At 40.5% G+C, this 70,240-nt stretch overlaps 1 protein-coding gene across 1 annotated transcript; it reads left to right on the top strand.

Annotated features, from left to right (window-relative positions):
- The first annotated feature begins 9,525 nt into the window (after positions 1-9,525).
- Positions 9,526-48,401, top strand: abhd12 (abhydrolase domain containing 12, lysophospholipase). Its single transcript, XM_036593714.1, is given in 14 exon segments — positions 9,526-9,857; positions 33,320-33,441; positions 35,863-35,968; positions 38,637-38,682; positions 38,684-38,757; positions 39,092-39,122; positions 39,682-39,727; positions 39,856-39,985; positions 40,215-40,252; positions 41,247-41,326; positions 41,586-41,668; positions 42,313-42,391; positions 43,604-43,731; positions 45,496-48,401. Coding segments are annotated over 14 exon segments (1,140 nt in total). The 5' UTR covers positions 9,526-9,714; the 3' UTR covers positions 45,530-48,401.
- Positions 48,402-70,240: the final 21,839 nt, after the last annotated feature.

The raw sequence follows: 70,240 nt of genomic DNA, 5'->3' as shown, positions 1-70,240 counted from the left end.
CATACTCTGCAGAAAAGTGATCTGAGCAGACCTAGTTTGTACATCTTCATCACTTCTAATTCTGTGATTGTGTTGAGCTGCTAGTGAGCAATGAGGGGTAAAAGGGGAGGGTTGAGAACCCCCTGCTGTGAAAAAATTCAGTCTCTCCACAAAGAAGACCATGCTGAGAATACACGGCAGTACAACTGCAGCTTTTGAGATATAAAACAGTACTGTGTAGCTCACACAATGGAAAAAAAAACATTTAAACACAGTAAAACATAAACATTAAATATTCTTTATCAGTGCTACTGAAGAAAAAGTGCATCGTTCAACTGAGCAGACAATAGAGCCCCATACACCTCAGAATTCATCCTGCTGCTTTTGTCAGTGGTTACATCATCAATAAATAGAGGGGAACTACTTCCATAAGCAGCCATATATGCCCTTACTATAACACTACCACCACCATGCTTTACAGATGAGGATCTTGAGCAGTTCCTTCATTTTACCTTACTCTTCTCACCATCCTGGTACAAGTTGATCTTTGTTTCACCTGCCCATGCGATTTTCCAGAACTGTACAGGGTTTTTTTTAGATGTTTTTTGCAAACTCTAATCTGTTTTTCCTGTTTTGGAGGCTTACCAATGGTTTACATATTGTGGTAAACCCTCTGCATTTACTTTTCTCTTGATTGTTGACACAGATACACTTGTTGACCTGGCCAACTCCCATGAAGGGCTTTTTCATCACTGCAGTAACCCACCATAGTTGTTTTTGGTGTTTCTGAGCTTACCAGACCATAAGGATGGGAGGGATATGGCTTAAAACAGTTTCAATTCCTATACCGTTCAACCGATTTGGATGTAAACAACCTCAAATTAAAGCTGAAGGTCTGCACTTTGAGCTCATACTCATTATTTCATTTCAGCTGGGGTGGACAGCTGTGATAACTAACTTTGTTGACGTCTAAATATTTATGGACATCCTCATAGTCAGACCCCCCCAAAGACCTCTGCCAGAATTCTGGTTATCCACACGTTCGAGTGACGGCATATCAGCCCAGGGCAGGGTTGTTGATGCCCACACGTTTAAGAAGGGTGATGAAGCACTTTGGGTCACTCTTTTTACTCTATGATTTTGTTGGTAAATAAAGTGTTCCTTTTTTGTAATAATGAAGGCCTTTAAAACTGGGAATAATATCATGTTAGCGCCTCAGACAGTCCCTGAAAGATTTAGGCAAAATATTAGAGTAGTGTCCTATTTTATATGAAGTCTCCCTGCACAAACAAAACAGATGTGCTGCTTTTGTTTTTTCTTTTTCTACCAGGGACAAAAAAGGAGGCATTTTCTCTAGTTGGATTTGATCTTTGATGTAGTTCAATGACAGGCAGATTGAAATGGATAAGCGCACCAGATTTGAAGGGTTTAAATACCGAGTTTCCATTCACGACGGGCCCCCCTGAGTGAACGCGCCTTTGTTTGGAAGGAAGAGGGCACTTCAGTTTTTTGGTTTGTTTCCATTGAGTGTGTTTTAGGCTCTTCACCAGCGAGTGGTAATGTATTAGACATTGAACTGTAACCTGTTCCGTTCAATGGAGTTTTTATGTAGCCTGCAGAAGTGGCACACTTAACTCCTGTGTCCCGCGGAAAAATGTGCGATTCAATTTGCCAGGCGAACGCCGCTGTTTTCCCGCTTTAAAGGAGGAATGCGGCTTTGTTTGGGGGGCCAACCAGAGCCGCAGACCTTGCTGCTGGGTTTTTCGGCTGCAAATAAGAAAAGGGAAGATATTTCCCTTTCGAGGGGGGCTTCCTTGAGCACACTTAGGATGCGAGGAATATTCAAGGCAAGGATGTCTACAGGCTCGGTTTGTGTTGGGGCCTACTTACATTAGCTTGTTACAGACAGTGACTGTAAAATTGTTTGAAGAGACAACAGTGCTCTCTAGTGGCTGTGAATACAACAGCAGGGCCTGTTATCAACTACTGGATGGCAAGAGCCCATTGTAAAGTGGTGACTGAGGAGGAATTCTGCCAGATTTGCAAAAATTCAGCACGATTTTCAATCGAGTGGATGTAATTAGAGTCATTCAGTGGTTTGATGTGAAATGGTTTATTGTGGAGAAACTTACCAGCTCAGGTTTCTTCACAGTGGTGGTGATAGGAACCAGTGGTCACCCTAACTACAACACATATATAGCCATTTTGTTTACTATCCCAAACCACCAGTGAACCTACACACGTCTTCTGATATTTTTACGTATTGTTGTTGATGGTAACAGTGATAAATCTGGACAAATACGTTTTCTTTGGGGGACTATTTTGCGTCACAACGCCCTGCATGTATCCCTCCACCATAAATGGCTTTAGGCCCAAATCTTTCCCAGAAGACTTTAATAAAACAACATCTCAGGCATCAGACAGACTCATAGCACATCAGATTTAGAGTCATAACCATTTCATGTAATAACTTTCTGTGAGGGAGCTTTTAGAGGTGGACGTCTGGGTTCCTATCATCACCGCTGCGAACAATTCTGACTCTCTAGAACGGAGCATTTCACCCCAAACCACTCTGAATGACTCTGTTTCCATCTTAACCATTTAATGTAGATAATTTGAAAAATCAGTGGAGTTCCGCTTAAACCAGCACTTTCAGTAAGGGAAGCCAGTTAGCATAGTGCTAACTGCAGGCCTAAATAATTATTTGCCTGTGTAGTTGTTTTGTGATCTCAAATAGACTTATTTATATTCACACCAAACCACTCTGAACGATTTTTTGTACATCGTAACAGTTTAATTATGCAGATATTTTGAAAAATTGGTGGCATTCCCCTTAAAATATGACTTTCATTTTGCATCACAACGCCCTGCATGTACCCCTCCACCATAAATGGCTTTAGGCCCAAATCTTTCCCACAAAACAACATCTTAGGAATCAGGCAGTGAATTCATAACCATTCCATGTAGTAACTTTCTGTGAGGGAGCTTTTAGAGGCGAACGTCTGGTTCCTATCACCACCACTGTGAATGATTTTCTAGCTCCAGAATGGAGCATATCAGACCACTCTGAATGACTTTACATCTTAATGATTTGCAGAAATTTTGAGTGGAATTCCTGTTTAAGCAGATTGGAGACTTGTGCTGTCCATGCCAGTCGACCAGTCAAATACCCCTTTAATAATCTTCAGCTTAAACTACAATTACATTATCAGACTTGCTGGTCACTTGCTGCTGAGCGCAGGTGAATGTATGTAATATCTGTGCTTTTCTTAGCCTGTGAGTCATACTGTGGCTGGCTGAGGGTACTTTATTCTGTCTGATCTTCAGTCTCTCTGTGCTAATGAAATGCTTTAATGTAAAAACAGTGCAGTAATTAGCGACAGGCTGAAGCACCCTCGCTGAGTGTCTGGCCGGTGGGTGGACGAACACAGCCGCTCGGATTCAATTTAAACAATCAGCGCAGGCGGCTCTGTTATTTTAACAGAGGACACGCTGGAGCACCACTCAACCTCCGCACGGGACAGGGGCGGCGCTGTGTGTGTGTGTGTGTGTGTGTGTGTGTGTGTGTGTGTGAGCTGGGGGTGGAGATGAGATCATCACATCAGCAGAAACTGGGCCTTGTTGCTATGGTGACAGCAAGAGGCCATCACTCTGGAAACGGCCCTTTGGTGACTCCGCCCACACACCACTCCGTCCACCAATAGCATCATGGCCTGCAGAAGTGGACGCTTGACACGTTTCAGCTGCTTCAAGCACCGTCTCTCGCCCCTTTATTAGCTAATCCTGAAATCATTTCATTTCATTATTATTTGTTTGTTTAACACAAACCCCTTTAATAGCGCGCCGAGACGAAGGCCAAACGGCTTAGCGCTTAGCGCTGACTTTCCACGCAGCCGAAATCATATCATGGAAAGCTAGGCTTGTATGCTCAGGCCACACAATGCAGCATTCAAAACCCTGCTTTCCCTGATTTCCTGGAAACTAGTTTGGGAAAAGCATTCAAAGTATGGCTGCAAAGTAAACAAAAAAGTATTCAGTAAATAAATTGCACAGAAATACTCTCTAATGCTCTAGAATATGCATATGATCCACTCTGACAGACTGTAATACACTACAGGAAGTGTAGGGGGCGATATGACTTCTATTGTTTCATTTAAAAAGCGCTCTATAATGTTCATATGATCCACACAGTCATTCTGACAGACTGTAATACACTAGAGGAAGTGTAGGGGGCGATACAGCTGCATAATTTGAAAAGTCAGTTAACTTTTTGCCTTGAGGTAAAAGTTAATGATGAACAGACTGATAGAAATGGTGCAAAATCCATTCCATTAACTTACATTACCAATTAAGCGTGTTTATTCCTTCTTTTGTAAATTTACTATATTGGAGACGACGATATGTTGTGTTTTGGATGCTGGTATGCTGGTTGACCAGCATGACCATACGGAGTGACCAGCTAAACTAGCACTAGACCAGCATAAACCAGCTAGCTGTTAGTCTAAGTTGTTTTCAGCAGGGTTGAACAGGCATGTGCCATCCTGGTTTGCCATCTTTCGTCGAAGCGGTTCAGAAAGCTTCCACATCTCGATTCTATTCGCGCGCAGTGCAGCGCAGCGCAGCGCAGGCCTCCCGAGAGGCTGAACTCTGCTGCCTCTTTTAGCAGCCCCTGCTAGCACGCACATGCTAATCTTTGCGTGCTGGTTTCCTGCTTTTGGGGTTTTGTTTTCACTGATGTCTCTAGGAGCCAAAGAACCGAGCAATGAGACGCTGTCAGCCGCACATTCCCACAAACTGACCGCTGTAATTACTGGAATTAGGGAGCTATTTCATCATTAGCATCACTCTGAATGAAGAGAGAGATGGAGAGCGGGAGAGAGAGCGATGACTGATCGGATCCGAAGATCCCCCCTCCCTCCCTCAACCCCCTCTCCCTCACAGCACTTCTCCTGTTTAAATCGGCTCTTAATGCTCTAATACGGTTCCAGTCAGCTATTGTGAGCGCTGATGGTTGGGGACGAGTTAAAAAAAAGGAGGAAAAAAAAAGAAAAAAAAAAAGTCACCGCCAACATAAATGCACTTTTGTTAGCATCGGCGTGCAAATGCCAGCGCGCGCCTTTTATTTCCTAATGTCTTATTTGCACGGCGTTGATTACAGGGTGTGTATTCGAATAAATGAATGTGGAAAACAAAGAGCGGGCAATCAGCACTTCACGGAGCGCTGAAATGTTCGGGACAGCTTAATGAGGGAGCTCAAAACACACATGCGCATATACACACACAGGCCTTTTGAGATGACACTCACACGTGTGACACGTTAGGCAGGGCTTGCACTTTGTGCCTAGACGTGAAGCATAATCTTAATATGTAAATTAGTGCCGAATGTTTCCGGGACAAAAGAGGGATCAGTGCGAGAGGGAAACATTTCAGTGTGGCACAATGCTAGCTGTCAGCGCGGCAGAGGAGGAGATGGATTTGGTATTGAACAGGGGATGATGCGCAAACTCTCGTGTGACACGTGGAGCGTCCTCGAGGCTTTGATTAAGTGCTGTATCAGAGAAAACTCTGGAGGAGACTTTGCAACAGGGGTGGGGGTGGTGGGATGGTGGGATGGTGGGATGGTGGGGTGGGAGGGGGATGAAAAAGAAAAAACACCACAAACCACATTACGGCTAATGACTGTGATGTTACATCCTCGAATTCAATAAAGCGACCACCTAAATACCATAATTACTCTTTATGCAGTCTGTGGCCTAGTCGTCCATGTTGGTCATCTAGACGTTGTCGTTCATCTGCGCAGCGTAATTACACGGTTGATATTTTCGCCGCTTGCAAAAGAGAGAAATCGTCGCCAGCTTGTCACAATATAATGATGTTGATATTCATCTTCGCTCAGACCTGACGAGAAGGCTCGCTGTACGCTATATGTCAATTAGCAGAGCTAATTTCGAGGCCTTATGCTTTTTTGGTCTTAAAGTATCCAGGCAGTCCCGCCTGAGTGAATTCAGCCACTTTCATTCCACCAAACTTCTGCATGATTCAGTCCTCAAGATGTAAACAGAGTCATTCAGAGTGGTTTGGTGTGAAACGCTCTGTTCTAGAGAAACTTACCGAGTCAGAATTGTTCACAGTGGTGGTGATAGGAACCAGACGTCCACCTCTAAAAGCTCCCTCACAGAAAGTTACTACATGAAATGGTTATGAATTCACTGCCTGATGTCTGAGACGTTTGACCTAAAACGTTTTTTAAATCATGGTGGAGGGATCCATGCAGGGTGTTGTGAGGCAAAATAGTCCCCGAAGAAATTTTTACCATCATCAACATTCTATATAAAAGCTCAGAAGACACGTAGATAGTAAATAAAATGTCTATATTTGTGTTGTAGTCATGGTGACCCCTGATTTCTATCACCACCACTGTAAAGAGGCACATTTTTTACTGTTAAAGTCTTAGGTTGTCTAACATAAACATTTTGGTTAACTTTAGATGCTAGTGGGTTAGGCGGTATATATTGAGACCATCAACTTATTTAAGTGATAATAGCTAGTAAACAGCAAATAGTTTCAAAGTGCAACTTATGTGACCTCCATAGAAAACCTTTGTGCTCTGGAGCAGCCACACACGAGTCTAAGGTCACCATGCCCAATGCTAAGTGTGGGCTAGAAGGGTCTAAAGCCCCCCAGTATTGGGCTGTGGAGCAGTGGAACTGTGTTATCTGGAGTGATGGAGCTCCATCCAGTACCTTTGGGATGAGTTGGAGTGATCCAGAACTGACCATCCATCGTCAGTACCTGACCTCACTAATGCTCAATCAAATCCTCACAGCAATGTTTAACGCCTAGAGTATAGATATAAGATATAATACATTATGTGGGTGTTTTTCTATTATATAACAGTTGCGAAAGTTGCAGCATGAAAATAATATCATTATTCATTTGATTGTATTTAAATGATGGTTCTGTTGCTACACGTTAAGGTGTTGGCTGTTTGAGTACAACAGAAAATTGTGATATGCTGCCCTCTAGTGTCTTAAGAAAAAACAAGGCAATACAATACAACCCACCATACAATACACACACACACACACACACACACGCACACTTTGTAAGCCACCTATCCGCAGGTCATAGGGCAGAAGGCAGGAAACACCCTGGACTAGTCACCCAGTCCATCGCAGAGCAGACATACAGACTTATACACATACATACACACACACTCACACCGAGGGGCAATTAGTATCTTTATTTGGCTGGCACCCAGAGGAAACTTAAGCAAACATGGGGAGAACAAGCGAACACCTGTACAATAGTAAATACAAAATAACCAGAGCTTTTTACACTACTGAAATAGTAAAATGTTATATGGTCTTGCCCTGCGATGGACTGGCGACCTGTCCAGGGTGTATCCTGTCTTCTGCCCAATGACAGCTGGGATAGGCTCCAGCACCCAACCGCGACCCAGAAGGATAAGCGGTTTAGAAGATGTATGTATGTATGTATGTTATATGGTCTTTAACAAACATGCAGAAATAGAAAAAAAACACCTCTGGGTTTAAAATATAAATACTACTGTAACCCCTCTTTTCAGTGACTGATATGTGGAAATATGAAAATGAAATTAACCAAAGAAAGCATAAAAATGTGTTATTGTACCTTCAGCACAGAATAAGGACTTGTATGGAAGTGTCATCTCAGATTAAAGAGGCGTAGCTCAGGGTTTCAAAAACCAGTTGTTAAAAGTGTTAAGAAGAAAATCAGGGACAAACAGATGATCATGATGTTTCCTCCTCAGTGGTGACTCCTCTGTTTTTTCCCTTTGACACACTAAACCTCCTTATCGGGCTACTAGGCCATAGTTCAGGATGACTCAGATTTAAAGAAAAAAGACTGTGTTTGTGTGTGACATTACACTTGATCTGCAGTAAAAGTAGGAAAATGTGAAAAAAGAAAAGAAAAGAAAACAAAAATAATAAAATAATATGCTGAAAATAAATGTAGAATATATAATGTAATATATATGTATACAGTATATGTATATGTATATAGTATATATGTATACAGACACACAACACCACCACATCTGTGTCACTGCAGTGCTAAGAATGACCGACCACCCAAATAATACCTGCTCTGTGGGGGTCCTGACCATTGAAGAACAGGGTAACATGCAGAGAACAGGGTAAGTATGCAGAGAAACAGATGGACTACAGTCTGTAACTGTAGAACTACAAAGTGCTCCTATATAGTCATTGTAGCTGATAAAGGGGAATATATGATAATTTATTCATATATTTATTATTTATCCCTACCCCCCTCTTTATTTCTCATTGGGTGGGAGGCAGGACCTCTGTTTATTTCTATTTTACTTATATGCATATAATCATAAAATATAACATAACATAATATGTCAATGTCAGTGACCCAACAGTTCATCTTGGTTAAACCCAATAAAACAAAAATTGGATTAATATTGCATAATAATATTATTAGGATGATTAATAATTGTGCTCTTAATATGTACTATTATTAGAGCAGCAGCAGAATCACGTGGGTCGGTGACACGGAGTTGTTGTTGTCACGTGAGCAGAAACTACGGAACACGTCGCTGGACAAAAGGGAGATCTTACTGTGGGCGATTTAGGAGATTAAAAATGACCGAATTCGGTTTCTTCAGGTCGTTTATCTGCAGAGTTTTCATCCTAATGCTGGGAGTCTCGCCTTCACACTGAGGACAGAGCTGCGCTTGGTAAGATAATTAAAGAGACGCGGTGGAAAAACTGAAATCTGTGATAGTTTTCCTCCTGTTCGCCAGCTTATTTGTTTTTCCCGTTCCACCTTAAATGGTGCAGCAGTTAACGTTACGTACAAATGTAACTTCTGCACCATTTAAGGTGGAACGGGAAAATTCGAACAAGAAGTTGGTGAACTGACTTAAGCTTAATCTTTTCCGTTCTGATAGTTCAACTCGCATAGATGAAGTCAGACTAACTTTGACATTAATAAAGCTCATATGGTAGCTAGGTGATCGATTATGTTGGATAAAAGTCTATCAAAATTTAAAAAAATGAGGACAGATGTTGGTTCAAATTCAGTTATAATGTCACTACGAAGCCGTTCCACCTTAAACGGAGCAGCGATTGCACTATAGAGCCTTAAGGTAGAACGGGAAGTTCGAATAAGAAGCCAGTTTCAGCCTCTTAACAGCTTTACATTGTTGACATTTCTAGTATTATTTTGTTTAAATGTAGTTTCGTTTGCTCCAGTTCTGAGGAACAACACAAAACCGTTCTCAAAACTAATAATATTCATCAGCGAGGCCGCTGATTGGCTAGTCGGGGAGAAAGGACGTCTCTGATTGGCTACTCAGTGAAAGCCCGTCGCTGATGGACTCGTTCTGTTATGCTCGTACCTGAGACCTGTAAGCTTAAAGCTGGTGAGCCCCGACGGTGATTGGCTAAACCAGAGAACCTGGGGAGAAATCTCGTCGCTGATTGGCCCCTGCGCCGCCTGTCGTCCCTGATTGGCTGTTGGGGAACCTGGCTAAAGGTTGTTCCGATCAGCTGCTCTCTGCGGATATCTCACTTCAGCAAACAATGTAGGAGAAACAGCGCAGTGACCGGCACACGGCGCGCAGCAGTCTGATAGAAAGCTTCCAGGCAGGCAGGGCTGTTGTTTTTGCTCACAAAATCCGATCATATTTCAGCTCGTCTGTCCGGTTTTTGAACATTTTCAGTGATGAGAAAGCGGAATCAGCCGCCCGGCGCAGAGCAGCAGCAGCAGCAGCAGCACGGAACGGCCACCGGCGCGCTGCTGGACGGCAAGCAGAGCTCCGGGGGAGACGGACAGTGGGGCAAGACCATGGGCAGGAGGCTCAAGAGGTCAGAATAAACACAGCAGCCTCTACTGGCTGCCAAATGCTTCTTAAACTGTATTATTGTGGAGGTGCTAGTGGACCTGGTTTCACTAATACTGTTATTGTAGTGGCACTAATGGCATTACAGTTTCACTAGTGCCTTAGGCTTCACTAATAGTGCTATTACAGTGGCACTAGTGCATAAGGTTTCATTATGTTTTCATATTGTAGTGCTTAAGATATTAATGGTGTTATTATTGTGATGCTAGTGCCTAAGGTTATGTTAATTGTTTTATTATAGTGGCACTAGTACCTGGTTTAATTAATAGTGCTATTACAATGTCACTATTGCCTTAAGTTTCATTAATTGTGTTATTATGGTGTCACTAGTGCCGTACGTTTCATTAATCATGATGTAATATGTTTATTATGTAATATGTTGTAATATGTAATATTATTAGTGCGTTAATTGTGTTGTTATAGTGTCACTGGTGCCTAAAGTTTCTTTAGTCATGTTATAATAGTGTTACTAGTGCCTGAAGTTTCGTTAATCATGTTATTATAGCTTTACTAGTGCATTATTCATGTTATTAATAGTGGCATTAATGCATAGGGTTTCATTAATTGTGTTATTATAGTGTCACTAGTGCCGTAGGTTTCATTAGTCGTGTTATTACAGTATCACTAGTACCTTAGGTGTCATTAATCATGTTATTTTAGTGTCACTAGCGCATAGGGTTTCAATAATCATGTTTTTACATTGCTTAAGGTATCATTAATAGTGTATAGTGATGTTAGTGCCTAAGGTTTCATTAATTGTTTTATTATAGTGGCACTAGTACCTGGTTTCGTGAGTCATGTTTTTATAGTGTCACTACTGCCTTAAGTTTCATTAATCGTGTTATTATTGTGTCACTAATGCATACATTTAATAACAATGTTATTATAGTGGCATTAGTACGTAGTTTCATTAATCTTGTTTTTATAGTTTACCCGGTTTCATTAATACTGTTATTATAGTGACGCCTGGTTTCATGAATACCATCATAATAGTGTCACTAATGCAAGTTTTCATAAAGGATGTTATCATAGAGCCACTAAATGTGTTGTTATAAGCTTTAATTAATTGAGTTAACTAGTTTTATTAATAGCTTTATTATATTAGCAGTATAGTATAGCATCGTATAGTGACACTAGAGTTTTCATATGTTGTTTTATTATAGTGTCATTAGTGCCTAAAGTGTCATTAATCGTGTTATTGTAGCATCAGTAGTCCCTAAAGAGTCATTAACCTTGTTATTACAGTGTCACTAGTGCCTAAAGGTTCATTAATCGTGTTATTACAGTGTCACTAATGCCTAAAGTTTCATTAATCATGCTATTATAGTGTTACTAATGCCTAAGTTTTCATATGTTGTGTTATTATAGTGTCACTAGTGCCTAAAGTTTCATTAACCATGTTATTATAGTGTCACTAGTACCAAAGGTTTCATTTGTGTTATTATAGTGTCACAAGTGCCAAAGGTTTTATTAATTGTGTTATTACAGTTTCACTAGTGCCTAAAGTATCATTAATCGTGTTATTACAGTGTCACTTGTGCCTAAAGCGTAATTAACTGTGTTATTATAGTATCACTAGTGCATACATTTTCATTAGAAATGTTATTATAGAGCCATTCGTGACTGAACATTTCATTAATTGTGTTCTTGTAGTGGCAATAGTACCTGGCTTCATTAATTTTGTTATTAAAGTGATGCTCATGCCTGGTTTCATTAATCTTGTTATTGTAGCGATACGAGTGCCTGGTTTTATTTAATGTGCTGTTATAGATTATTATTATAGTTTGTTTATAGTTTGTATTAGTCGTGTTACAGTGCATCTAGTATCTAAAGTTATCTTAATCATGTCGTTATTGCAGTTATCAGTATTGAGTAAGACGGTTCAGAAATACTGCTGAGTTACTGTGGGCAGCTGAAAAAAACCTAATGATTGCACCACAGCTGTGGGCTGCATTGTTTTGTGACTCAGTTTGTCTTTGCATAAAAGTTTCCTCTCTCTTCAGAGTGTGTAGGCTGTATCAGAATCACTGGGCCTTTTATGGATGCTGGGTTACGTGTAGCGGTCCATTGCAGGGGGATGGAGGAGGCAGTTTTTAGGTGCCGTCATAGTTTCGGACAGGATGAGCCAGTTTTAGCTGGGCTGAGTGATTTGCTGAAAGCTTGCACTTGCCTAATGAAGACTGTTCACTCTGAGTGGTGATATCCCTTGTCTGGCTACCTGACTACAGGTCATGATCGTGAAGAGCGGGGATCCTGTTTGTCCTGCTAGCTGAAATTCCAGTCGGACGTGAAGCCCCAGCACAGTGTGCTGGAAAAGGAATTCCAATGCAGCCTTTTCACCACAGCAGTGCGCTGAGCTTTCAGAGCAAGTGCTTTCTCTGCTCCAGCACGTCTGGTTTATCTCATCAATTAACTATCAAGCTCTTTATGAGATGAATTAGATGTGTTAAAGAGACTAAACCATGTGATTGTGTGGTTTTGTGGCCGTCTAGGACTTTCCTCCCATCGCCTAATATCTCTGTAGTAAGCAAAGGTGCCCAAAACTGTTGGGACATTTTCAATTCCTCTTTGGGGCTCAGATTCCAAAAGCATTCACTCTCAAAAAAGATTCTTCAAGGGTTCTTTAGTAAAGACAACGGTTCTATATAGCACCATGAGGAGCATTTGCATGCTTAAATGGTTCTTTGCATGGTTCAGATTGATTGAGAATGTTCTGTACATGGTTCTATGTAGAATCCTTTTGAAAAGGGTTCTGTATAGCACCAAAAAGTATACGCTTGACATTGTAGCAATACTGGAACCCTTTTTGGTGCTATGTAGAACCATTTTTAAAAGGTTTTTTATAGAACCATATACAGCATGGTCTCCATCAATATGAAGAACCATTTCACCATGCAAAGAACCATTTAAGCATGCCAATGGTTCTGTATAGAACCTCTTTTCCCTTTTGAAAAGGGTTCTTTATAGCACTAAAAAGTATACAAACTTGACATTGTAGCAATAGCAGAACCCTTTTTGGTACTATATAGAACCATTTTTTAAAAGGTTCTTTACAGAACCATATACAACACAGTCTCCATCAGTATGAAGAACCATTTCACCATGCAAAGAACCACTGATCCATTCAGATGAGTCTTAGAACCATTGTCTTTACTAAAGAACCCTTGAGGAAGCATCTTTTTAAGAGTGTAGTAGTGTTAACCTTATTGTAACTGCTAGAGAGAGCGTTCCGTGTGATGCTCGCTCTACCATCTAAAAACTGTCTTTATTTTTAGATGCTTTTGGGAAACCCAGTCCTGATTGGCTGTCTGAACTTCCGTATGTTCACAGTTCCGTGCCGTGCATTTTATTATTCCGACATACTTTTCCAAGCAGTTTCGTGCTCTGCACACCATGACGGCGTGAGCCTTTCACAGATATTAATTATAATAGCTATTTCTAAGTATATCTAAGTATATTAATGACTTGACTAATTAAAATAACACATTTCTTTAGTTTTTCACTGTATTCATGTTTATTTGTTATGTGTTCTGATGTTATATAGCATTTTAACTGGTACACAGTCTACTGAGATAAAACGCTTTAAACAGTGTTCTTTTGCACAGTACTCTGTGTGGGTGTGTGGGTGTGTGTGTGTGTCTGGATGTGTGTGTGTGTGTCTGCTGCTCAGATGCCAGATGAAAATCACTCTCTGTACTTGTCTTTGGTAGATGATGTTTCTTCCTGTTTTTTGGAATGAAATCACCAGTGGAACCATTTCTGGACTCTCATTGCGTTTTTGACTAATCTGATGAGTCAGGAGCAGAAAACCAGCGTTCTCCATCTGGGGCAGTGTTTACCTACCAGACATGAACTCCACCCATAAAGCAGCATCGGTACATAACGATGCAGTTTCAGGTCGGAGCAGAACTGACGAATACTTTTATTATGATGCACCTGAAACTAAACGCTGTTAAAGCGCAGTTCTGTAGGAGGGACTGACTGTGTGGGTGAGCCGTGATGGAACGTTAGCGCTGCTTTGTGCTCACTGTTCTGTTTTTACTTCAGAGAGAGGGGGAGAGAGAGAGAGAGAGAGAATAGAGAGAATGTGTGTTTGCCTTCTCGAACAGAAAGCAGAGACTCGTTCTTCTTCCTCTTACAGAAACTTGAGTGAGAAAGAGTGATGCTTTCTCTGGTGAGAGAGAGAGAGAGAGAGAGAGAGAGATGGGGGGAGGCTGAGTGATTTTCTCCTTTAACTGAAACACGAGAGAGAAAGAGTGATGTTTTCTCCGGGAGCGGACAGAGAGATCGTTTTTCCCCTTCAGTGGTGAGGGAGACACTTTCAGCTAGAGCGGCTGAGTGAGAGAACTTTCCTGAGAGAGAGAGAGAGAGAGAGAGAGAGAGAGAGAGAGATTTTCATCTATAGCAGTTGAGTGAGAGAGCTTTACTGAGAGAGAGAGAGAGAGAGAGAAAGAGAGGGAGAGATTTTCATCTATAGCAGTTGAGTGAGAGAGCTTTACTGAAAGAGAGAGAGAGAGAGAGAGACTTTCAGCTAGAGCAGCTGAGCGAGAGAGCTTTCCAGAGAGAGAGAGAAAGAGAGAGATATTCATCTATAGCACCTGAGTGAGAGAGCTTTACTGAAAGAGAGAGAGAGAGACACTTTCAGCCAGAGCAGCTGAGCGAGAGAGCTTTCCTGATAGAGAGAGAGAGATATTCATCTATAGCAGCTGAATGAGAGAGCTTTACTGAAAGAGAGAGAGAGACTTCCAGCTAGAGCAGCTGAGCGAGAGAGCTTTACTGAAAGAGAGAGAGAGAGATTTTCATCTATAGCAGCTGAGCAGGAGAGCATTTCTGAGAGAGAGAGGAGAGAGAGAGACTTTCTGTTTGAGCTGCAGTGGATGAGAGAGAGAGTTTTTCTTTGGCTGCCGGAGCTCAGCGTGCAGACGTTGCCGACTCAGCAGAAACGCTACATCCCCTTCTGCTGTGCTGAGGGACGCTGAGCTCGTATCACTGTTCCTGCTCACGTTAAAGCGATAGTTCAGCCAAAAAACTCATTTTCTCCCTGACCCGCCACCTCCCTCCACCCCCCCCCACCTCTGACTCACTGTTATCTATACACATGAACTAAAGTCCAGATTAAATTCACACTACAGTTGATTAGACGTGCTACATGCCTTTGCCTGACGTAGAGACAGGCAGGCAGTTTACACAGGGATAACCTCCATTGCTTGTTAGCTACATTAGCCTCGTAGCTCCAGTAGAGAGAAAACTGTGGCTGAACTGTCGCTTTAATGTCCAGTTCAGATCTGGTGGAGGCCGCACTAGAAATGCAGCTGAACCAGCTCTGCCAGCATTACCAGTGCAGTATGAGTGATGTGTGCGGTCAGGAATGTTAGGAGCTCAGGAGCTGAATTTTCTAAAACTATAGCAGGAAAGAAAGTCTGCTATATGAAGAAGAACACCTAAAAGCTTTTAAGGGTCCATATTCAACATTTGTCTTGTAGATTTCTGATTTATTATCATATAAGATTAATGCTTTTTATTTACAAACATAACTAATGTTTGCTTGACCATTTCCAACCTCTGTTTCAAAAAGGCTGTCGTTGTTGTGCCTTTAAACTTGATATATGTAAATGACCTCTCATCTAATTGGCGGACATCCTTTACAAGTCAAAAACAAACTCAAGCCACTGGAACAAAATGTCTGCAGTAACAACACTCCTTATCACTTCAATGTGAATAGGCAGGGCTAATCTGCTGTGGCTGAACGAATGGCTATATGCAGATGTGCTCATGTTTATGACATCACAACCATCAGGCAGTTTTAAAGCTTACTTTCCGTGTATGTGGACAGGAAAGTGATCAGAACGTTCTAACACTTCAACGGTGTTTACATTCAACATCAAACGCTTTTATTTAAAACGACAAGGAAAATGAGGATCTTTGATATGGGCCCCTTAAAGCTTCTGGAGCTGTAAAAATTTAATTTGTCTGAAGTTAAATGCTTAAGTGATACATTTAAAGCTGTAAATTTGGGTATGAAATTTTGCGACTGCCAGAAACTATACAGTCATATATGGAAACTAAACTGCAAAAACAACCGGCTTAAAATTCTTTGTTTTTATGATGTCACAAAAACCATCGCATTTATATATCCACCCATTTAGCCTACAGCAATTTAGCCCCGCCCATTCCTTCTGTAGTTTCAGCCCAGGCTGCTTTTTGAATGTGGCACATTACAAGGCAGCCAATGAGAACAGAGTTCATTTACATACATCAGTCTTAAAGGGCCCATATCCTATATTTTTTTGCATTTCATTCTTCCCTCTGATGTCCATTTCTAACATTTTATGTGGTTTAATGTGCCAAGAACAGTCATGATTAATGGTCACATGACTATTTTCCATCCTCTCTTTGTCTTCAGAATTAAGCAGGGTTTTTTTTTGTTGCTGTGCCTTCAAGATTAATATATGTAAATGAGCTGTATTCTGATTGGCTTGTCATGTATTGGGCCTCATTCAAAAAGCAGCCTGAAACACTCCTTATAACTTTGCTGTAGGCTGATTAAGTTGGGGTTTGTAAACCTTTTGGTTTTCATGACATCACCTTTTCATGTAACAACTTTCTGTGAGGGAGCTTTTAGAGGTGGACGTCTGGTTCCTATCACCACCACTGTGATCAACTCTGACTCTTAAGTTTCTCTAGGACAGAGCATTTCACACTAAACCACTCTGAATGACTCTGTTTACATCTTAACCATTTAATTATGCGGAAATTTTGGTGGTAAAGGCCTAAGACGGTTTGTGCCCCTAATAAGGAAGGTGAAGTAAAACCTAAGAAGTGATGAGGAAGAGAGGACGGAAGGATGTTACAGTGTCATGTGACATTGTTGCCAAGACTGACCTGCTGACTGCAGCGTTTCTTGACTGGGACTTTAAAACTCGGGTTACTGACCGATTGATTTGACCCCGTAGTGTTCATTCAAAGATAAAGCTAATATTACACAGTAGGTATTGATTAGAGGATCTATATATCAACGTCCGTTAAGGCTGCAGGAGTGTGGGTCGTATTCGGCTGTGAGCTGCAGAGGAAGTGTTCAGTTTACAGTAAAAAGAACGTATAGATGTATAATGTTGATGAAATTGAGAGATTGCACAGCTCTTCATTTGGTTTGGTCTCTCCATTGATCTCGATCTTTAATGTGTGGAGTCAAGTCAAGGGGAATTCCACCTATTTTTCAAAATTGTGGAGGTGATAGGAACCAGGGGTCGCCATGACTACAACACAAATATAGACACTTTATTTACTATCCAAAACCACCAGTGAACCTACACGAGTCTTCTGAGCTTTTACATAGACAGTTGATGATGGTAAAATAATGGAAAATCTGAAAAAGTTCATTTTCTGTGGGAACTATTTTGCCTCACAGCACCCTGCATGTATCCTTCCACCATGAGTGAGTTTTTAACATACATTTTAGACCAAAATGTTCTCAAAACTGTCGTAAAACAGTGTCTCAGAAATCAGGCAGTCTTTCACAACCATTCCATGCAATATCTTTCTGTGAGGGAGCTTTTAGAGGTGGACGTCTGGTTCCTATCATCACCACTGTGAACAATTCTGACTCGGTAAGTTTCTCAAGAACAGAGCATTTCACACCAAACCACTCTGAACGACTGTTTTACATCTTAACCATTTAATTATGCCATAATTTTGGTGGAATGCTCCTTCAAATAGACACTGAACAGAGCTTGTGAATGTAAGATGCTGGTCAAGCCTAATCTTTCTCAATAAATATACAAATTTACTTACTGAGAAAAAACGTTTCTCTTGATCTAACATATTACCTAGTTTTTAACAAGAAATCTATACGTCGATCTGCCCTAACAGTGTGACCTTAATGAGTATTTAATATTTAATAATTAATATAAATGTAATAACACAATAGAAATGTATGTATGTGGATAATAATCGGTTGTGTGCTACAGTTACGTATTTGGTTGAATAAGATTTTTGCCAGTTTTCTGTAATGCTTATAACAACTCAGAATGTATTTGTGGGCGGAGCAAGCATAGATCAATTCAGGCTGGTTCCATGTGCCCTTTGACCTTTGTGATGTCCATGGTAGTTGTAATCTCATGACCTGTGAGTGAACAGTGAGCACCATGTTATCAGAGAAAGAGAACCGCAGATTTTTTCAGTTTAATACTTCACAAGCTCCCTCTTTTAATAGTAATGAAAGGGGAACTCCACCAAATTTTCATAATTTCTCCATAATTAGATATGATATAAACAGAGTCTTTCAGAGTGGTTTAGTGTGAAACGCTCCATTCTAGAGAAACTCACTGAGTCAGAATTGTTCACAGTGGTGGTGATAGGAACCAGATGTCCACCTCTAAAAGCTCCCTCACAGAAAGTTATTAGCTGAAATGGTTATGAATACACTGGCTTATGTCTGAGACACTGTTTTATGATTGTTTTGAGAAAATTTTATTGTATACATTTTTTATACATTTATTATTTTTTTTTAAATATATTCATGGTGGAGGGATATGTTTAAAGCGTTATGAGGCAAAATAGTCCCCAAAGAAAACATTGTTTGAGATTTTCCACTATTTTACCGTCATCAATATTACATATAAAATCTCAGACATGTGTAGGTTCACTGGCGGTTTTGATTAGGATATAAAGTGTTTCATTTGAACAAATTATTGGAATTTCTCTTTAAAGCTTAATCTGACTGGATTCATTCATAAAGTGGAGGGTTTATTTAAAAAATAGCCTGTTTTTGGACTATTATGTCTCTGACTGGCCTTTATGTCCCAGAATTAAGGTAACATGCCATGTTTTCTCTAATTTTACACATTTAACAATGATATTGAAGATGTAAAAGCTTTGAAATAATACATAAAGAATTATGCAGTGCCCAAAAACTTGACTATATTTATATCTTGGACACAAAATTTAGGCATTTTGGCAAGGCAACATTATTTATAGAGCACCTTTCATACAGTGCTGTAGTCAGAAAATACAGAGTTGTTTTTTAAAAAAAAAGGAAAGTAAATGAGAATAGAAATTAAAAGCATGATTAAAACAATAGATTTAAAATTATTATGTAAAAAATCCAATTAGAAATTAAATTAGGATGGTTAAAAATCAAATTAAAAATTAAATTAAGGATAAAAAGGTAGTTATAAGCCTCTAGATCAAAATGACTATCCGTTCAGCTGTGGCCAGACTTTTGACTGGTCCTGTAAATATGAACAAATAATATTATAAAATTGCTAATAAACCAGTGAGTAATAACAGAAAGTGCTGTATGTTTTCCTCTCTCACTTTAATGTATAAGTGTGGTATCAGTGGCCCCTGTAAAACGTCACCGTCGCTCCATGTTCGAACTGAAAGGCGACCCTGCTGGTGCTCTCAGCCTGACTGTAATCCAACCCGCTGTCCAGCGTAGGTCCAGGACAGCAGGCACGTGGGCCGTTATTATATGTCGGACACAAGAGCCAGCGCCATTCAGCCGAACGGCAGCGGTGCGAGGAAGGTAGACGAGGTGAAGGTCAAGAGGAGTGCAGTTCAATTTAAACCCATCCATTTCAGGAAACGTGATCCGTCAGCCGGCGTTTTTCCAGACGGTTCCACAGCATCGTTTTAGTAGACGCTGAACATTAGTTCAGTACTTTAGTCATGAACTAGTATGTTAAACAGATCCAGTACTGAAATCTGAGCCACATTCAGGTGTATAAGGTATTGAGGTATTTTCTGAATAATTCTTTAAGGTTCTTTAAGGGTTCTTTAGTAAAGGGAGTGGCTCTGTTTAGGACCATGAGTTCAATATAGACCCATTTGCATGGTGAAATGGTTCTTCAGAGTGATGGAGAATATGTTCAGTATAGTACCAAAAATGGTTCTGCTATTGGTAGTGTTAAGCTTGTAACAATAGAAGAACCATTTTTGGTGCTAAATAGAACCCTTCTCAAAAAGGTTTTATACAGGTCCATATACAACATGTTCTTCATCAATTTGAAGAACCGTTTCACCATGCAAAAAACTCTTTAAGCATGCAGGTGGTTCTTTGAGTGTGCATGGTTCTGTGTAGAGCCGTTGTCTTTACTAAGGAACCCATGAAGAACCGTCTTTTTTTAAGAGTGATGCAAGGAACCGTTTAAGCATGCAAATGGTTCTTTGAGTGTTCATGACTCTGTGTGGACCATTGTCTTTACTAAAGAACCCTTGAAGAACCATCTTTTTAAATAGTGATACAAAGAACCATTTATGCATCCAAATGGTTCTTTGAGGGTTCATGGTTCTGTGTAGAACCATGTTCTTGACTAAAGAAACCAATGTAGAACCATCTTTTTTAAGAGTGATGCAAAAAACCATTTATGCATCCAGATGGTTCTTTGAGGGTTCATGGTTCTGTATAGAACCATTGTCTTTACTAAAGAAACCAATGAAGAATCATCTTTTTAAAGAGTGATTTATAATTAAAGAAATATTTTAATATTAAAGCATCCAAAGGCTAGAGGCTTTAAAATATGCGGCTTTTGTTTAAATATGCAAATGTATGCATACTGAATAGACAATCATTAGCATATCTAAATGCAGTCTCTTGGAAGAACTTCGAATACGAAAAAATGTGTAATAATGTCATTAACAGCTGGCAAAGATTCACTGTGACAGCAGTTGGTTTTAAAGATTTTTAAAGAATTTTGAGCATTTTATTTTTCATACTTTATTAAATTTTATAATCAATAATAATCAATTCTGACATTCCAAAATCGATGCTGAATCGCCACCTTTAGCTTGATGCCTCATGCTACATCTTTACACCCCCAGTAATAGCTCTGTGGTGAACTCATGACCCAGACTCCCTCACGCTCCCGTGGTCATGCTGCTCTTCCAGAGTTTATTTTGCAGTGTCATTATATATGAAGCACTTAGTTGCTGAATGCTGAGTCACCGTCCGTCTCCCCAGAGCTTCCAGAATGAACTCCAGACCCAAGAGATTTGTCCACGTTACAGATTTAGCACCTTATTTGAGCTGCTCCTCGGAGAGTAGGCTGATTTAGCTCAGGCAGGGAGCACCGAGTAAGAAGTTAAAGAAGTAGTTTTTAGTTTTGACATCTTACTGTGGCTTTTTAAGTCTACAAATACTGGAAATTAGCTTCTTTTTCCTAATGGTCAATTCTCACACGAAAATCTATCATAAACAGATACGTTTTATAACTAGGAACCAGGAGTAGATGATAAAAACGCTCCTGAAAAGTATTTAATATACATTATGTGGCCAAAAGTATATGGACAGCCCTCCTAATTACTGACTTCACATATTTCAGCCACACTTATTGTTAACAGGTGTATAAAAGCTTTGCCATCTCCATAAGCAAATACTGGCAGTAGAATGGGTCGTACTGAAGAGCTCAGTGACTTTAAACATGGCGCTCTCGTAGGATGCCTCCTCTGCCACAAGTCAGTTTGTGAAATTTGTGTCCTGCTAGAGCTGCCCTGGACAACTGTAAGTGCTGTAATTGTGAAATGAAGGCAATGAAGGTATTTAGTACGAAGCACATGAAGCTAACGGTCTTTCTGTTGTTGATTTAGGAATCTTTTCCTCACAGAAGGCTTCTAGTTCTGAAATATCCATAGTTCGTCTTCCATGCGCAGCATGTTTGCGATCCAACCACAGATTTTCAGTAAATTTCTGAGTCTGGAGACGATGAAGGTCATTCCAAAGCCTTAATATTTTGTGTTCTTGAAGTGGTTCAAGGTTGAAATTGGATCATTGTCTTGCTTCTTCGATTATTGGGTTCTCATTTGAAATGATCAGCTCGGTTGAGTCTTATAGACAGAAAGAGGTGAAGGACTGGAGAGAATGTGATTAGAGCAGAAATGAAGAGAGGACAGACGGGGAGTGAATGAGTGAATGCACGATTAGAGGACATTAAAAGGTATTGTAAGGAGTTCTGAGCCGGTGGGGCGGTCATTCCAGTTCAACAGTGTGTGTGTGTGTGTGTTTGTGTGTTTGTGTGTGTGTGTGTGTGTGTGTGTGAGAGAGAGAGAGAGAGAGTGTGTGAAGGAGACTGGTCTGATTGCGGTTACGGAGCGTCAGGACAGAGAACTAACTCACTCAGGCATTCCTGTCAAAACAGATCTACCAAACTGAACTGAACTGCCAGAGACACTCATTACAGAGAGAGAGAGAGAGGGAGGAATAGGAAAAGAAAGGAGAGAAAGGAAAGAAAATGAAAATGAAACAGCGTGAAAGAGAAAGGAAAGAGGAGAAGAACAAACATAGTGAGAGAGAGGTAGGAAGGAGGAAGAGAAGAGAGAAAGGAAAAAGTAAGAGGAAACAGAGAAAACAAAAGGAAGAGGAAACAGGGCGAAAGAGAAAGGAAAGAGAGAGCAGAAAGGAAGAGTAAAGAATAGAAAAAAAGAAGAAACAGAGAGAAAGGAAAGAGGACGAAGAAACAGTGAGGGAGAGAAAGGAAAGAGGAAAAAAATAGAGAGAGAGAGTGGAAAAAAGGAAGAGGAAAGAGAGAGAGAAAGGAAAGAGGAAAAAGACAAAGAGCAAAAGAAAAAAGGAATAGGAAGCTGGGAGAGAAATAAGAGAGGAAGAGGAAACAGGGGGAGAGAGAAAGGAAAGAAAGAGGAAACAGGGAGAGAGAGAGAGAAAGGAAAGAGGAAACAGACAGAGAAAGGAACGAAAGACAGATGAAACAGAAAGGGAGAAAGACGAAGAGGAAATAGAGAAAGGAAAGAGAGAGAAAGAGGAAACAGAGAAAGGAAAGAGAGGATGAAGAAACAGTGTGACAGAAAGGAAAGAAGGAGAGAAAATAGAGAGGAAACAGAGAGAGAGAGAGAAAGGAAAGGAAAAGGAAACAGAGAGAAAGGAAGGAAAGAAAGAGGGAACAGAGAGAGAGAGAGAGAGAGAAAGGAAAGGAAAAGGAAACAGAGAGAAAGGAAGGAAAGAAAGAGGGAACAGAGAAAGAGAGAGAAAGGAAAGAAAGGAAACAGAGAGAGAGAGAGAGACTGTGACTGTGATTAGTGTGTTTACTCACTGTTTGGCAGCTGAGAGTTTGGATTCCTGTCAGACTGTTAACTTTAATCTCTCTGTTCAGCAGGTGGGTTCGGTGTGTTTTTGACTGCTGTAAGTAAAAATTCTGCAGACTGCTGGTCAGACAGTGATGAGGTCAGCAGGAGCGACTCCTCTGGCTGCTCCCTCAGAGTCTCTTGACCTTAATGCTTCCTCTCACTTTGTGGGATCACAGTTACTGACTGCAGCCCATCTGCTGCTACACTCGTCCCAGCTCCACACACACTAGCATATCAGCATCACTGTTGTGCTGAGAACAGACCACCACCCAAATGACATCCGGACCGCAATGGCCTTGTGGTGGTCCCTGTCTAGTGATGGCCGTTTTGACAGGAAAGTAAATGAGTGCTATGTTTTTCCTTGTCTGTGGCGGCGCTGCTCTCAGATGTTTGATTACTCACATATTCATTGGTTGGGTAGGTTTTCGGTTTTTAATTTTGGTATTAGAATATTCGTGCTAATTGTGGGCTACCAATAATGGCGAACTGCAAAACACTGCGCTCTCTCATAACGCTGTAACGTTCGGGGCTCTTAAAAGAAACGTAGATGACTTAAGGTCACGGTCCATAACACAGCTTTATTTTTAATTCAATGAAAACAGTTAACACCTAAATCATAGCATAGCATTTTAAATAGCACTCAGGCTCTTCAACATAAAAGTCTGTGTACCTAAAACAGCCCAACCCAAACATTTCTTCTCTTTAAAGACACTGAACTACCTACAACACAGTGTGGCAGCGTCACAGTACATTTATCAGCACATTCTTGTGCTGTGTTTATAGTTTTTAATTACACTGTTAAAATATGGAAATATGGGCAGCACAGTGGCACAGTGGGCAGCACTGTCACCTCACAGCAAGAATGGCCTGGGTTCAATTCCTGGCCGGGCGACCAGCGTCCTTTCTGTGTGGAGTTTGCATGTTCTCCCCGTGTCTGCGTGGGTTTCCTCCGGGTACTCCGGTTTCCTCCCGCAGTCCAAAAACATGCAGTCAGGTCAATTGGACGTGCTAAAATGCCCCTAGGTGTGAATGTGTATGTCTGCGATGGACTGGCGACCTGTCCAGGGTGTATCCTGCCTTCCGCCCAATGACAGCTGGGATAGGCTCCAGCACCCCACCACGACCCAGAAGGATAAGCGGTTTAGATGATGGATGGATGGATGAAATATGGAAATATACCCATCTCAGCTCGGGTGCCGGGCATTCTGCTCACTCACACAGGTAAATGTCACGCTAATGCTGTGCTAGGTCGCATTTATTCCCAGTGTCGCTGCCAACAGAACTGGATTATGTTTGGGACCAATATGGTGGGAATACTATGGCCTCTTTTCCAGTGCAGGGCCGAACAGTTCTGAGCACAGAGGGTGACCGCTCCAGTGGCGTTTCCACACGGACGTGGTTCGGCACAGAACACTTAAAAACCTGGCTTTTTTCCGGCACGGTTAGCTAACCGTACTCGGGGCCACCCCCTTCGGTGCAGTGACGGTTTTATGTTTATGTCGTTATTGTCGGCATTGTACCACAGCGTCCTGCTGCTTTAGCTCAAACTTGAAAACAGTCACATAAGTTCAGTTCACTCACACTGACGGCAAATAAATGAAAGCAGTGCACGATTTTAAACCCACCGTTCAATAAACGTCAAAGCTTCAATCTAGCACCAATTTCTTAATATTAAACAGTGCTGATAACCAGGAGAGAGTAGCTGGTGAGCGCTAGGTCAGCTAGCATGCTGCCAGCTCTGCTCAGAACAGGTTTGATTCTGACTAACAAAAGCTTTACTGACACAAGTTTAGATGATGATGACTCAGCTTTGAGGAAGCGAAGTTGAGGGTCTGATGTTAGAGGGACGGAAAACCGAAATTAAACCTGTTCTCTGGTGTCTGGAGCTGGAGCCTCCTAGCTAGCTAAGCTAATGCTACCCGGCTCCTCTCTCCTAGTTAACTTAGCATAGCTGAAGAGATCCAAACACCCCAGTGCAGGTTCGATTTGACTAACTGGTGCTCTGCTCTCACAAGTATAGATGATAAAAACTAGAGCAAAGGTGACAGAAAGCCAAAATCAAACTGGTCTGTAGTGCTTTGAATTGTAGCCGCTAGGCTAAGCTAATGCGGGTGCACGATGCGTCCCACGGCAGCACAATGTTTAAAAACACCCGTTTAGAGGATAAAGACTCGTATCTGAGAGCAAAGCGGTACAAGAGCTAGAAACAGAAACCATAACCGGTCTCACGAGTCCAGACCAGCGTGGAACGGCCCAGTACGGCTCTGAGAACCATTTGGCCCTTCTTACCTCGAGTTAGACCACCTCTGGTTAAGCTGTGCATGAGCTGTGCTATTACCCCCTGGCCCACCACTGAGAGAGACTAGCGGGCCTGGTAGACAGCGAAAGTAGCCAACCTGGACATTCAGATTTTACAGCGGATAAAGCTACTGATGTGCTTTCGACAAGGATGTTGGCCCCTCTCCAGACCCTCGCCACATCAGCAGGGCAAAGCTTTGAATATTCGCTGTTACTGCCCGAAGTTCCGGAGCCCCCAGAATTGGTATTCAGGACAGCCCGAGTCTGTGTCTGAAGATGCATCGTCCTCGTTGAGTTGCATTGACAGGCTCCTTCTGTGGGCTTTGGTGTGCAAGAGGAACCTGTATATGCACATTTTAATTATGCTAATGTTATGCTAAGGTAACCTTGTAAGGCTGTCAAGCCAGAGACCTTTCAAAACAAAAACCAACGGCCACCTGGAGTCCAGCGGCCTCACCCGAAATGCGACCCGTCTTCCTCAGTTTGTGTTGTGACTACAGCAGCTTGTCTACAGTAACAATAGTGCGGCTCGCCTGATGGACAGAACAGGTTGGTGAGGGCTTTCAGTTATGTGGTGTAACCTAGGTGTGGACTGATGGTGCTCACCTCTCTGTTTATCTAACACAATGGGCTGTTTAGCAGGTGTTTCTGCTCTACACTGAGAGCTCCTTTAAGGCGGAGGAAGTGTTTTCGAGTACTGACGATATCCATGATATGCTAAGAAAAACACATTGCTCAGCTTTCTCTTTTTCCTCATAACACTCTGTTTGGAGTGTGACTCTGAAAAACCTCTGTCTGGAGGGCCATGTGGCTCTAACACTTTGCCTTACCCCTCTATCTCAACAATCATCGGGACACCCCCCCCCTGCGCAAAACGGAGGGCTAAGTGGTAGGGGTGAGGGGTGAAATGGGATTGGGCCTCAGACTTCACCTGCTAGCAAATGCTGCATGTTAAACTGAGTTTAAAGCACTTGAGGTCGGAAGAACAACAAAATCTGATAAGATTGTATTGTGTTTTGTGTTTTTATCTCTGATTAATTGACTGATATGAAGTCTTTGATCTCTTTGTGTCTCAGATGTGACCTGTTCTACTTTTGAGATTTTAACCTGACAGTAAACCGTTAACTGCAGATCATTTCTTTGGATTCTGTAGAACTGCTGTGAGTGTATCAGCAAAGTTAGTTCTCTTTTCTTCTTGCAAAAGCACTTTTTTAAATGCTTAGCTTTGTATCAGTGGCCAGGAAGTACCTAATGAGAAACTGTAGAACAGACTCAGTTTATATCACAATACCTACATTTAGAGCCAGTTATTCATTCAACCTAATGAGCCAAACAGAAAGCTAACATTGTAGCTGTACCAGGTCGATTCTTTAGGCTGAATAAGATTTTTGCCAGCGCTCTGTAAAGGTTGTTCAGCCTCCAAACAGTAGCTATGATAGAACACATTTAAATGATGATCACGTGGTTCACATTTTATAGGATACGCAGTTCTGTACTGTTTGTCAGCACCTGGTCTCTTCATGGGTCAAGCATCTAAATTGTGTCCTGATAAGATTTTAGCCACGTGCATTTACACTTAATAGTCAAATGTGTCTCTGGTCAGTTGGACTTAAATCTTATTGCTGTTTGAGATGGAATATGCAAATCCGCTCGTTACATGTTAACCAGTTACCAACGGTTTATCCGTTCAGCCTCTTCGTCTGCAGTTTGTTCTGTACAGTAGTGTCTGTCCATGGTGCTATTAAGCATTTCGTTTCTTCCGGACCCGAACCATGTGTGCTGTTGTACTGGGAGGAGTTTCGGTTGTTCTGGAAAGGGTTTTGGTTGTTCTGCGAGGGGTTTTGGTTGTTCTGGGAGGAGTTTTGGTTGTTCTGTGAGGGGTTTTGGTTGTTCTGGGAGGGGCTTCGGTTGTTCTGTGAGGGATTTTGGTTGTTCTGGGAGGGGCTTCGGTTGTTCTGTGAGGGGCTTCGGTTCTGGGAAGGGTTTTGGTTGTTCTGCGAGGGGTTTTGGTTGTTCTGCGAGGAGTTTTGATTGTACTAGGAGGGGATTTGGTTGTTCTGGGAGGAGTTTTGGTTGTTCTAGGAGGGGCTTCGGTTGTTCTGGGAAGGGTTTTGGTTGTTCTGCGAGTGGTTTCGGTTGTTCTGCGAGGGGTTTCGGTTGTTCTGGGAGGAGTTTTGATTGTACTAGGAGGGGATTTGGTTGTTCTGGGAAGGGTTTTGGTTGTTCTGTGAGGGGTTTCGGTTGTTCTGGAAGGAGTTTTGGTTGTTCTAGGAGGAGTTTTGGTTGTTCTAGGAGTTGTTGAATGTGTCATGGCGAGATAGGTGTGTTTACGCTGCTGTAACATGCATCTCAGTTCACCTCCTGATCAGATTTGTATCTGTTTTAAATGCGTCTTGGCTGCGTTTACACTTGCATTTTTATGTGGTTTGTCTTCATCCAGATATAATCCTGATACCCAAATGGCATGAAGTGACCAGGTGTAAATGGGATCATGAAGTGACCAGGTGTAAATGGGGTCTTAGACAACTAGGAAACAGTTTAAAACCATGTTGTTTTTGCTTGTAAAAACTCTATATAACATAAAAAATAAATTCAAGCAAACTTTAATCCAGTAAAAAGGACAAAAACAAGTGTCGGTTGATAACAAATTGCCATAGCAGAGAGGTATTAAGATACTTCAGCGTATGAACTCATATTAAATCGCTGATGTTGCACAGCGTTAAAGTGCCGTGTGTATATATATATATATATATATATATATATATATATATATATATATATATATGTGTATATATATATTAAGTGTTCCTGTGCATTTCAGACAGAGCAGCTTTGCTGTTTGTTAAAGAGCACTCGCTCCAAAAACTACCTCAGTGCTCACTGAGCTCTAATAGAACCCATATGGTGGAGGATTAGCTTGACTAGCCTCATTAGCATTAGCCTGGAGCTCCATCACACACAGAACTCAACAGCACACATCACCCCCCATCTCTGTCTCTTTCTCTCTCTCTCTGGTACCTGTCTTTGTGTCTCTCTCCCTCCCTTTCTCTGTCTCGCACTCTCTTGCACTCTCTTGCTCTGTTACCTGTTTGTTGGTTTCTCTCTCTCTCCTTCAGTTTCTCCCTGTTTCTCTATCTCTCTCTCTGTCTCTCTCACTCTTCCTCAGTCAGTTCTCTCTCGTGTTTTTTCTCTTTTACCCTGTCTCTCTCTGTTACCTCTTCCCCCCCCCCTCTCTCTTTAGACCCCCGTCAGTTTGCATACAGCACTGTTAACACTGCTTGAGCACCCCCACACACACACAGAGCTAATCTTTCACATTAAAGTGATAGTTCAGCCTGAAATCTAATTTACTCTGTTTCCTTTTTTTATCCCAAATATAGTTGTGATGAAGTTTCTTTTACGCTGGAAAAACTGAAATGGAAAGAAAGTATAGGATATGAGCCTTTATTGTCCACACAGGGTGTAGCCTGCGTTAGTGCACCCCCTCTCTGCTACAGCGCACATAACAGTCTCAGCAGCAGGAGCGAGAACACACAGAGTCGACTGCACTCTGATAGAGAATGAAGACCGACAGAGCTTCATACAACACACACACACACACACACACACACACACAGATACTCGCACAGACAGCATTAAGCCTCAAACCAAACACACACACACACACACACACACCGTCTGCTCGTCTGGATTTTCCAGATGTTCAGGAGGATTTTTTTGAGTTCAGCATGATTGTGCTGGATTTCACTACTGTTATAACCCCCCCACCCCTTCTTTTTTACAACCTGTCTCTCTCTTTCTGCCTCTCTCTCTCCCTTGCTCTCTCACTCACACACTCTCACTCTCTCTCTGCACTCACTCATTCTCTCTGTCTCTCTTTCTGTCTTTCTCTCTGCCTCTGTCTTTTGCACTCACTCTCTCTCTCTCTTTCCCTCTCTCTCTTTCTTTTTCTTGGTCTCGCTCTCTCGCACTCACTCATTCTTTCTCTTTTGCTCTCTTTCTTTCTCTTTTTCTCTTTTTCTCTTTCTCTCGCACTCACTTTTCTCGCACTCACTCATTGTCTTTCTCTCTTTCTCTTGCTCTTTCTTTTTCTCTCTGTCTATCTCTTCATCTTTCTCTCTCATTCTTTTAATCTTTCTTTCTTTGTCTCTCTGTCTGTCTGTCTCTCACTCATTCTGTTTCTCTCTCGCTCACTCTCTCTCTCTTTCTCTGTCTTTCTATCTGTTTCTCACCTTTGCCCTCACTCATTCTCCCTGTCTCTCTCTCTCTCTCTCTCTCTCTCTCTCTCTCTCTCTCTCTCTCTCTCTCTCTCTCAGATCACTGAGCAGTGTCTTTATCTCTTTAGGGTGACTAATCAGCCATGAGGACGTGTAAATTAATTCCAAGCAGTTTTGGAGCTTTTCTATTGGTCCAGTCATCATGAAATTTTCACTCAGTGCAAAACAGTGTGTACACCAACACGTGTGTGTGTGTGTGTGGTGTCTGTGTGTGTGTGTGTGTGTGTGTGTGCTGTGAAGACTGGAAAATCTGTACATTCATAGTCGAGGTCAGTAAACTGATCATGACTAGTGAAAGCTGAGGTCAGAAACTGGACTCCACTGACCTTCACTGTCCTGTCATTTAGAAGAGCACGGCACAAACTAACACGGGGTAAAATATGGCATGGATTTTTCATGCAGTTTAGCAGGTCCAAATATAACACGCTTTTGGTCTTCATCTCGTGTTCCCATAGCAACACCATCTGTGGTCAGACAGATATTTCTCCAGATTCACCCTGATGGCTCAGTGAGTTACATGCAGCCTAATAATCTGTTAACAATCCGACTGATAGCTCAATTGGAATGGAATATGTCCGTGTAAACACCTCAATCAGAATAGACTAGTCCGATTGAGGCCACTCGGAATACAGTTTCTATCCGATTGAACGAGGTGGGTAATCCGATACGTCTGATTACATTCTCAAATAGAAAAGTTTAAGTACATTCTGATCATGTTTGTCACGTTATAGTGAAAGTTTATGGTGCTCAACATGGCGGAGCAGAAACTGGTCTGCAGAGGAGACAAAGTTTATGCTCTGAGCTTTAAAAGACGGTGGTGGGACGGACGTCCAGCTTATGTGTCTCAGAACACGACGTCTTCCTCTCTGCGTTGTTTAATTAGTACAAGTGAAGTCTGTTTTCTGAGTCTGACATCATTTTAAAGTAAGTAAAAACACAAAGCACTGCTCACTGCTGCTCATCTCACTCTGACTGGACTCACATGTTGCTGGTTGTCATGGTAACGTCTACACTAAGTGGTTCTCTATGCGTTTGCGTAATTTGGATCAGATTACTTGCAGTGAGCATGTAAACTGTGATTTTCATCAGATTGTTGAGGAGAGTGATTTTATGTATTCATCTATAATTGGAATATATTTGATATGACTGGCAAAAATCTTTGCATGTAAACTCAGCCAGTGTGACCTTTTTGTAAGTTTTGATAAAGGCCCAATCCCATTTCACCCCTCGCCCCTACCACTTAGCTCTACCCCTCTGTTTTGCTCGTTCACGTTTAGGGATAGGGTGTCCAGATTCTTGTTGAAATGGTCTACATGGCCCTCCAAAGGGAGGTTTTTCAGAGACACACTCCAAACAGAGTGTTATGAGAAAAAAAGAAAAACCGGCAGGATGGCTGCGCAAGACACCAATGAAACCCACAAATGTCGCAATAATCGTGTTTTCTTAGTTTAGTCGTCGTTTCAGTGTGTTATGTTTCTTTTCTTCATAACAAGCATAAAAATCATTTGCTGATGTCTCTGTAGTTAGCTAGCTAAATTTCCTGTTCCACCTTAAATGGTGCAGGAGTTACATTCTGGCACCTCAGGCATCAGAACCGCTGCTCCATTTAAGGTGGAACAGGAAAATCCGAACGAGAAGCTGGAGAATATCTGACTTCAGCTTCATATCACTGAAGAATTAGGGGTCGATAATAAAGAGGTTGCTGAACTTTACCCTCCTCTGCTGTCACTGCAGGCTGGCAGGGTCGCCTACAGAGCAGCGCTAGTAGCTGTTAATGATGTTCTTTTTTATTTAAGGGTCCCGTTTAGCAGGGAAGATTTCAGCCACCACCCCTGTAACTCAGTTCCAAGGGGCAAAGTGACACTCAAAAACAAGGCGTAGGGGTAAAAATAAGAAATGGGACTGGGCCTGAGTTTTAACATTTCCACTCATGCTATTTTCAGCTGAGCTGCTCAGAAACTGTCAGAGCTCGAAGTAAAGCTGATGTTTTTGTTTGTAGCAGAGATGTAATGTCAGGTTGCTGTGATGGTAAAAAGAGTTTGTTTAAATACTTTGTAGTTTTTTAACAAAAACTAAAGAGTGTTAGACTGAGCCTCTCCCTCTCCCTCTCCCTCTCTCTCTCTCTCTCTCTCTCTCTCTCTCTCTTCTCTAAAGACAGGTTGTCTGTGTCAGCTGAGTCAGCTGATGTGACTCAGCTGTGTGGAGCAGGTAGTGAAACGAACAGAGAAAAGCACTTTTAGTTTTGGTTTGGTTTTGTAAAGTTTCCAAGTTTTATAGCCACTTCTCTTTACGTCATCCACACCGTCTAATCTCTCTCTCTTTCTTACTCTCCGTCTTCTCTCTCGCATTCTCTCTTTCTCTTTCTCATTCTCTCTGTCTCTTTCTCCTTCATTCTATTATTCTCTCTCATTCTCTCACTCTTTCATGATCTCTCTCTCTCTGTTTTTTCTCTTTCTTTTTCTCTTTCATTCTCTCTCTCTCTTTTTCTCTTTCATTCTATTAATCTCTCTCATTCTCTGCCTCTCTCTCACTCTCTTCTCATTCCCTCTATCTTTCTCTCTTGCTCTCACATTCATTTTCCCTTTCTCTCTGTCATTCTCGGCCTGTCTTCCATTGTCTCATTCTCTCCCTCTTCCTCTTTATTGTATTATTCTCTCTCATTCTCTCACTCTGTCTCACTCTGTCGTTTCTCTCTCTCTCTCTCTCTCTCATCTCTCTTTCTCTCTCTCTTCTCTCTCTCTCTCTCATCTCTCTCTTCTCTCTCTCTCTTCTCTCTTTCTCTCTCTCTCTCATCTCTCTTTCTCTCTCTCTCATCTCTCTCTCTCTCGTTCATCATGTTTTATGACATGTTGTAGCCTTCAGCACTCCTAAATAACAGAGGTCACTCTGTGTGTGTCTGTCTGTCTCATCACACACACACACACACACACACACACACACACACACACACACACAGAGTTGCCGTTGGTGTATCTGAAGTGTTATTTTTAAAGAGAGAGAGATGAGATTATAGCTCTGTCTGTCTATAATAATGAGGAGAAAGTGTAAAATAAAGCCTGTAGTTTCTCAAACAGGGTAAGAAACGTCTGCTGGACTGTTACACATCTTACACAGCGTTTCCTCTGGGATTTCTTCAGCAGCTGTTTCAGGCCCATCATCTGTTTAATAAGCTGCAATGTAAACCTTCACAGTTGTACAGGCTGTGCACTTTTCAGATGCTCTCAAAGGAGGTGACAGCACTACCCACTGCGCCACTGTGTCACATATAAGCTATACACACACACATACATCATCTAAACCGCTTATCCTTCTGGGTCGCGGTGGGGTGCTGGAGCCTATCCCAGCTGTCACTGGGCGGAAGGCAGGACACACCCTGGACAGGTCACCAGTCCACCCGCCCAGTGACCACTGGGATAGGCTCCAGTAACCCCCGCGACCCAGAAGGATAAGCGGTTTAGAAAGTGTGTGTGTGTGTGTGTGTGTGTGTGTGTATGTGTGTGAAAACCTGATCTCAGTCTCAGCCTCTAAAATCTTGATTTTGACTCAGACTCAGTGTGTCCTGGTCTCGGTCTTGACTCAGACTCGGATGTCTCGACTACGACACTAGTGCTGTGTGCTCTGATTGGCTGTCGGTGGTGATACAGGTCATCATTAGTAATAAATTCATTGTGAAAATGATGATGTCAGTTTAGTTTATGAATATACGCTGCACCGACAAAGGATTCAGTTTGTGAAGTGGGTGTTTACTTTGCTCTCTCTCTCTCTGTGTTTACAGGACTGGTCTGCTATGGAGGCTGAGGAGGATCTTCCTCTGGGTTTTGGGGATCTACATCGCTATTCCCGTCATCATCAAGCTCTTCCCCTCCATCCAGGCCAAACTAGTGTTTCTAAACTTTGGTGAGTGTATGAACTTCACTGGACGTTCCTCACTCTGACTACTGGATTTTCCAGTAGCTTTAGGTCTTTTAGAGTCGGGTTTAGTCATGGCTAATTCCCACTATCTAGCTAGGCTTCCACTAGCACACCATGCTGCTAATCAGGGAGAAGCGCCATCACAACAGTTAATTTCAGGTAGCAGAACATACAGCCGATTTGTGTTTGTTATCTTAGTGTTACAAGTTCAATGAAAAACTTTTATTTTATTTTTAAGGTAAGACACCTTTTTTTTTTACAGTGGACAACATTATGTACGTTTTTCAGGTTTACTAAAGTTGATGTTGTTGCTTTGAGATAATAGGAGTGCTTTGTTCAGTGTCTATGAATTCTGATAACTGATAATATTGGATTATGTAGTGGTTAAAAATGAAACTGATTTACTGATGGTTTAGTTCAGCTGTCAGAAATATGATTTATGCTTTAATGTGATACTAAAATTGTACATTGATGTTTGTTTATTAAAATATATTATACCTTAATGATGTAATACATAGTAATATAATGATATATTATACAATTATATTGATGCAGAATTTTATCTGTATTGTATTGACATAAATAAGATGTATTGTGTACACAATTACGTATAACAGCCACTTATAAATAACTTTACACTTACAATATATAGCATTATTAATAGTGTTAGTGTAAACACAAAGTATTATGAATATTACACAACCACTCTCTTTTTTGTCCAGTTTTGTCACGGCCAATCCCACTTTCTAGCTACACCTCCTCTAACACACCATCCTAATAACTATTTCAGGCTGCCATTATCGCGTCGTCATTGGTCAGCTCAACATGCAAGAAAACTAAGAATACTAAGTGTTAATTCAGTCAGGACCACTTTGTCAAAGAAAGTACTTTGTTTCCATTCGCAGTAAGTTTATTTTTATCGGTATGGCTCTCCTGTGGCACCTCCTTGCCCTTCCATGTGTGTACATGGAAAGCCTAAGGCGGGGAGAAGCAGCAGCCCACCAAGGGTACAGAACAGAGCAGATATCAAGGACAAAACACATGATATTCAGTAAGTTAGACACAGCATTAAGGAGGAGTTAGAGTGGTGGGTTGTAAAGTGGCTTGCAGAGGAGTGGTGAGAATGGACAGACTAAAGCAGCTTAAATAAGCGCCCAGACGAATTTAGCCAATTATGTGCGTAGCTTAAAATCGGGCAAAAAATCGCTTAGTGTAGGCCCAGCCTAACAGACAGCCACAGACATGATTGGTCCACTGCAAGACGTGGGCTTCTAGCAGTGCTGAGACGTACACTAAGTTCTTTTTAAGCACACGACGGCCTGTTTAGTGGTAGTTAGTAACTTAAATTGCCAGCTTTACACGCACTCGTTGAGATTTTATATTTTTTTTTTACTGACTGTTATATATTTATTATTGATTCTTCTCGCCTGACTCCTACTGATAGATCACAGGAGAAAACTGCGCTTTGAGTGAGGAAACGAAGCAACTGCTGTTATAATTAGCAGGCCAGTGACTTTGGCCTCAATCAGTCAGCCGAGTGCTTCAAATCCTCAAATTTGACAAATTGCATCAGTGTGTCTCACAAGACAGTCACACGCTTCCTGTATAGACACATGCACATGCAGACGCACTTTCAGTTCCTATGACTTAGGATAACCCCTGTGACCTAATTTAACTAAAATGACCTAAAATGAACAAAATTTGTTCAGTGGAAGAATTTGACACATTAGAAAAGCAAGCTGATAACGATGATTCAGAGTGTGCAGCCAAAAGTGCCTCAAGTAAAATAATTCTGATTTCAGCACACGTTTATCTTTAAAAAGCGAGCTGAACAGCTGTGCACAGGCGGGAATGTGCTGATCTATCAGAGGAGAAAACTAACAGCTGGAATTGATTGGATTTATTTTTAAAAACAAAGAAAGATTAGAATAAATATATATATATATATATATATATATATATGTATGTGTGTGTGTGTGTGTGTGTAAAACATAATAGAACAATTTTTGGGGGGGATTATCAGTTATTTTGTTTCCTGTTGTATTTTGTATTATTATTTTTGCCAAAGTATGCTTTTTGACATTTTAGTGATTTTTTTTTTTATTTTTTTTATACAAATTTTATTTATACAAAACTTATTTATACTTTATTTATACAAAAATATATACTATATATATATATATATATAGCCGTGTTAAACCAGTCAAACTTTCTGCTTAGATGTTTATCCCTCATAACCATGATTACAAAATACATACAAATTCAATATAATTTGAAATAACTCGGGTATTGTGATATACAGTTTCTCATTAGGTTTAATGGGATTTTTGCCTGCGTTCTCTAAAGTCTCTCTCTCTCTCCTCTCTCTCCTCTCTCTCTCTCTGTCTTTCTCACTCTCTCTCTCAGTAAGGGTGCCGTATTTTATTGATCTGAAGAGGCCGCAGGATCAGGGCTTGAACCACACACACAACTTCTACCTCCAGCCAGAGGAGGGCGTTAATATTGGAGTATGGTAAGAGCGTTCTCTCTCTTTTTTCTTATTGTCTTTCTATAGTGCAGACTGTAGTCCAGCTGCAGCACGCTCCATATTACTGAGATAGAGTCTGTGATTCCAGCCCTCACATTCAAATACAGCTTTTAAAGCAACATTATGTAACAATTCTGCCTTAAAATAACAGCTTCAAAATCATGTTGATGGTACACTGACTTATAGTAGGGAGAAAGACGTCACTGTTATTGCCATTTGGGCCTGGAACGCCTGCTGTAGCGCTATTTAACTTTGGAGGAGCGGCACGAGATCTCTCACGAGAACTGCGTAACGCTTTACAGCACCACGTCCGCCATAGGCTGTAACCTTATCAGTGTCGTCCCTGTTTCACAGATGCCAAAAGTCGTCTAATCTCAGCCCTGTTTCAAGCTAGTATGCAAATAAAAAAATTCATCTTGCACCAGAAAGTTTGGTCGGTCTTTTTCAATCTCACGTCAAGTAAGCCTTGAAAGTTTGCAGCCTTCTGTTATAAAATCCTGTAATGTTACCCCACCTTGTAAGTCGACAGGGTTCTTATGCTGAATTCCGACTCCTGCAGAATCCGACCCCTCCATGCCGGCATATGGATGCCACACATAGAAAGAACCAAAAAAATCAGGAGTGTAATCTGTAGTGACCATATGCCTGCGTGCAGGCAAAGAGGGAGTCGGATTCTTTACCTTCAGCTTGTCAACAATTACACATGAACAGCTGTCCATGAGGGGGCGCTCAAAGCAAGATTTGTATTTATGACAGTGGATGACAGTGGTGTAACAGTGAAATACACTCTTTAGGGGGAGCCCAAGAGCAAAAAAATCACCAATTCTTGCATGATGCTGCTTTAAATTGCTTTTAAAGTGATTCCATTAGCAGACTACGCTGGAAGAACTGTGGATCAGTCAACGAGCAGCATACTAACAAAAGCAGCAGCTTGGTGAAGCTCCAGTTCCCCTCAAGAGCCTCCACTCTGACAAGAATCCACAAGCTGTATAAACAAGAGTGAGAAACTAGTCACTGAGGTGTCGAATCGTATGCAAAAGTTTAGGCACCTTTGGTCAAATTACGTTTTGTGAAAATAAGTGAACACTCCCTATACAGAGAACACATTTAAATATGGCATTTCTATACATTTTAATGCACAGTTTCTATTGATTTTCTGTTAACTGAGTTTAACATTTTGGATAAAAAATAAAACATAAAATATTAAATGTGGCATAACTGTTTTCACAGGCCACATTTTGTGTTTTAATTTTTCCAGTATGTTAAATTCAGCAAATAAACAGTAAATATGTATAAAGTGTGCGGAAGTGTGTTCTCTGAAGAGGATGCTTTGTTTTCTTTTAGAAAATCAACTGAACCTGTCAAAACCGGCGTGCACAAAGTTTGCATATGACTGTATAAGTCTAGAGATCTGTAGATGTTTATGTGACTATATGACTTGCTTTATTAAATCTCTGTAGGGTGGTGTTTGGTTATGAGCTCACACTGACCGTGTTTAGAGGACCTCTACTGGTAATGCTGCAGAGGGAGAGTCTGCATAATGTTCTACTGTACAGTACAAAAGATAATGTAAATAAGATGAATACAAAATTGAGAAGTTACCAGAATAATACATAGTTGAGCGTTTAAATGTAACCAGGAATCAGTTTAATGCAGTGTGTTTATTGTTGTGTGATTCAGAATGATTTTTAAACATACTCTAAAAAAAATACACAAAAGTAGAAATAAAATAAATGAATTATAATATATGTATTATAGATTACTATTTATAAAATGGATAGTTCCAGTCCTAAAATCTTATTGGCTGAGCTGAATTAAAAGCCGTTGTAAAATCCACGTTATACACACACCTATGACCGCTTCACAACAACGGAATTGTGTATCACTGCGCCACGTCACGAAAAAAAAACCTTGTGGTGTTTTTTGTTTAAACTAAGGGGCTGAAAACTTATGTTCTTAACTAGAACTAGGCTGGTCAGCTAGCTAGCAGGCTAAAAGATAGGAAACAGCCTAAACAACTCCATCAATTCCTACGTAGTGCACTATGTAGGGAGCAGGGAGTCGTTTGAGATTCAGCCCCAGTGTGGGAAGAGGGGCGCCACTGGTGGTAATTTGGTGACCAAAAAGTACTTATCAGTTGAAAGTGTTTGTATTAAACAGTGCTGTGTTATCATATGTTTACTGTTATATGACAAAAAGTTCATGAAATGACCGCAATATACAGCGATGGGTGACCGAACGTTCTCCTCATTCGGTCCATGGCTGCTTGGCCACGATATCATACTACATACTACTCATACTACATTTCCTGGTGGAATACTTGTTTATATCGATTATTATTAATATTAACTTACACAATTTTTCATAAAATAATTTATTTTATCATATTTAATGTTGGCTGCCATTTTATAAAAGCAGTAAGCCACTTGAGGCCGTGCGTTACAGTGATTTTATCACAGGGAAGGAGGTTTTACTCTGTTTGCATCGTGCCTAACAACACTCTTCCCGTGATCAAATCACAGTAACACACAGCATCTTGTGGCTTATTGCTTTAATATTATATATATGATATAAAATAGTTTTAATAGCTCTTCTAATATCTTTCTGTATCTCTCTCTCTCTCTCTCTCTCTCTCTCTCTCTCTCTCTCTCAGGCACACAGTTCCAGCTGTACTGTGGAAGGATGCCCAGGGTAAAGAAGGGGGAGTGGTTTGAGAAAACGCTCCAGTCCACACACCCTGTCATGCTCTATCTCCATGGCAACGCAGGGACCAGGTATATGCACACACACACACACACACACTTTTGTTTCTGTGAATTGTGGTGACATTACATTCATTTCCGGGAGACTTAACCAAAGCTTAACCATAACTATGACTACCTGAACCCTAACCTTAACCCTAAAGTACATCTTCACTTTAAAACTGAATGATTTACGGACCAACTCATTTTTATACATGAGATGCATATATGTGAGAAAGTGAAGCACATTTAGTGTTTTTACCATACGTAAGACCCGTAAACTGGGCAAAATGTGTAGTACATCGAGCCCCCTGTCTCACCTGGTCACTTATCTCTGCCCGTCTGTGTCTGCTTGTTTGTGTTGCAGGGGAGGAGACCATAGAGTGCAGCTCTATAAGGTAACACTCAACTGATTTCAGCCTTGTGAAACTAAATTAACCAAATCAAACTATAAAATCTTGTCCAGAAACACATCCACAAAACGTCTGTCAGCCACTCAAAGCATAAGGATTTTCATCTAAAGTCCATGTCATAATGCATAGAAATCAGACAAATTTGGAAAATGTGCACAGACTTTAGCACCGCTTTTCAATCCGACGTACGGTTTTCATACAACCTTTATTACATTCCGAAATTTTGCTCATAGGAGTGAATGATGTAAAATTTATACGTCCATCTACTGCGCTCTGTTTCATCAGCTGCGTGGTCGCTCTGCGTTTTCCTTAGGAAATGCACTATTCTAGCTTTACTTAATTTATTACTTAATTTTTTATTTTGTCTTAGTTTAGTTTTAGTTCATGAAAACGAAATTTATTTCCGTCATAGAGAAATCCAGCTTAGACCCGAAACTCCTAATATGGGTAAAACGCAGAGCTCTTGTTCTTTCTGCAATCAGTTTGAGTTAACTTTACTACATGTAAACAGGCCAAAATAACGGAAACATCTCTGGTCCTGCAGGTCCTCAGTTCATTAGGCTACCATGTAGTCACGTTCGATTACAGAGGTATGTTGTTTTCTTCTTCTGATTTCCTGAATTGTAGAGTTTACTGAACGCAGTAGAATGAAATAGCCGATAAGAGTCAGTTTTGCATGTTTGCAATTGGTCTTTTATGTGTTTTCTTTGCCCTTCAGGTTGGGGGGACTCCGAGGGCAGCCCCTCAGAGAGGGGGATGACGCTGGACGCTCTGTTCCTGTATCAGTGGCTGAAGCAGAGAATCGGCCACAAGCCGCTCTACATCTGGGGTCACTCTCTGGGCACTGGGTGAGCACCGCTGTCCTGCTACAGAAACTTAAGCTTCTTCTCTGCCGTATTTGGCCTGTAATGCGTATTTTCCTGGTGTTTTCAGACAAAGTTGTTAGCGTTTTGTCTGAGCCTACATTGCTGATGTTTATAAGACTACGACATTATTAATTTCTGTCTGATAAAGAGAAAAAATGTCCTGTATTAAGTTAATAAAACAGTGAAGTTTTATTAATTCTTGTTTTTCCAGAGTGTCAACTAACTTAGTGAGACGTCTGTGTGACAGAGGTGAGTGTGCATGTGTGACTGTTTATGATGTAGATCTCTTATCATGTAGTCTCTGTTTTCTGCAGCTTCCTTTTTCAGTTAGTTTGAAGCTGCACAGCAAGGTGGAGAAAATAAGACCAGAGTTTCACAGTTGATCATAGTGTTTCACACAGTTTCTGTGTAAAAGCGTCATCACTCACGATTAGCAGCAGCTTACAAGGTCAGATTAAACTGTGCTGTTAATGTTGATTGGTTTAGATTTTGGAGTCCAAACTTAGGCTTAGCTTAGTATACCTACCAATTAGCATTAATAATTTGGAGCATAATGCTAGTTTTGACTGCTACTTTTTATTAATTATTAGCAACATTAGCAAGTTTGGGCAAGTGATTTCTTTAATGTGTGTGAATCAGCTCTTTGTGAACAGCATGTAGGTGATGGGACTGTTACTGATCAATTAAATATTAATTGAGAAACAATTTATAGCAGTTAGTGAATAATTTGCAGGAGTTAATGGATAATTAATAGTAGATACTGAATAATACATAGTAGATACTGAATAATATATAGTAGATACTGAATAATTCGTAGTAGATACTGAATAATACGTAGTAGATACTGAATAATACGTAGTTGTTCATGGGTAATTTTTAGTAGATACTGAATAGTTTGTAGCAGATACTGAATAATTCATAGTTGTTCATGGATAATTTTTGGTATATACTGAATAATTTGTAGCAGATACTAAATAATTCATAGTAGTTACTGAATAATTCATAGTAGTTCATGGATAATTTATAGTAGTTACTGAATAATCTTATAGTAGATACTGAATAATTCTTTTACTAAATAATTCATAGTAGTTAGGAAATAATTTAAAGTCATTGTAATAATAATTCATAGTGTTGAGTGAATTATTCATATTAGTCACTAAATAGTTAATAGGGGGCTTCAGTATCCTAAATCATACAGAATGAGTGCTTGATTCTCAGTGTGGTTGATCTGCTGTGTTTGCAGGAACGCCGCCGGACGCTGTAATCCTGGAGTCTCCGTTCACCAACATCAGAGAGGAGGCCAAGAGTCATCCTTTCTCTATGGTGAGACTTTTCTGACCAATTTGTCTTTATCTTACACAAAACTCCCTGTTTGAAATCAGCCTTGGACTAGCTTTAACCTGTGTCCCTGGGGTCACAAACATTTTATCATGTGTGTGTCTGTGTGTGTGTGTGTGTGTGTGTGTGTGTGTGTGTGTGTGTGTGTGTGTGGAGGGGGGTGGGGGGATTGAGGGACAGATACGGAGAGAAAGACACAGTGGTTGAGGTTGTGACGTGTATGTAATGTGTAATCCTGTTGTAGGTTTACAGGTATCTTCCAGGCTTTGACTGGTTCTTTTTGGATGCCATCACAGCAAATGACATCCTCTTCGCCAGCGACGAGAAGTGAGTGTCTGTGTGTCCGTCTGTTTCTCTGTCTCCTCCTTTGTAATTATTAGTGCTGCACTCTGTCTCTGTTAAACGGGGTGTTAATCTCACAGTGATTCACAGGAGCAGTTGAAACTGGAAGCGCACATTTCCTGAAGGAAGCGCTGAATGGTTGCGTGGCCTAAAAGGTTCCCATTTCCTGCTAGGTTGTTGCTATGGTATCCCAAGGGGTTGCTATGATGTTCCTATGTGGTTGCTAGGTGATTGCTATTATTTTGCTAAGTGGATGGTAGGTGGTTGCTGTGGAATCACAGGTGGTTGCTATTGTTGCCTAAGTCCGCTGCCACGTTAAAATTTCCTGCTACCTTATCTTCACTGCTACCTTTAATCATTGCCACCTTAAATGCACCTCCACCTTAAATCACCTACCACCTTAAATCTCTTGCTACCCTAAAGTTGCTACCTTAAATCCAGTGCCACCTTAAATACACTGCTACCTAAAATCTCCTGCTACCTTAAAAGTGTGTGTGTGGTGTGTTGAGCATGTTTGTTTGTGTGTGTGTATAGTTACCATAATTAATCCCTCTCTCTTTCTCTTTCTCTTTCTCTCTCTCTCTCTCTCTCTCTCTCTCTCTCTCTCTCTCTCTCTCTCTCTCTCTCAGTGTGAATCACATCTCCTGCCCAGTCCTGATCCTCCATGCTGAAGACGACACCGTCGTCCCTTTCCACCTGGGCAAAAAGGTAAGACCTCCAGTCAGAAGCAAAAGTTTGAGCACCCCGAGCTCTCTGTGTGCAGTAACAACACTCCACATCACTTCAGCCTGACTGGGTGGGGCAAACTGCTGTAGGCTATGTGGGTGGTCATATGTAAATGTGTTCATGGTTCTGACCTCACAACATCATGATGTTTTCTCTGCTTAGTTTCTATATACAATCGTATGCAAAAGTTTGAGCGCCCCTGGTCAGATGACGTTTTTCTTTATGAACACTTCCTCTACAGAAAACACATGTATGCACACTTTCATGCACAATTACTGCTCACTTGGTAAATTTATCATCTTAGGGGGGTGGGGGAATGTAAAATGTGGCCTGTGCAAAAGTTATGGCACATATTATGTTTTATCTGTGTCAAAAATGTTAAACTCAGCAAACAGAATTTGTGCATTAAAATGGGCACATGCAAAACCACATTTTAGTGTGTTCAGCATATTTTCACTTAGAAAATCAACAAAACATAATCTTACATGGTGACTTCAAACAAAAGTCTTGCTCCTGCAGGCTTTGGCTCTGTAAAGAGGTGATGCTACAGCCATCCATGGCTGGGAGTCCAAGAGATCACAATTGGCCTCGCTCTCTGGGTGGGGAGGATGGCCCCTCCTTCTCCCCCCATCACTCAATGCGATGCTAGTCAGCACAGGCGTCTGTTAGCTGACGTAAGAGAACGGCGGTTAGTGTTCTCCTCCAAGTGTGTTCGGCTGTCCATTGACAATAGCGACAGTTCAAAAAGATGAGGTGGCGCTTCACAGGTCTTGGAGGAAGCCTGTGCTGGCCTTCGCCCGTCCTAGCGCTGGTGGTATCATGTGATTAAGGGAGTCCTAAGTAGTGGATGGAATTGGAGACAACAAAATTGGTGGGAAAATTGGGAAAAAGAAAAACAAAAAGAAAACTTTTTGTATAATAGATTTTATTTTATACAAGGAAACACATTAAGATAGTCTACAGTAAATGAAATTAAAATGAGAAGTTTGCTGTGAATATGAATATTAAAGGTGTGATATATGTGACTGTAATCAGTATTCGTTTGTGCGCTTCCAGATTGCAGCATATTTCATAGCACAAGTCGTTTTTGAAGTTGTGTCTGAAGGTTTCGGCTTCCTCAGTCGGTCATCTTGACTGTGACATCTGTAGACAATTTAGACAAAGTAATCTTTATTAGCTCTTCTGCTCCCCCAGCTCTACAATATAGCGGCTCAATCCAAAAGTCTGAGTGGACACAAGGTCCAGTTCATCCCGTTCCCGAGCTCTCTGGGATACAGACACAAATTTATCTACCGGAGCCCACAGCTGCCTCATATACTCAGGTAAAGCCACACACACACTCAGCCATAACATTAAAGCCCACACTCACTGTCCATCTTATCAGCTCCACTGACCACACAGGAGCACTTTATAGTTCTGCAGTTACAGACTGTAGTCCATCTGTTTCTCTGCATACTTTGTCACCCTGTTCTTCAGTGGTCAGGACCCCCACAGGACCCCCAAAGAGCAGGCATTATTTGGGTGGTGGATCATTCCCAGTACTCCAGTAACACTGACGTGGTGGTGGTGTGTAAGTGTGTGTTGCGCTGGTCTGAGCGGATCAGACACAGCAGTGCTGGAGTTTTTAAACACCTCAGTGTCACTGCTGGACTGAGAATAGTCCATCAACCAAACCTATCCAGCCAACAGCATCCTGTGGGCAGCGTCCTATGACCACTGATGAAGGACTAGAAGATGACCAACACAAACTGTGCAGCAGCAGATGAGCTATCGTCTCTGACTTTACATCTACAAGGTGGACCAACAAGGTAGGAGTGTCTAATAGAGTGGGCAGTGAGTGGACTCATACCAGTGCAACACACACCACCACCACGTCAGTGTCACTGTAATGCTGAGAATGATCCACAACCCAAATAATACCTGCTATGTGGGGGTCCTGTGGGGGTCCTGACCACTGAAGAACAGGGTAACAAAGTGTGCAGAGAAACAGATGGACTACAGTCTGTAACTGTAGAACCACAAAGTGCACATATACGGTCAGTGGAGCTGATAAAATGGACAGTGAGTGTAGAAACAAGGAGGTGGACTTAATGAAGTAGCTGGATGGTTGTATACACAAAGAAATATAAAAGCTCTTATTGATGGTTTTGAAACTTTGGACTGGAAGTTAAATAAATAAAGGTGGTCTCTGACTTTTACACAGAACTGCGTGTTGATTTTTCCAGACTTGCTCATCATTCACCCCTAATATGTTTTGAATAATTGTTAGAAAGATCACATTTTTTACAATCAGAAAAAATCGATTTCTGACATGTAGAGAAGAGTAATGTCATCTGTCCTGACAAAAATGTAACCTCCTCTCTCTCTCTCTCTCTCTCCTCTCTCTCTCTCTCTCTCTCTCTCTCTGCCCTTGCCTCCCCTCTCCCCTGCTCTCTCTTCCCTGTCTCACTCTCTCATTCTGTCTTCTTCTCTCTTTCCCTCACTCTCCTCCCACTCCTTCCCTTTCTCTCCTTCCTCTTTCTCTCTCTTTCCTTCTCCTTGCTCTCTCTATCCCCCTCTCACTTTCTCTCCCTCCCCCTTTTCACTCACTCACCATGTCTTTTTCTTTCTGTCTCCTCTCACTCTCCTCCCACTCTCTCTCTTTCTCTACTCCCTCTTTCTCTCTCTCTTTCTCCTTGCTCTCTCTCTCCCCCCTCCTCACTCTCCCTCTCTCTCTCTTTCTCCTTCTCTCTCCTTGCTCTCTCTCTCTCTCTCTCTCCCTTCTTATTCTCTCACTCCCTCTCTCCTCCCTCTCTCTCTTTCTCTCTTTCTCTACTCCCTCTTTCTCTGTCTCTCTTTCCCCTTGCTCTCTCTCCCCCTCCTCACTCTCCCTCTTTCTTTCTCTCTCTCTCCCCTTTCTCATTCTCTCCTCCTTGTTTTCTCTCTCCTCCTTCTGTCTCTCTCACTCTGTATCTTTCTTTCTCCCTCTCTCTCTCCTCCCTCCCTCTCTCCTTGCTCTCTCCCTCTCTCCCTCTGTCTCTCTCTGTCTCTGTTTCTCTCTCTCTCTCTCTCTCTCTCTCTCTCTCTCTCTCTCTCTCTTTTTTCAGTGATTTCCTTGGGACGACTCATCCCCGTGTGTAGCTGAGAGTCACACCCGCGGATCGCCCTCTGTGTCTCTCACGGTCACTTTGAAACACACATGGACACTCACACACACTCCTCTGTCTGCACTGTGTACGCACTCTCTCACACACACACACACACACACACACCCACACACACACACGGCAGATGTCAGATGTCTCCCACTCTGTCCCTTTGCATTCCTTTGTTGGCTAAAATGAGAGAGAGAGACAGATAGAGAGAGAGAGAGAGAGAAGGAGAAAGAGAGAGAGAGAGAGCTAAACGAATCATTGGCATGCTGTTACTGAAAGGACGCAGGCAGCTCGAGCACCACATATGCAAAGTAATATGCAATCTGCACTAAATGAACGACTCGGCGTCAGAGAACCTCGCTATGAAACCACAGGATCAAGTTCTAGATATAAAACTGCACAACATGTATAAAAGCGTGGCAGAGAGGTGGGACAGCATGATGTTTATTTACAATCTGAAGATGTCATTCAGCGTCTGCAGCTGTGGATGTACTGTAGTGATCAGAGGACGAGTTAATGGACCTATTATCAGTTTTATATCCACTCAGTGTGAACTGCACACGCTCGGTTAGGGGTTAATATCAGTCTTTACAGATTGTCTTTTTCTTCCTGCTCTTTGAGTTTTTTGGGGGGCTTTTTTGTCACTTTTCTGTTCTACCGACTTGCTTTCCCAACAAAGTACAGTCGTGTGAAAAAGTTTGTGCACCCCTGCTCAGATGACGTCCTCTGCAGAGAACACACAACTGCACATTTTAATTACTGAATTTAAAAAATAAACGAATAAATAAAACACAAAATGTGGTCTGTGTAAAAGTTACGGCAGATTTTATATGATGTTTTATTCAAATTGTGCACTAAACTTAGTGTGTTCACCTATTTTCACTCAAATCAATGCACGTCATTTGAACTGGGGTGTTCAAACTTTTGCATACAACTGTATTTATGGTAAAATTGTCCACTCGAGTATGTGTTCAACTCCAGTAACTGATACATAACAGCAGCTATGAGGTTAACTGTGAACATTACAGAAAAAGGTGCTGCTTTTGTGCAGGTGACAGGACAACAGGACAATTACCGTAATGATGTTTAGTGAACATTCACCAAAATATATACAGTACTGTGCAAAAGCCTTAAGCAGCTAAGAAGATTGTTTGAAACTATTTTTCTTAGCACTGAGTGTGTTTCTGACAATAAAAACACAATATAACATTGGAGTAAATACAAATAAACAAAATACAGTAGACATAATAAAGAATGTGTTGTTTTCAGTTATGAATATGTAGAACTCAGGTTTGGTTCCCGACCTCTCCCAACCATCGCATAGATTTGTTCAGCAGCACTTGATTTGATTTAATGAGTGACTTATTAGATAAACAAGGTATTTATGTTTATTTGTGTTTATTCTGATGTTAGTGCTCAAACAAAACAAGTGCTTACTGCCCAGATAAATAGTTTTACCTATTGTCTCAGATGTCTAAGCCTTTTGAACAGTGCTGTATATACATCCTTGAATTTTTTTAAATTTCTACTTTCACTCACGACAACAATCTATTTTTTGCGCACATGACATAAGAAGGTCATAGTCAGTTTATCAGTTTATCTCATTCAGCCTTTTTCTGCATTTAGACTATTTTTTGTAACCTCTTTGCACATCCAGACTGTAGCTGTGTTCCAAAGCCTAGGCTGCACTTCTCGACCGCTACGTCATAGAAGGCCGCTTCAAAGTGAAGGGCCCTCGTGTACAGCCTAGAAATGCAACCTACATTCTGAGTGATTTTGGGGACGCAACATATATATCCTTCCAGGCCTTCGGTTACCCACAGTTCCCTGCGCACAAATGATGCAAAGGAAAAAACAGCATCACAAAAATGGCGGAAAACGAAGCCGTTGGAGCAGAGCTTGTTTTAAAATGTAAGATGTTCACGTCGTTGAATTCATCTTCGTTATGTTGTAAAGAGTAAAATGATTGATTAATTAAAGCATTCGCCCATATATCGTATTTTAATCAGAAGTATTTGTATATATGTTGTTTATCGTACTACATAACCTTGTTGGTGTATTAGCTACCATAGCAACAAACACAAGGCAGCGGGTTCCATTTTCTCTCACCAGTTCCCGCAATTGTTAGAGGCGGGACTTCTCAGGTGACGTCACCACACAGCCCCGTTAGGACTCTCCCATTTGTGTGGCCGATAGTCCTACCGAGGACCCGCCCTACCTCGGTTGCAGCCTAGGCTTTGGAACCTATTAGGTGGCACGAGGGTGGTTATGAAAAGATCTTTATTTATTTTCCCTAAAACGTTTATAAATCTCGAATAGCCTGCTTTACACACAACTACATCAACTGAACATATTGTGTGATTTTAAAATGAGATTGACTGATACCTACAGTTAGATCAGAATAATGTGAATGAGTTGTTTTTGAGGCTGTTTAAATTCAGGTAGGTGCTCATTGAGGCCCCGTCATTGGAGGATCACGAGTTTGATCCCCAGCGATGCCACGGCCATCCATGTCTGGGAGTCAGAGAGGATAAAGCTGCATTCAGACAGCAGAGCATGTTGCATATATCACACCATTGTATCCCACAGCAGGATGCAGGTTTTGCAGACTCTGCTGGGGAGGGTGTGTTTTGTGCGCTGCGAATCTTCGTAAATGGAGTTGAAAAATGAAGCAGATGAGCTCGTTTCATCGTGACGCTTTTCACAAGATAACCAATCAAAACTGAGGGCAGGGGAAACTGAAACACAGGGCACACGTGGGACTGTACAGTATGACAGTTTTCAAGATATTTATTATTTCACTGGCTTATGTGCCTTCCTGTACATTGCTGTCATTGAGGTTTGCTTTAAAAAAAAAATAAAAAAAAATAGGATAGTGAGTAGTTTAGCACTTTAACCCTCTGGGGTCGGAGGTCATTCTCTCGATTGGTGCATATCTACTTAAATTCTCCTTCAAAGGCTCTTTATATAACATGATGCTCAGATGTTTCATATCTTCATCACTACTTTCCAAAACCGCTGCAGCAACTTCAGCAGCTGTAAACTCTCTGCACGCCATTTCACACGTGTCTCCGATGTGGACTGAAAGAAGAATGAAGGGTGTCCGGCGTGATGGGTCAGTCCTTAGTGATTTGTCCATTGGTCAGTTTCACACAGAATGTAGACAGACACACGAATCCACCAGTTCCACACGGTGAGAAGCGGATGATGTGTATCTCAGCCCCTCTTCACAGGCTCATAACTCTGGATGTGAGTCATGTACGATCTTGTGATAAGATGGAATGGAAAGGGCGACTCTACAGATTCAGGAAATGAGATTTCTGTGCTAGATTATCACAAAGATACAGAAACAGATATAGAAACATCCAATTTGACGCACATGTGAGTTTGTGGATCCCAGAGCGTTAATTCAGTGGTCTCCAACCCAACCTTCCCACAGAACTAGTTCCAACCACAATGTGCCACACCTGCTCCAGCTAATCCAACTCTTAACAAAGTCCCTGATTGGCTGGATCAGATGTGAAAGTCTTAAGTAAGGGGGCGGGGCAGCTTACTGGATACAGGTTGGAACTGAACTCTGCAGGAAGGCAGCTCTGCAGGACCAGGGATGGAGACCACTGCTCTAATGTATAACTCATTTCACTTTGCTTGCTGGTTGTTGGGGTTCAAGACGCAATAAGTGGTGTTACACTTCTCGTCCATAACACCACCCATAAAGATCCAGACTGCTCCTCCGCTTAGCAAAACTGATTCCTCGCAAATAAGATGGCAGAATATGCTCTGCTGTCTGAACACAGCCTTATCGTCCTCTCTGTTGGCGTCTGTTAGCTGACAAAACAGAATTAGCAGTTAGTGTTCTCCTCCAAGCGCGTTGAGTCTTCAATGATGGTGCATTAGCGGCAGTTTGTAAAGATGGGGTGGAGCTTCAGGCTAACCTTCACCCTCCCAGCTTGGTATCGTAGTGTGATGGCGAGACCTAGCCAGAATTTTTTTGTTATGTTTATCCAGTGTTGAATTATGATGGATTTAATTTAGTGAAACACTGGCTAATTCAGGTGTGAACAAGGGCCTGTTCGATATTTAAACCGACCGATATTGACTTTCGGCTGGTTTACTGCAGATAATGCTGCTGCAATTAGTGACTTTTTTCATTTGCAGCATCACTGCGATCTGAACTCATAATCTCCTGGCCTCCTTAGATAGGAAACCCAATATGAATAACTTGCTGTTTAAACATATCATAGCAAAATAACAAAATAATAATAATAAAAAACATGTAAAGTATGTCCAGATTTAACCTTCAGCATGAAAGTAACACAAAAAAATACCTTTTGATAAAAAGAACTGATGAAAAATATGAAAAAATGCAAGTAACAGAAACCAAAACTGGAAAGAATAATGAGAAGCTCCACCCCCAGTTTTTTAATACTAAGTCTGAGAGTTTCTCACTGATGTGTGAATTGATATTCATGAGAGGTAATAAATCTGTTTTAACTGTCGAAGTAAATAATATAAAATATGAATGTAAAGTTATCAGTTATCGGTTATCAAAATAGTTAGCCTCCTAAAATCGGTGTCGGGCACAGATTGTTCATATCGACTGGGCTCTAGTGTAAACATACGCAGAGCGCAGCTTTAATGACTTACAGCCGGTTTGAAGGCACTGTGGGTCGTTGCGGTCAGTGTCTTTATCCAGCGGTGAGGCCCGACTGCAGAAAGCAATACTTCACTCCCTGAGTGATCTCATTTAAGCCCTAAAGACTCTGGAGTGACCTGTTGAGCAATAATGTACTGTAGACTACCAAGTTAGTGTCAAAACGTATGTATAATAAGCTGTAGGTGATAAATAACTCAGCAAGATGAAGTGGAGGATCATGATACAACCCACAGAGAACTTCTTGCAAAGATTGTCCTTTTGGCATGTATACAAATAATTGCTGTGAGAAACACTCCACTGTAGTCAGCAAGGCCTCGGGGGTGTGTACTGTAGATTGAATGTGGTTGTAGTTTAACAAAGGCCCAAAAATCATGAATGTGAATGTAGTTGATACTGAGTGATTCATGAGGGAGTAACTAGCATCATATAATAGAGGTCAACTTGCGTTTAGCTGAAGGGGCAGATCTACTAATGTTTTTTGCCTTTGCAGACTCTATTTTGGCGCTAAAATGTGATGCGTGAAGGTCCTTATGTGATCATAATAAGATCAAAGTCTTGGTCACTGTTGTTTTGTGTTTTTTAGGCTCATTTGCATATGCATTTATGGTAGTTTCCCTCTCAAAGACACCTTTAAATATTTTTGCTTCTTATTGTTGCTTAAAAACACCTAAACAACAAAAGTCTCCCTTTTCTAGCAGCTGTGTGTCAAATTATGGCTTATGTTTGACTTTTCAAACTGTTTGAATCATTGTTTTAGAATAATTTTCTTGATGTTATGGCTTATTTTCTCAAAATAATCAAAATAATAGTACATTCACAAACTTTTTTTGATTCTAAGACAAAAACATGAGTAAATTTGTCTTTAATTTGTCATACTAAGTCAAAATATCAGGAAAGGAAGTCGTTATTATGAGCTAAAAAGTCAAATCTTTGACATAAAGTCTGATGTTTGAAAGATTTAAAGAGAACTCAGTCAAAGCTTGGTGAAGGGCGTGACTTCTGACTGCTTCTTTCAGTTTTAACAAACAAATCGTACATAGTGCTGCTTTAAGGTACACAGTTGAACCTTAAGACCACTGTTGTAACTGAGGCTGCGTTTAGTGCCTGTTTACACATTTATTAGCATGCGTTTTGAGTCCGGATCATATCTGGATTTACACTTTTCACTAAAATGTTTTATTTTCCCTGTATGAAAAGCACATCAACACATTTAACTTGGGCATTTACAGTGTTTGCACCTTGATGAAGAAAAATACGACGACGTTATAAGGCCACTGTTAATAAAAATAAAAATAGTACGAAATAGTACAAATTTTATCTCCAAATACTGCAACTTTTTTCTCGAAATATCACTTTTTGTCTTGAAATATTAACTTTTTTCCTTAAATATTAAGACTTTTTTCTGAAATATATTATTTTTCTCGAAATATAACTTTTTTATTTAAATATCCTGACTTTATTCTCAAAGTCGACTGATTTTATTTGTATAAACAGTGGCCCTAAAACGCTGTTGTAGAAGAATGTGCCTGTGTAGACTGCCGGTGATTAGGACCTCTTTTAGTAAATCTGCCCTTTCAGGGTTTTTAAGCCGCGTTAGTGTTTTTGTGAGAGCTGTTTCTCTAAAGAGAGGAAAGCTGTAGTGAATTTCCATTTTATCATCTGCAGTTTGTAACACTCCAAAATACCAAACAGGTAATAAATGGGACTGTAAGCTGCGCATGTGCGTAGCAGCTTGTTGACACATTAGCCTGTTGTTCTCTGAGTGAGAAGAGGGCAGTTTTAGAAAAACTCCCTGTCCCTTGAAGGGGAATTCCACCAATTTTTTTCAAAATTCTTGCCTAATTCCGTGGATGAGTTGTAAACAGGATGATTCAGAGTGGTTTGGTGTGAAATGGTTCAGATGTCTTTACAGTGGTGGTGAGAGGAACCAGGGGTCGCCATGACTACAACACAAATATAGCCATTATATTTACTATCCAAAACCACCAGTGAACCTACACGAGTGTCTTCTGAGTATTTATATGAAATGCTGATGGTAAAATAGTGATAAATCTGAAATAATAAGTTTTATTTGGGGACACTTTTGCCTCACATGTATCCCTCCACCATGAATGGATTTTAAAAAAATACATTTTAGGCCAAAACCTTCTCAAAACTGTCATAAAGGCAGTGTATTCATAACCATTTCAGCTAATAACTTTCTGTGAGGGAGCTTTTAGAGGTGGACGCCTGGTTCCTAGCACCACCATTGTGAACAATTCTGACTTGCTAAGTTTCTCTAGAACAGAGCATTTCACACCAAACCACTCTGAATGACTCTGTTTACATCTTAACCATTTAATTATGTAGAAATTTTGAAAAATCAGTGGAGTTCCCCTTTAGTTTAGGTCCTTGTTCCCTGTGCACCACAACCGAATTTAATGAATTTAATGGTATCTTTCATTCTTTCACGCTTTTTTTGTTTCCTGACTGACCAAAGCTTTGAAAGGACTTTCTTATAAGAGTCGGACATGTGCAAATAACCTCAAGACTTAATACCCCCAGTATATTATCGCATTCATTTTCTCTGTGTCGTTACATGCGTAGAGACTGAGAGTTTCCTCGGCCACAGCTGCCCTGGACTTCTGACCCTCAGCTCAGATTCTGTTCAGCTGCCTTTGTTGAAGTTGAAGTTGACCAAACACACTTTTGGAGCTTGTTTTAAATCAAAGTTAAAATGTCTTAGAAAAAGGAAATGTACAAATCCTGTTATTTAAATTATATTTTTTTCTATTTTTAAGCAAAATATTGTAAGTGGTTTACAGTTTTTGTTTCGTTTAACTTTTTTTTTGTTGTGTTTTTTTTTAAGCTGCTGAATCTTACTACTGGACACATATATGAGACTATGTATGGATATCTGTTTGTATATAATAAAGGATTGAACTCATGCCTGCTGTGTGTTTGACTATATTTGCTAAAATGATGTAGCGGTTTATTCATGAACCCCTTTAATGATCAGAGGCCAAAGTTTTATTACACATTTCTATAACCTAACAGTGGCTCAGTCAGTTTGCAATGAAGTCCCTGTAGTTACTGAATAATAAGCATTAGTATGTAATAAGCTGGGATTTTAAGGGGTTAAATACAGGGCTGTGCAAAAGTGAAAGACCCCACCTTCATGTATTTAATATCCATTTTACAGCTTCTATTCTTTTCAGGAGAAATCTGCTGGGATATTTTTCCACACCTCCAAAGTTCAGTCTTAGAAGTTGGTTGATCATTTTCTGAAGTAATCAAACACAGTCAGTGATGTTGAGGTCTGGACTCTGGGGTGGTCAGTCCATTGTTCAGCTTCTTTGTTTGATGTGTCTCCTTTTCTCAGTGAGGCTTCCTGACAGCTACACATCCTTTCAGACCTGTAGCGCTGAGTCGTCTTCTCACAGTGGAAGGATGGACGGAAACACCTGTGGATGTTTTCAGATCTGAAGCAGCTTGATTTTCTCCTCTCTCTCAAAGATGAAAGCTTTAAGTGCTGTTTATCTGATGGGGGCAGTTTTGGTGTCTACCAGGTCTTCCAGGTGGTTGTTAGGAGGCCCATTTTCTCTGTAGCTTTTCATCATTTTTTAAATATCTTTTAAATCATCTCAGTGTAATGATGAGCTGATTTAACAGAATTAGTAGTAAGTGATCTCCTCCAAACGTGTTGAGCTGCCCAGTGATGTTGCGTTAGCAGTAGTTTGAAAAGATGTAGGGGAGCTTCAGGTGTCTCGTGAGCCTTCACCCTCCCACCTTGGTAGCATCATGTGGTAGATGAAGACCCAGCTAGTGGGTGGAAAAGACCCCTAAAGTCGCTCTCCCTTTGGCGTCACTCGAGCTGGTATGGACTCCATAAGCTTGCGCACAAGCCTCTGATGAGAAGATCAAATCCACCTGAGAGTCGTCTGAACGTGTTTCAATGGAAGACTAACAGAGAAATCTGACCTTTTTGTACAAAGACTTTAACAGTTTCACAAATTTGCTTCAATTTGAATATTGACACAGATCAAGTGTAGAATCTTGACCGTCTGTCTTTGGGTTTTATTTTTTACATTTTTAAAACTGCTTTTCAGGTTTAAATTTAAAAAATCCCATATTTTGAGTGGGGTCTCAGACTTTTGGACCCCACTATACACACAAGCAAGCTAACACTCTGAAATGACATCACATGAAGTAAAGTCTACTATTAAACTTCTATTAGACTGTTATACACCAGCTGCTCAGACTGCAGCCCAAAAGTGAGAGAGCAGCTTAACCACCACACTGAACAAAGCATGCTTGTTTGTTTGGGGGTATTTTGGTGATGTCAGTCTTGTGAGGTCAGTTCAGTGTGCAGCATGTTTAAATTTTGGCTTCTTAAAGGGGAACTCCACCGATTTTTCTAAATTTCTGCATAATTAAATAGTTAAGATGTAAAATCATTCAGAGTGGTTTGGTGTGAAATGATCCTTTCTGGAGAAACTTACCGAGCCAGAATTGTTCACAGTGGTGGTGATAGGAACCAGACATCCACCTCTAAAAGCTCCCTCACAGAAAGTTACTACTAAAAGTTATAAATACACTGCCTGATGTCTGAGACACTGTTTTAATATAGTTTTGTGATAATGTTTTTGATCTAAAATGTATTTTAATCAATTTATTTTAATCAATTCATGGTGGAAGGATACGAGAAGACTGTTGTGAGGAAAAATAGTCCCCAAAGATAACTTACTTTCAGGTTTATCAGCTTTTTACCATCATCAATATTACATATAAAAACTCAAAACGTGTGTAGGTTCACCAGTGATTTTGCATAGTACATAAACTGGCTATATCTGTGTTGTAGTCATGGCAACACCTGGTTCCTATCACCACCACTGTTAAGAAATCTGAACTAAACCACACCAGACCACTCTGAATCACTCTGTTTACATTTCAAACACTGAATTATGCAGAAACCTTCAGTGGAATTCCCTTTTAACAATCTCAGTTCAGTGGACCTGGTGATGTTTGGAGGGAAAATGTACACATGGCAAAACATATCAGCAGATTTTTCTTGAAAAGCTGTTCATTTTTCTCATCAAATTCCTGATTTGAGCATAACACCACTTCAAATGCCTATTAGCTAAAATTCAGCTACAATATTAGCTAAATTGGGGAAGAAATTCAGTAAAGATCCCCAAAAGAGACAAAAAAAACAACCCACTGAAGCCTTTGTTCATATGCAAACCCCCAGCTTTCCCAGGCCTGGCCAGAACTCTGAACAGAGCAGTCCTGGTTGAACTGGTTTAGGGGGTCTAGTTTAGTGAGATGGATGAGCTTCCAGTCTGACAACTTTGACAGGCTGTGATTATTACACTTCTGTTCATGTCAAACAGTTTTTCTCTCCAGAGTCACAGAGCTACACCCACAACACGCTTATTTCAACAGTAATGCTGATTAAAGGTTTAATATGGATTTTTTTTTCCCCATTATACCATTTTCTTAACATACAGTTAACAGGATTGAGGCATTTGGGCCATTTTAGGGCCAGTTAATCCAACATGGAGTTTTTTCTCTGAAATGTTTCAAGTATTCAGGGCTGTTCAGGATATTTTTAGGCCAATTAAAGGTTCATGTAACATTTTCTTAAGCTCATAATAGACATTTGCCTGTTTGGCCACATTTTAGGCAAAACTTTTTCTTTAGTCGTGCTACTTTGGTAATGAAGTGAATTGTTGCATGGCTTCAGCAGATCAGGTTCTGTCCCATAGCAAATATCATCCTCGAGTGGACGATCTGAGTTTTGGGCAAGTCAGAGGACTTATTTCTCCTGACTCTACTATGTGAAAAGACTTACATTATAGAAGTGAGAAAAGGAGGTTTTTAAGCTTTAAAAAGTTGCTTCAGCTCTCAGACTGACTACTTTTGGGCTGTTTTGGTGTGAGACTGTGATTCTCAGTGGTCTTACGAACTACGTTCAGCTGAAACAGGCTTCCTGACTCAGCTTCACCAAACCCCTCCCTTCTCTCTAAATCCAGGTTTACATACTGTACTGTTTACATACTGTAAAGGCTGGGATTAATCCTCGCGTGCATGTGAAAGTGTGATGTTCATGACAAACAACATGAGTTTAGCGGCTTAGTAGAAGAAGGCTTAAGTAGAAGAGATATTTTATTATGATTTCAATTTGGAAATCAACAAAATACAAAATACACCTTTTAAGCTTTTTGTAATCGAAACAAACTTCACTACTTCAGGAGTCTCAAATTTGTCGATACTGAATGTAAATGTCATTCATTTGTAACAACTGTGTCACTAATTGTGTAAATATGTAATTACATATACATAACTGCGTATTGTAATTGGGTTTTTGTGTGAGCTCCTGTGCATGAGGATGACGGAACACTTCAACTGAAGACAGATAGAGAACAAGAGACTCACCTTTGAGTTTTGATGTAAATTAAACACACATATTTGACGTCTTTCATATTTTTATTCATAAAAAGGGAGTACTTTTTCATTTTCATTTCCAAACCAAACTGTAAAATGTCTCATATGTCGAATCACAAACATCAGTAATAAATATACGTCTTATTCTAGAGCTGCAGTAATACTCTTATGCCATTGTTAGGTTTTGGTAGGAAGCAAAAAGGGTATTTTATCGACACGCACAATGGAAAACTGTCTAACCAGAATTGTTTTCTCTGTGTTCCTAGAGGTAGATACAGCTGAGTGAGCTCTCCCATTGGTTAGGACTTCAGGAGCTGGACTGAAGGCCTTACATGTTAGATTAACTACCAACACTATTAGGAACTGACAGAGCAGTCAACCAATTTTGATTTGTAATGGGAACCAATTTTTTGAGGAATACTCTGGTCCTTCTGGGGGTTCTAGATATGTCACTGACTGTATACGAGTCGTCATCTAAGTAGGTTTGGGTTAGTTGTTAGGAATGGAAAATGGCAGTAACTCTGTGCCAGAACTCTTTACTGAAAGAGTCACTGTAAAACTGATACTTACAAGTTCAGATATATGATATTATCTGTTACTGGCTTCAAATAAAACACTTGGAATATCCTTTACAAGCTTCAAATGTGTGTGTTTAATCTAAAAGGGAAAAAATGTCTAATCTATGTGAATCATTCTTCACTTGGCGTTAGCATTCTGCTACAATCTCTAACAGCTCTAACAGAAATGTGCATTATTATAGAGTTTTTCCTTGTTCTTGACTGAGTTTTGACATTGATGACCTGACTCTAATAGTCATGGTTCACCACTGCTGTTTATATGGAATTTAGCAGTAACAGTTCCATTTAGCATGACTCTACTGGCTAGTTTGTATGCAAATCTCCAGTTACTGGCCTAATATTACATAACTCATAATGGTAAAGGATAGAAATTGATGTCCTAACTTTCTCTTCTTTACGATGGCGTTTTAGGGCCACTGTTAATAAAAATAAAAATAGTAGATGTCGAGAATAAAGTCATAATATTTCAAGAATAAAGTCATAATATTTCGAGAAAAAAGTCACAATATTCTGTGAAAAAAGTCGTACTATTTCTACAATAAAGTCATAATATTTAGAGAGAAAAAAATAAATATTTTGAGAAAAAAGTCGTACTACTTCAAGAAAAAAGTTGTAGAATTACCACAGTAAAGTGCCATTAATACCAGGAAAGGTCACAATATTGTGGCCAAAGGCTTTCCATAGGGAAGGCAGCACCTCCTCGTATTAAATGAGGGGCGGTGAGTTGGTGGAGTTATACTTTCATATCGATTCACCCATAAAGAAACACTCAGTCTCCCTGTCTCTCCTGCACATCAGCACCAGCCTGTTATTAGTATACGAAACGGCTGAGCAGGAAACTGTGTTTATCTAGAATAAAGAGTCAGACGGACTCGGAGGAAACTGTCTGTCTGTTCTGTTGAAGGAGAATCGCAGGCAGAGTTGTCTACACGGCTATTGGTGGCTACATTTCTGTGCCATTCAAAGAAGGCATGAAGTTTCACAGACAGTGAGAATGATAATCAAAATGATCCACAGAGAGACAGGAGTGAGTGGAGCTCCGGCGCCAGTACTTCAACCGAGACCTCAGTGCGTTATGGCAGCCCCCCTACAGTTAGCCCACTACAACCTCAAAGTATTCCGACTTTTTTTCTTGAACTATTACAAATTTTTCTTAAAATATTCTGACTTTATTCTTAAAATAGTACAACTTTTTTCTTGTAATATTTTGAAATGACTTTATTCTCAAAGTCTACTATTTTTATTTTTATTAACAGTGGCCCTAAAATGCTGTCATACTTCTTCTAATCATATTCCACACCTAATATTTGTTAATATGTGCCATTAACTAATGTTTGTTTTTTTAACGGAACACTCAGAACTACTTGTTGTACATTTAACTCTAACTTAAAGCACCTCAGTCTCTTAAACACTGATGTACTCAGATTTGCAGGCTGTTAGCACCTCCTGGCTGCGGCTAATGCTAGCTCTGCGTAAAGGATGGATATAGGACCAGTCTCTCTCTCTCTCTCCAGTTCTCCTTCTCTCCATCTCTTTCTCCACCTTCTCTGCGCTCCGTTTCTTCTCCCCCCAGCCTCTGAGTGGTGGAGTGAACTCTCTTCCCGTATTTTCTTCATCTTTGTTTATTTCCTCCTCTTCCTCCTCCTCCTGCAATGACTCATCCAGACAGCCAGGTGGCGCTGTTGAGCTTGGTCTGTGCTCCTGAGCTCTGCTGTGCAGGCTGATTGCACCATACAGGTGGAAATCCTGTGAATTGCGGCGATACAGGTACTTGGGCACCGGCCTGGCCTTAAAAACCCTGCGTTCTTCTCGAGGAGTCAAGTTGTTCAGTTCTGCCTGGAGCTTCTTCTCTTTCTTCTTCCGTTCTCTCTCGATGAAGCTGAACGGTTCCTGAGGGAGAGGTGGGACGTTACGCCGGTTGCCCTGGAGACGTTGTCTTGGAGTCGGTTTGTCCTGGAGGCGACGTCCTTGAGATGCTTTCTCCTGGAGACGATGTCCTGGAGACGGTCTCTCCTGAAGACGGCATCCTGGAGATGGTTTGTCCTGGAGACGGCGTGCTGGAGATGGTTTCTCCAGAAGATGACGGTTTCCATGGTAACCCTGGAGGTCAGCATGCTCTTTGGCCGGCTGCCGCTGGCCAGGCCGCATGTTGATGACCTCATAGAGAGGCAGGTGGGTGGAGGCTGGGGCAGGTGTGGCCCGGAACTTCCTGCCGCACTCTTTCAGCTCGTCCAGCTCCTTCCTGAGCCGCTCGTTCTCCAGCTCCACCTCCGAACGCGTCTTCACTCTCCGGAGTTTCCGCTCCTCCTCACGCAGGGTCATCTGGAACGGCTGAGGGACGGTGACCTTCGACCCCTGCCTTTGCGGCTCCGCCCACACTGGCCACCTTGGCTGCCGATTGGCCAGGCTGAGAGACGAGGAGCTCTTCAGGAAGGGACACCACTTCCTCTGAGGCAGGGGGTCAGTGGGTAGAGTCAGATGAGCCTGTTGGTAAAGAAGAGAGCTGTTCGTTTCACTGTTTGGGTGCACAGACAATAAAGTTGGAGATAATTAAAGAAAGAGTCAGAGGTGAGGAAATTTATGTAAAGTGGATGTGTCTCAAACTGACCCCCCCCCAAACAAACTATGCAAAAGCTACCCAAGGGGCACTAGAACCTTAATGGCTTCACAGCAGTCCACAGGACACCAACATGTAGGATGGAGGCTTCACTACCAAAAATTTTGTTCAGAGCGTAGACATACAATTCTACCACGAAGACTTCTTGGCACTATGGGTCTGAAAGCATGCGTAGCTGTCGAGAAGCCCTCACTGAGAAGAAGAGAAGCTGAACAATGGACTGACCACCCCAGAGTCCAGACCTCAACATCACTGAATGTGTTTGATTACTGCAGAAAATGATCAACCAACTTCTAAGACTGAACTTTGGAGGTGTGTCTGCAGATTTCTTTGAGAAACTGAAAGTGAGTCTCCTGAAAAGAGTGGAAGCTGGGGAAAGGGAAAGAGTGACTAACTGAACACTGAAAGAAATTATATTTAAGCTGCGTCCCAATTCAGGGGCTGCATCCTTCAGAGCCTGCATTTGAAGGCTGATTGCTTTACAGTGGGCTGTCCCATTTCGAAGGCTGCTTATATGTTACCGAGAAATGTGTCCTTCTTTCCCATGGCAATGGACCGTCTCATTTCAGTTCAGCTTTCGTGGGACAACGCAGCCTCTAGAAGGATGCAGCCCCTGAATTGGGACACAGCTTTAGATGTTGATGCTTCTGAATAACTTGTACTTAATGTCTTTTTTGACTGGAAATGAACTAAATGAAGGATGATCTCTGACACTTACATAGCACTGTAGTCCCCTTCATGTACTAATCAGGTCACTTATATTATCCCCTAGATTGTAATTTACTACATAGGGAAGAGGGCTGGATTGAAGACACAGCATAAATGGTTATCATATTACAATTTTTCATTCAATGATAGAACATTTATTTATTTAGTGGGAATAATGGTTGAGTTTGTTTGAGCTTTTCTAATCTGTCAGACTAAGTTGCTCTGCCAAGGCTAATCTATGTTTTAAATCTGTCTTAGTTCCAGGACTAGCCCTAATCCGTGTCAGTAAAACTGTGGAAACCCCCTGTAGACCTGCTCGACGTGTGTGTTCTTTTCCCACTCAGGCTGATCCTCCTGCTCAAACACGCGCTCTTCTTCTACACAGGCGTCTGATTGGTCCGAGTCGATAAGCCTCTGATTGGGGTCAACGTTCTGCCGATGCCTCGGCGCCACCTGTTCACTGGAGTGAGAGGTCAGAAGGTCAGTCAGAGGCCAGAGGTTTAGCTCTACAGCTCTATAAGTCTTATCCATTAACATGACATGTTAGGTGTCTGAAGTTGGCCTCATTAGTTTTGCATTGGAGCTGCAAGCTCACAAGTAATAACGCTGTAACTGTAAAGGCAACCAACTTCTAAGACTGAACTTTGGAGGAAAATATCCCAGATTTCTCGGTTGATTGAATACATTAGCTGGGTCATTGTCCATTTGGAGTGGGAAACCATGTCCAAAGGTTGCAGGGCTTAAAAAGATGCTAAATAAGACTAAATAATACGTTTCCCTTATGATTTCTCTGTTTTTTCTTTAATAGTTTCATAGTCGCTCTGCCTCTGTAAAACAGCTCCATTTTTAATATTAAATAATATTTATTTTTTAGAGGTTTAACTTGTATAAAACAGATTCATGTTTACTTTTTATATCATTATGGTTATACTACATTTACAAATATGTATTTTATTTTAAAAATCATTTGTCACAGAGATTTTGGTCACTGGTGTTATCAGGACTCTTATATTACATTTTAACATAATATTTTCAGCTCTATTAAACGGCTTCTTTGGGTCGAGGTTCATCAGAGAGGAAGCCTCCCAAGGCATGAGAAGGTGAGTCACACTTACTCACTATATTTCATAAGTTTGTTAATAATCAGGCAGTATGTAACTTCTGTGTGTCACCTGTGTTTTGTGCTTTAATGGCTGGGTAATTAAAATTTTGTCAGAATACTGAAATATGTCACTTTTATTACTGAATTTAAATACACAAGGTCACCTGACGACCAATGAGTCAGCCAATTTAGAAAATCCTCAGTTTTAACCAGAACGTCACTGGAGTCACCGTCACTGGTGTTACACCATATTCATATAACACCAGTGACTGTACAGTATGTTTGTAATTAAGCTCTCCTTTTTGCATATATGATAATAGGAGATGTTAATGGACATATTGAGATTATGTAGTTTTGGGATAAAAGAAGCTGATTTTTTAAAAGTGTATCCACTTGAATTCCCACTCCAAATGGAGAACGACCCAGTTATAACTATAAACTATAAATGTGCATTTTGTCCCAAATTATTTCTCTAATGGCCACATTCATTAATAGAATGATCATAGTGAGAATCTAATTGAAGCAGAATGAGACCTGCTTGTCTGGTCTGTCTGGCCGTCCAGCCGTCTGTCTGTCTGTCCTGATGTGAGCTGGTTGAGGTAAAGCCTCTGGAGGTCACCGATGTTCTTCAGGTGTGCTCTTTTCAGCTCCTCCAGTTTGGAGTAATACGCCTCGTTAGAGAACAACACCTTCCTGCGCAGGTGTGTGTCTGCGGTCAGCTGGCACAGCTGTGTGTGAGAGGACTGACCAGCAAGATACGTGAACTCACTCACACTGTCCTCAGCTTCATATTCATCAGACACAGGCCTGTCCTCCTGAGAGAGAGAGAGAGAGAGAGAGAGAGAGAGAGGGAGAGGAGAGAGAGGGAGAGAGAGAGAGAGAGAGAGAGAGAGAGAGAGAGAGAGAGAGAGAGAGAGAGAGAGAGGGGGAGAGAGAGAGGAGAGAGAGAGAGAGAGAGGGAGAGAGAGAGAGAGAGAGAGGAAAGAAACTTATTACAATTAACATCGAGATTGAAATGAAAGTAAATGTAATATCCAGAGTAAAGTTCTAATGAAGTTAATATCTACAATGAGAATGGAGCTATGATAAAATTAATAAAGAGAAAGATGATAAATAAAGAGAAATAAATGAAGAGATAATAAAGAGAAAAAAATATATACTGAATGGAGTTATAATAAAATTAGTGTTTAGAAAGAGGTCCCAACATAATTAATATACAGAATGGAGTTATAATGAAATTAATATCTAGAAAGATGTCACAACCAAAGTAATACTCAGGATAGAGTTATAATAACATTATCTATAAAGAGGTTATAACAAAATTAATACTCAGAGTGGAGCTCTAATAACATTCATACCTAAAATTTTAATAAATTAATATCCAAATTATTTTCATTATTTTCATTATATGAAATTACAGAGTGAAGTTCTAATTAATATCTAGAATGAAATTTTAACACAATATCTAAACAGAGGTTATAATAAAAAATACTAAACAGAATGGAGTTATTATAAAATTAATATCCAGAATGGAGTTATAATTAAATTAATGTTTAGAAAAAAGTTATAATAAAATTAATGTCTAGAAAGAGGTTATAACAAGCATAACATACAGAATGGAATTATGATATAATAAATATCTTGAAAGAGGACCCACAAAATGAATATACAGAATGGAGTTAGAATGAAATTAATATCTAGAAAGATGTTATAACAAAATGAATATATTCATACCTAAAATGAAATTGTAATAAATTAATATCCAAATTGTTTTGTTTTATTATATGGAATTATAGAGTGAAGTTCTAATGAAATGAATATCGAGAGGTTATAATAAAAATACTGAAACAGAATGGAGTTAGAATAATATTATCTATAAAGAGAGTATAACAAGATTAATATCCAGAATGGGGTTCTAATGAAATCCCTATCTAGAATTAATTTTAATAAATATTCAGATTGAAATTATAATGAAGGTAATCCAGAGTGAAGTTATAATAAAAATAATTAATAAAAAAAGAATGGAGTTGAAATAAAATTAATATCTAGAATTAAGTTATAATTGAAGTTAATTAAATAAATATCTAGAATGAAGTTCTGATAAAATTAATATTGATCATTTAGTTGTAATAAAAGGATTTTCAGCCTGAAGTTGGAATAAAATGAATATTCAGAATTAGATTATGAAATGAGTATCTAGACAGAAGTTATAATAAAAGTAATACAGAACTGCATTCCAATAAAATTAATATCTAGAATACTTGATATTTCCAAAGTAGTAGATCCTAGGCAGATAACCTGATAAAAGAATGTGATAAATAGGTGATTACAGTGTGTGACTTTCATTTCAATACTTATTTAATAGGCAGAAATATTGAATAAAAGAAGAAAATCATTTCTAGTGTGTAGATCTACACTGTGCAACATTCAGTAATAACAACAGTGATTAATGACACTTGATTCCAGGCTGGTGGACAGTAGTGTAAGTATGCAGCGTGTTAGTCGGCTCTTACTTCCGTCTGATCTTCTCCATCAGCTGGAGAGCAGCAGTAATCATCTCTGTCCTCTCCATACAGAGCCTGGAGCTCACTGGCCTCCAGCTTCTGGGTTCGCATGATCGGGAACACATCGTCCTGGAAGTCCTCGCAGTTTCGATTCCGTGCTGTTGGAGACATGAAGCGTTCTCAGAAGCTTTCCCCTTTAGCTGAAACGTTCACTCTCAGCTCTTCCTCAGACTTTCTCCAAGTCTCAGTGAAGCCTCTCGACGCTTTCCTTTTCCTTCAGTTTGCAGGCGTTCATTTGTGAACCGGCTGCTTGTGGTTTTGCACCCCTAATGAGGAGCGCTGAGTAAATCAGCCACACACATATGGTCAGACATGCCACTCAGAGGGTTTTAGCCGTTAGTCTTAAGGAGAGTTGATGGAAAGTGTTGCTGGTTTGGCCACCATCTCCTCACCATATGTGTAATTACCGCGGCTTAAGCTCTGTAGCTCTGCTTATACAAAGTCAACTGTCACACAGCATTTTCCAAATGAGATTTAGCTTAGCAGCATCAGTGACTGCAGGGAGAATCTTGATATGAGTGCAAGTGTGTAATTAAACTGGCCAACTAGGTCAGGAAGCCAGATTAGCAGGCAGAGGTTCGTAAACAGCACCTTTCTGTGTTAAAAAGTACACGACGGAACGGTTTTACTATATATGATAATACAGTCTTATGTCAACCAAATGAAAGCTAATCTAATGAGTAAAGCTAACCTACTGAGTGAAAGCTAACCAGAGCTGATTACAGAGGAACCTGGCCTCTTCCTATTTCCCCCATTATATCAAAAACATGTCTGCAAATAGCAGAGGGCACCCCCGAGCGAGTCCTTAATGAATGAGAGTGAATGGAGCTAAATGGCTAAACACAAAAACAGTTAAAATAGTTTCTAATCACTCGTCCAGAACTCTCCTTTATTTTACAAAGGATGTGTTTAACTAAAAAGGCAAAGAAAACATGTCTGTTACCATTTTTCTGCAGCAAACGGATTTTGGGTAGCAGGACACTAACATCAGCATTACTGCTGCTGAGCGCTGATTGGTTGACGAGTGAAGCAGCTCATTGGCTGTTCATGGTCACTGACGTCATGAATGTACATGAGGCGCCCTTTTCAACTCCTATAACTGGAGTTCAAAAGCTCTTAAAAATGTGTTCCTTTATATTAAAAATGTTTTAGTATTTATAAACTATGATGTTGCTAAAATGCTCCATCTTAACCCATTCATTTTGGACTCACTCAGGAGCGCCCTCTAGCGTCTGAGAAACCCAGAAGACATTACAGAGTGGTAGTTCTCCTCTCTACGTTCTCTGAGCTAACCTACTGAGTGAAAGTTAATATTGTGAGTGCAAATTAACGTCCTGAGCGAAGTGAGCGAAAGCAAAGTGAGCGAAAGTTGACCTAGTGAGCAAAAGCAAACCTAGTGAGTAGAACGTCTGTCTGATTTTCAAAGTCAGCATCAGTAGCTTTGCACATTAGTTCTTCTTAAATGGCATCTCAGGTCTTTAGTGGTTTATTCATGTGCCAAATAAATTAATATTAAAGGAGAATTCCACTTCATTTTCAAAATTCCTGCATAGTTCAGTGATTGAGATGTGAACAAGGTCATTCAGAGTGGTTTAATGTTCAATGGTTTGTTGTACAGAAACTTACCGACTCTGATTTCTTTACAGTGGTGGTGATAGGAACCAGGGGTCGCCATGACTACAACACTAATATAGACTTTTTATTTACTATCCGAAACCACCAGTGAACCTACACGAGTCTCCTAAATAATATATGGTCGCTGTTCAAAGAAAAACAAGTATCTTCAAAATAGGTTTACAGGACGGGGCAAAAATGTTCTTTACTTTCAATGTAAGTCAATGTAAAGAAATATAATTCCAAGTAATTTTGGAGTATTTCTTCTTGTCCAATCCTTATGAAATTTTCACACAGTGTAAAGGACAGCTGCCCTGCTCAAATGACTGAGAAAAAAAATGAGATACATTTTTTTGGACAGCAACTGTGCAACATTAAATGTAAGGTTAATGATGGTAAAATAGTGGTAAATCTGAAAAAGTACATTTTCTTTGGGGACTGTTTTGCCTTATAACACTCTGCATGCACCTCTCCACCATAAATAGGCTCTGTTTAGGCCAAAAAGACATCTGGTTCCTATCACCACCACTGTGAACAAGTCTGACTCACATCAAACAACTCTGAATGACTGTGTTGTCACATCTGAACCTTATCATTATGCAGATATGGTGGATAATAAACATATAAAAAAGTCCATCTGAACAGCACCAGGAACACTGGAGTTCATGTGTTCACTTCAGAGAGTCCAGCAGGTCTGAGACTGAGCCGTCCAGCTGAGACTCTGAGTGAGGCAGATGAACAGACAGATTGCTGGGTCAGTTGTTGTTCTGGTGTTCATGCTATCCAGGTTAAAGAGATTACATTCTTTGACAGACATACTGAGGTCAAAAACACTACACAGAGTGGCCGCTTTATCAGAAACCTCTCTTTTGTAGCTCCACCCTGCTGTTATACAGTTTGTGTGAGTCATCCACTTGTCCTTCAACAGTGGTCAGTTTCTGACCATAGAGCCACTCTTGTAGTGCATGATTCAGAGGGTTAGAACTAGAAACAAGGGATTATAGATGATATAATAGATTATAGACTATAGCTGTAGGCCCAGTCTGCTCCACAGGAACCCTGATTCAGCCTATATTTGTTTAATGTTCTGTCTGCTAGCACACCTCAGGCAGGTAATTAGAGCTCTATAGCACTGCTATTGCCATGTATGTGTTGTGTGGACTTAAAGGGGGATTCCACCAAATTTTCAGAAGAGCTGCATAATTAGATTGGCTAAGCTGTAAAGTCATTCAGAGTGGTTTGTTGTGAAATGCTTCATTCTAGAGAAACTTAAAGTCAAACATTTCCAAAATGGTGGTGATAGGAACCAGATGTCCACTTCTAAAAGCTCCCTCACAGCAATTTCACACAAAATGCTTATGAATACGCTGCCTGATGCCTGAGACACTGTTTTACTTTCATTTTGAGAAGATTTTGGCTTGAAATGTGTTTCTGAAAAATCTCTTCGTGGCAGACAGGTACATAGATGATGGGTTTTTTTTTCAGATTTACCACTGTTTTACTGTGGATAGTAAATAAAATGTCTTTGAGTAGATATTGTCTATCACCAGAGTAACAGTCATTTTAGTGACTGAATTATATAGATTTCTTTTTAAAATAATTGGTGGAGGGCAGCACGGTGGTGCAGTGGGTAGCGCTGTTGCCTCACAGCGAGAATGACCTGGGTTCGATTCCCGGCTGGGCGACCAGGGTCATTTCTGTGTGGAGTTTGCATGTTGTCTGCGTGGGTTTCCTCCGGGTACTCCGGTTTCCCACAGTCCAAAAACATGCAGTTAAGCAAATTGGACATGCTAAATTGCCCCTAGGTGTGAATGTGTATGTCTGTCTGTCTGCCCTGCGATGGACTGGCGACCTGTCCAGGGTGTATCCTGCCTTCCGCCCAATGAAAGCTGGGATAGGCTCTAGCACCCCACCGCGACCCAGAAGGATAAGCGGTTTAGATGATGTATGTATGTATGTGGAATTGGTGGAAGCAATATGTGTGTTTGTCCACTAGAGGGCACTCTTTCACCAAATGCTGCATCACTCTGACCAGGGAACTGGAACAAAAGGCAAATATTTACCTCAGAGGGAAGAGAAGAACTTCCCCATTTTAGATAAAGTGTTTTACAACAGCAGAAATTAAAGGAGTAATCGACTGAATACTGCACACTCTGCTGCTCCTGCATGCCAACGGCAGTCCATCAGCATGCTAGACGTCATTAAAACAAACAAAAACAAGCTTATTTATTATTATTATTATTATTATTATTATTATTATTATCAAATCAAATAATGTTTATTATCACATCACATTTACAAAGGTGCGAAAGTGAGTGAAAATCCTAGGTGTGCAGCCCCCTTGTAGTACTTAAACACAAGTGCATATATATATATATATTTTTTTTTTTGTACACATATTTCAGATTAGACAAGATATGTGTACAAAATGTACAAGATATCTCTATGTACAGGTATAGAATTGCTAGATTGAAGTTACAGTAAAATCAGAAGTTACAGTGAGATTATTATTATTACTATGGACCTCAATAAGCTACAGATGCTTTAACCTCTTTCTCTCCAAGTGACACAGTTTCATTTCCCACAGGCCTCATTTCCTCACTTCCACCTGCATTTATGAGGTTGCAGCACAGAGTCACTTCCTCACTACTAGCAACAAAGCCGCTTTCAGTCATCCAGCAAACCTGCATAACACTCAGCGACGCTTAACATCTTGTGCTTATCTGAAGTGTAGATGTGTTCATACATGTAGATTCATTAAAGAAAATGAAATTCCACTGAGTTTTTTGCATTTCTGCATTCAACTCCTTGAGACCACCGGTGGTTCCAAAACGCACTTCATCATATTTTTCATAACTTTCATGTTTCAAAAGCTACACTCAAAAGGTGAATGTCGTATGAGAGCTATAACTGTCTTCTTTCCAGTCAAATAGATGGGTGATGTCATTTTAAACCCTTATAATAGAAGAAGCTGAACTCACAAGTTTTTTGTCCACTGAAAGTCGACCCATTTTTCCACAAATCTGGGCGATAAACTATAAACAGATGGGGTTTCTTTAGTGATCTGCACTGTAAAAAATATTTTTATAAAAAAATACAAAGAACGTCTAAGATTTTTGCCTTTCAGCAGTAAATTGTAAGCATATGTCAATATGTGTATGATCATAAAACACATGTTGTGTTAATTTGAGGGGAACATTTACAATGAATATATAAATAAATGATGAATAAAATAAAAATGTACATTTATTTCATGCAGTTACTGAATAATTTGCCTTACGATTTGGTCATGTAAATTCAGATGGACAAACCACAATATACCCTTGTTAATAAGAGGTTGAGATGTAAACAGAGTCATTCAGAGTGGTTTGGTGTGAAATGCTCTGTTCTAGAGAAACTTAAAGAGTCAGAACTGTTCACAGTGGTGGTGATAGGAACCAGACGTCCACCTTTAAAAGCTCTTTCACAGAAAGTTATTACATGAAATGGTTATGAATTCACTGCCTGACGTCTGATATATTGTTTTGCGAGAGTTTAGGCCTAAAACATATTTCTTTAAAACACGTTCATGGTGGAGGAATATGTGCAGGGCGTAGTCCCCAAAGAAAACTTGCTATCACTATTTTCCCATCATCAAGATTACACGTAAAAACTCAGAAGACACGTGTAGGTTCACTGGTGGCTTTGTATAGTAAACAAAATAGCTATATTTGTGTTGTAGTCATGGCGACCCCTGGTCCCTATCACCACCACTGTAAAGAGATCTGAACCATTTCACGCCAAACCAAAATGAATGACTTTGTTTACATCTAAATGACTGAACTGTGCAGAAATTTTGAAAGAATTAGTGGAATTCCCCTTTAAATCTAGAGTGATTATCATCATTTTGCTATGCAATCTTAATGTAATTATACAAATACATTGTTAGTGACATAGTTGCATAAGGAAATACATTTACATTCGGTTTGAGTCTGGGCCTCTGACTTCATGTCTGTTTTGGTGTCAAAATATGACAAAAACATAAAGGGCAGTTTTGATGTCTGTACTAACAACAAAAACTGTTAATCACATTCAAATCTTCATAAAATATCATCTTTTCTACATTCAAACACAAAAGTTTAGAATCTGCACTTTCCACACAATTTCTCCACTCAGTCAGCAATAATAATGATCTAAAATTACAGCATGCTTTGGTTAAATCTGGTGATAACTGCCACTTATAACCGTTAAAAGACATTAAAGGTTTTTTTCCATATTTCGTAAGCTATTTCATCACAAGAAATCTCCAACGGCAGTGCAAGGCAGCTGCGTTGTGTCAGTGTTTCTTCCTGTTCATACTGTCATTAGCAGTGATACAGGCTTATGAAAGCCTTGTGGCTTGTGAAAAGCTTGTGAAAGGCTTGTGAAAAGCTTGTGAAAGGCTTGTGAAAA

The sequence above is a fragment of the Colossoma macropomum genome, unplaced genomic scaffold (assembly GCF_904425465.1).
Source record: "Colossoma macropomum unplaced genomic scaffold, Colossoma_macropomum, whole genome shotgun sequence".
NCBI classification, from domain to species: Eukaryota; Metazoa; Chordata; class Actinopteri; order Characiformes; family Serrasalmidae; genus Colossoma; species Colossoma macropomum.
Note: the sequence above shows the minus strand (reverse complement) of the source record. Positions and strands in the feature narration are given on the sequence as shown.